This window comes from Meriones unguiculatus, chromosome 6 (assembly GCF_030254825.1).
Source record: "Meriones unguiculatus strain TT.TT164.6M chromosome 6, Bangor_MerUng_6.1, whole genome shotgun sequence".
NCBI classification, from domain to species: domain Eukaryota; kingdom Metazoa; phylum Chordata; class Mammalia; order Rodentia; family Muridae; genus Meriones; species Meriones unguiculatus.
The window spans coordinates 120690847-120762935 of NC_083354.1; the positions used below are offsets into that span (position 1 = coordinate 120690847).

The 72089-nt window shown below is 41.5% G+C and overlaps 1 protein-coding gene and 1 pseudogene across 1 annotated transcript; one reads left to right on the top strand and one right to left on the bottom strand.

Annotated features, from left to right (window-relative positions):
- The first annotated feature begins 5516 nt into the window (after positions 1 to 5516).
- Positions 5517 to 49770, top strand: Ubxn2b (UBX domain protein 2B). The gene is made up of 8 exons (XM_021664092.2): positions 5517 to 5623; positions 14321 to 14424; positions 18407 to 18557; positions 22195 to 22278; positions 22926 to 23035; positions 30821 to 30958; positions 31359 to 31520; positions 32635 to 49770. The coding sequence occupies exons 1-8, from the start codon at positions 5537 to 5539 to the stop codon at positions 32795 to 32797; spliced, it is 999 nt and encodes a 332-aa protein (XP_021519767.2). The 5' UTR covers positions 5517 to 5536; the 3' UTR covers positions 32798 to 49770.
- Positions 23700 to 25878, bottom strand: LOC110544748 (microtubule-associated protein RP/EB family member 1-like; annotated as a pseudogene).
- Positions 49771 to 72089: the final 22319 nt, after the last annotated feature.

Sequence of the window (72089 nt, forward strand, 5' to 3'; positions counted from 1 at the left end):
GCCCACCTAACAACTCCTCTCAGACTTGCACATGAGAAAGAGAGTGTGAGTAGGAAGCAATACTCTTTTTGGACCAAGAATTCAAATGTAGAGTCTGGAGCTGAAAGTGATTGGAACCTAAGAAAAATCCTAGTCAAAAGAAGAGGTTCCAAATCCTGTAGGAAAAAAAAAAATATTCCTCAAATCTCCAACTGTTCCCAAACATAAAAACAAAACAAAACAACAGACAGAAGCTGGGCGTAGTGGCTCACGCCTGTAATCCCAGCACTCAGGGAGGCAGAAGCAGGTGTGTCTCTGTGAGTTTGAGGCCAGCCTGGTCTACAAAGGGAGTCTGGGACAGCCAAGACTACACAGAGAAACCCTATCTCAAACAAAACAAAGCAAAACAACAACAAAACAAAAACAGACAGAAACAAACAAAAGGTAGAGTGATAGGCCAGAATCTTTTCCTTCTGAAGGCAGAGCTGGAATTCAAGCCATGAGAATGAGAGGTACTTAACTATCACTCACGATTTTCCATAGAAACCCTCAAAGAGCTATAGAAGCACATTTAAGATGTGCTTAAGGACGAGAAGAGAGGTTGTAGAACTAACTAAAAGAACAGGGTAAGAGTAGATGACAGAATTCAGAGAGTCTACAGTATCCATTTAAAATGTTCAATATACAGCACAGCTGCAAGAAAAAGTGATCCCAAAGCTTTAAAATTTCCACAGGAGCTACTATAAGTGACAGTGGTTTGACTCAGGCACTGAAGTCACCAGTCAAGAGTTGTAAGAGTAGAAGCCAGACATGGTGATGTGCACCTGTAACTCAATACTGGGACTAGCTTGGTTTACTCAGGTCCAGGATTTTAAGACCAAGCTGGGCAACTTAGTGAGACCCTGTCTCAAAGTTCCATGAGTCAGGATTAGGTAACACAGTAAGGTTTAATTGTTATAAAAACAAGGCATCAAAATATAAGATTTAAATAGTCACTGTGCCAAAGACACACAGTATCTTCACAAACAATATTTCAGGAATAAACCTGGCCCAACTGAGCTGAAGCCCTGAATCCATGTCTCACCTCCGGCCTACCACAGACTGATTTGGTTTATGGCCTCAATGCTTCCACCAGGAAGGTGACTCAAAATGCTCTGGCACTTCTCTGACTTCCAGTCTTGCCCTTGGCTGGTCTGGTCAATAAACCAAGTTTTATTGCTAAAATGCAGGGAGACTAACATTTCCCCTACCAAACGCTTTGATTTTTCTAAATATTTTTGTCTAATTAAGAACCAAACTCCTTGGCACTGCATTTATGGTCTTTCCTGGTCATTTTCAACCCATCTCTACACTCCTTGACTCTTCTATTCAAGTCACACCTCAGCCTTCTTCAATCACACCCATACATCTCTTCTTTGAAACCTTACCCTTCTGTCTGACAGCTGTCGGACTTTTCCATGCTGCCTAGCTACCTTGGGTGAAAAGCTGTCAATGATAAAGCATCTCCCCTGCCAATTCCACTGCTTAGAACACTTTGGGTGTCTGGAGCTACACTTCAGCTAGAAAAAACACAGAAATGTCTACTGTAATGTCTACTTCAAAAGCCCTTGTTCTAGTCATAACTTCTCCAGCCCATATCAGCACAGGAAATTTTTATTTTAGCCATGAAAAGCCTTAGTGATCTCCAGATGACTAATTTCCAATAAATGTTAGATGATGCTACAGTAAGAGACGTAATGAAAAAGCAGCAGTTTGGAGGAGAAAGGGGAGGGTTTAAAGCTGAAATGGCAGTGTTTTTGAGACATCCGAATAGACATATAATTTTAAAAAGCAATTAGGCATGTAGGTCTGGAGTAATGCAAAGAAGTGGGTGCTGGAAAAACAGACTGGGGAGTTCTAGCTACAGTCCATCCACATTGTAAAGCCATACATGAAAATTGCATGTACGTTGTTGCTTATTCCTAAACACAGATGTGCACAGGGAGGCAATCGCTGGAGCTGCTGGATGAGCTTTCTTCCAGAGGAGACCACGCAATGGCATTACGCCTTTTTCTGCTCTTCCACTGCAAGTAAGTACCTCTTTTGTTATCTACTTAAGGCCACACCCTGCATATTCCACGCCTCTCCTTTGGGATCTATTTAAAACTGCCCGCTACTGAAGTGCTCAAGTGCCGTCTGGTGTCCCCAGGGGCTGTGCCTTAAAGAGGGAACGTGTTAGGCAAACTTCTTTCAACAAGGGATCATAGTGCTGAGGCTATGAGTTCAATGTCAATGAAGCCGTAGTATATATTAAATAAGGTGTCTTTACACAAAAATAGACATAGAACGACACTATGCACCAAGCAGCTGGTAAATGCAAATGGAGGCTTCAAGGACATATCCTTGCCTCTCTCTCAACAGCAATAATTGGGTACTCACTAATTCAGTGTTCCTGGTCAGTTCCTGGAGCACAGCTGTGAATAATGAGACTCGGCTGTATACACACGGTAGGTATAAGCATGGATTATATTAAATACTAAAGTGTATACAGCAAGAGGATAAGAAGTGTCAAAGCAGAACACAAGGGAATATCATTGGTTAGGGCCTAGATGTTATTGAGGAATGGTGAAAAGAATGGTTAAAGAAAAAAGGTAGCAAGAGGTCCTTAGGCAGCAGAAAGGTGCAATATTGCCAGGAGCTACAAAACAGCTTCCAGGAAGGGGGAGGGGTGGTCAAGAAAAAAAGCATGTACTTTTGAGTATACTGCATCTGAATATAAATCTCAGCTTATTAACTGTGTGAAATAAGAAAATTCATCTTATTTCTCTGCCTCCTGCTTACTTCTATAACATGAAAACAATACTGTTGGGGTATTTTTTTTTCTATTTTTTGGGGTTTCTTATACCTCTACCTCCCTTCTCCACCCTATTCCCTTTTAACACCAGGTAAGAGAGAAAGGTTGGGGGGGGGGAGATGAGGCATAGTTCTCTTTAGCTATTCCCTGCAAGTTAGGATTATTGGGTTCCTTGGGACAAGTCCAATCTTCATTTCAGGGTATCTCCAGTTTCTTCTTATCAAACTTCAACAACAGCAACCTGGAGCAGTGGGGGTGGGGGGCACAGCAGCCTTTTCTTTAGAGCCTCCCATCTCTCCCTGGGCTATGGCTTCTAGTCCCTCTACAGAGTCCTCAGAATTAAACTATCTGCAGCTGTCAAAGATCACACCTTTCTCAGAGCCCAAGAAGCAAATAGCCTGCTGCTGTGAACGATCTAAGAAGCCTCATATCCCACACCTGGGATGAGAACGAAAACGTTTACATAAGACAACTGAGTTTTTAAAGAAACCAAAACTCCCACTATAGAATACCCAACACAGAAAGTTATTTTAGAGGGCATAAATGTTGTATGCAAGCCATGAAAATTACCAACTGTAAACATAGCAGATGTTTTAGAAACAAGATAAAAATCTTTCAACAGATGAAACAGTCATTTCTAAGCCCGAGCGCAGTGATGTTCATAGTAAAATTACACAGATATTAATTTCATTTAAGTTATGAAAATTGGAGTCACCCGTACCTGCATTTATTGACTTAGCAAGATTGGAAAACATGCTGCGAAGAGAAGCAAGTCTCAGTCCTGGATACGGATATCTGCTACTTCTAGTCATGGATTCCTGGATAAAACACATTCCCTTAGTGTAGGAAATCACGAAGCTGGCCTGGCCTGGCTGCCTTGAGGCATACATCATAGGAGTCTCAGGTTAGAGCCCGTGGCTCCCGGGGCACATCGCGCCTTCCAGGTGCTGACAGACTGATACACTCCCTCAGGCAGTGAGGCATTCAGGCTGCTTTGTGATTTTCTGACTGTTCCCTCAGACATCAAGGAAGCTTCACAGGACAACTGGTCTTAGACATTAATCTTGTGCACCCTGTACAGCTAGCAGACGTCATTGTATCCTGCCAGCTACAACTGTATTAATCCTGGCAACGGCCATCATGTTCTGTTTCTGATGACCTTATTGCTTATTGCTCTCAATAAAATTGCCACAGCCTAAGTAAAATCCCCAGCGGGCTGATTTTTCATTCCTAAAGGCCGTATCAGGTGACCTTGGCCCAGTAAGTAAACACAGAGGCTTACACTTTAGAATCTAACATCTCTAGTCGAGGTCTCTTCGTGACTACCTCAAAATCATGTTTTCCTATTTCTAAACAACCATGTACTATTTTGCTGACATGAGTAAGATATTTCCAATATCTGTCTTAGAACACACATTTTTGTGCGTTTTTACTTGTGGTCTTTCCTGGTCAAATGTCTGTGGGGAGTACTTCTCCTTCAGGGCCCAACATTAAAAGGTGTTGGCTCTCTAGGGTCATTTCTTGTCAAAGAGGTGATGGGAGCTTTTAAGGTGGAATGTGTATTAAGGATATCAGGACAGCAATGCAAGGTTTAGTAACCTGTCCTGCTAGTTTCTACAGGGTGAATTTAATTATCATTTGCCTTGATCAAGTATGTCTGTGCATACCCAGCAGCCCTGGAAAAGATTGTCTTCCTTTTCCCTCTGAGCTGGGCCTAAGAGTGAAACCAAACAGGAGAAAAGGGTACACATTTTATTGAAAAAAAAAATTTCATGTGATTAGTGTCTTCATGGGAACCCAAAGGCCTGTATGTGGCTGTATTTACATACCCCTGGCAATCAAGAAAAATAGCTAAGATGTGGGTTTAATTCTAAAAGTTCTGTTACAGAGCTCTCAGCTTCAACCGCTCCAGCTGGTAAAATGTGGTTTCTTTTTAAGTGTTTCGAACTCAAAACACGCCAAAAAAAAAAAAAAAAAAAAAAGTAGTACACAGGAGGCTGGCACTCAGCATGTTGCACACGGCCGTCACCAAGAGAGTATTCTCCATTCACACACAGGCCTCACATAATACTCTCTGCAAAGCTTATTTACAAACAGTACTGTTATCTGTTTCTTTCATTAGCTTTTAAGTTTCATAAAGGCCCAGACTTTTTTTTTCTACATCGGCAATTCTTGGGAGGACTAAGTGTCTGGTATAAGACAATAGTTAAATCAGTCTCAGAGTGGGGGGCGGGATGGTCTAGGAGTCTCTGTTCTCATTGCCAAAAGCTTTTACCGTTTCTCATCCTCAACACGGATCCACCCAGAGGGTAGTATCATCCAATCCTTGATCCCAGGGGAAAAAAAAGAGAGATTCTACCAAGACTTGAAAGGGTAAGTTGTAACATTCATCTGTTAAAATGTTGCACTGTTGAGTTAAATGGATTTGGAAGTCAACGCTGCGCTCTGGGGCAACCTGTAGTTCCTTCCAGCGAGTCGCAGGGTGACAGCAGACAGACAGACCCTCAAAATGCTGGAAGCTGGCGATTCCCAGGAGCCAGAACCCTACAGCGAGGGTGCCAGGGCTGGAAGGGGTTCCAGGGCGTGGACGAATCGGGCGACCGCCGCATGGCTCCGCCCCCTCCCGGAGGGCGGAGTCACGGAGTAGCTCCGCCCCGCGGGCGGTCTATAAATACGCAGCCCGGAAGTCGTGGCTCCAGGGAGGGAGCCGCGAGCGAGTGGAAGATGGCGGAGGCTCGTCGGGTGGATCCGCCGGAGGAGCGGGAGAGGGGCTCCACGGTGCCGCGGCCCCCGAGCGCGCGCGACTTGCAGGTGCGGACACGAAACGCGGCGGCGGCGGGAGGGAGGGCGTGGGCAGGCTGGGCGCCAGCCGGAGCCGCTTGGTACCTGGCGTGTGCAACAGTGTCGCAGAGGAGAGAGTGAGACTCTCCGGGAGGCGCTTTGTACGGGAGTGGGCGTGGGAGCGAGTGCACAGGCTCCTGCGCCTGGTTTCCCGTCACGCACGGTGCTCGGAGCCGCTGTTTGCACGGGGCCCTCTGGGTAGCTCCAGCTCGGTGCCTCCTGCCTGCTGGAGAGCCGCCGTGGCTAGTGGTAAATCGGCCACCACTTTAAAAAAGTAACTTTAAAATAAACGCCTGCTGGGGTGTTCTCTTGGATGCTCTTTCGGATTTGATGACTTATCAAAAAGCAGTTTCGTGCCCCCCCCCGCCCCACCTCCACCAAAAAGCTTACGTTTTTACCGGAGAGGTCTTAAACAGTTCAGTCTTTGGTCACAGCCCACTTGTAAGAGGTAATCCGCAAAACCTAACAGAAATAAAACTCGGCAAGGTTATGACGCTGACGTTAGTCAGCTGAACACTTGTCCACTGACTGCTGTTTTATCAGATGCTAACACTACTTAGTCATTTTAGGCATTTTTCTATCTCCTTATGAAATCATTAATGAAATCCAACAGTTAAATATATGTTAAGGGGTTATAGTTCTGAATAAATGAGCCTGGATTCACAAACCTTGACAGAGCGTTTTTAATAGCTTGTCTTCATTATTTAACCAGACATACTGCCAGCCTGCCGTTATAACTTTCTGAAGTTTATTGTTTGTTTTGTTTTGTTTTTTTTGGGGGGGGTCGTGAATTTGGAGAAATAGGAGACCAAATCCGTAAGTAGTTGTGGATACTGTTGTATGATATTAAATTTTGTGAGGGTTAAAGATTTGAAACAGGCTTGTGAAAACCTTTACAGACCAAACCAATGCAAAGTTATAATGGTATTAATTGAGCACAGGTTGCTTGCAGGTGAACCTGAGGCCACTTAGCTAGTTGTCTTAGCGTAACTATCCTGTGATGAAGCACCATGACCAAAGCAACTTGGAAAGACCTGTGTGTCCACATCACAGTTCCTCATCAAAGGAAGTCAGGGCAGGAACCTGGAGGCAGGAGCTGATGCAGAGGCCCGGGAGAGGTGCTCTGTACTGGCTTGCTCCCCACTGCTAGCTCAACCTGCTTTTTTCTTTTTTTTTTTTCTTTTAAAAATAAGCTGCTTTGATATTTTGGAAGATAGACATTTTTACTTTTCTCTAAGCATCCATGTACATATTCCTATTTTAACTATTAAAAAACGGCTTCCATTACTCAAAAGTGCCCTGAGGCTATTCCCACGTTGATGAACAGCAAAATTACCTCAGGCTACTTTATGGCTCTTTGGTGTCTCACTGTATTAATAACACATATTTCAAGAGATTTCTCTGCAGGAGGCATATAATTATTTCTTTGGACCAAACTTCTAGACACACAATAGTTTGTTAAAGGGCATGCACACTTTGGGAGTCCTTTTTTCTTAATAGAACCCAGGACTCACAGCCTAGGGACGGCACCACCCATAGTGGACTGTGCTCTTACCTTCCAGTCACTAATTAAAAAAATGGCCTACAGCCTTATGGAGGCTTTTTTTTCCCAATTGAGGACAGACCCCCCCACTCCCCACCCCGATGATGACACTAGGTTTGCCAAGTTGATGTGCACTATCCAACACACTAGTGAAGCTGTAGCCATCTGACTGGCCAAACTGTTGATAAGTAAACCATTTTCTGAGGTCTCATTGCTGGTTGGAGTTTTCCCAACCTGCTTTGAACCTGGGGCCTGCCCCATTCGGGAATTGTTTCGTTTTATAAGTAAAATGTACAAGGTTTAATTGGCCTAAAAGATCTCTGTTTTAACCACATGTTGCTTTTTGGAAGCACAGTTTAAGCTAAAATGCCATTAAAAAAAAGTTATGATTTTGGAGAATGGAGATATCAGCATCAGGTGGGAGATAAACTCACCTGATAGTCTATCACCAGCTGTGCAGAATACAGTCTTTCAGCTTCTGAATCATGAAGGAGTGTTTTAGGAACCACCAGAAGAGGCCTACATAGTTATCTCCCAAAGTGCCCCCCTAGCTTGTGACTATTCCGAGTATAGACTGTAAATCCCATTTGGACATCAAACCAGCAGTTAGACAATCTTGGCTCCCTTTATTTCCCCAAATTTGGCAGTGTTCAGTAGAAAAATTGGGGATAAGTTCATTAACAACTCTAAACCTCTGCGTTATTTTTGGATTATTTCTAAGACTGTTTAGTATCCTCCAAGCAATCCACGCACAGGGTTTGATGATGTTTAGGTATTATATGCTTCCCAATTTTTCTCCAGAATAATAGCAAAAGAAAAGGATTGCTGCTCTTAATTCTGTGCTTCCATCCAGGTTATCATTTGGGCTGTATAACAGTTGCTGGCCATTGTGCCTGGTCCCGTTGACTGTCATTCTCCTAGATCACTTGTTCACAGACACTTTGAAGTAGTGTCTGTCTGTGGGAAGGCTTGTTAAAGCAGACACTAGCCCTTACACCAGCTGCTAATCCACTAGGTTTAGAGTAGGGTTTGAGCACATGGTATTTCCTAAAGTTCCTAGGTATAGCTAGGCTATACAGTAAACTTTACTGGGCTTTCTAGAATATGTAGCACAAGAAGCTGAAAACTCCAGTTCTCTTTGCTGCCCCTCACAATGACTTAGATCCAGGTTTTCTTACATGTTCTTTGCATACCAAATGTTGGAAAGGGTCCAATTAAGACCCTTTCTTACTTGGGAAGGGTTGGTGCCAGAATATCTTTCTTAGGAAGGGTTGGGACCAGAAGTCTTTCAGTTTTGGAATTTTTTTTTCCCCTAACTTTGGAGTATTTGCAGAGATTACCAGTTGAGCAGCCTTGTTCTAAAAACCTGAAACTTAAAATATTCCAAACTCCAGAACTTTTTGAGAATCAGAATGATGAGTTTTCTCTCCATTTTTTTCTTTTCATATCCCTGTCACAGCCCCATCCCTCCTCTTTCCAGTCCCCAGCCTTCCATCCTCTTCCCCCATTTTCCCCTTCTCAGAGAAGGGAGCCCCCACCTCCACCCCCACCCCTGTGCCTTCCCATCCTGGCACTTCATGTTGCATCACTGCTAAGTGTATCCTCTTCCACTGAGTCCAGATAAGACTGCCCTGCTAGCAGAATGTGATCCAGCAGCAGGCAATAGAGTCCATGGCAGGAACAGCCCCACTGCAGTTGCTAAGGGACCCACATGAAGATTGTGCTGTGAGTGTAGGGGGCCAGGTCAAGTGCATGCATGCACACACTTAGGTTGGTGGTTCAGTCTCTGTGGGGCCTAGGTTAGTTGACTCTGTTGGTCCTCCTGTGGAGTTCTTATCCCCTTCTGGTCTCTCTATACTTGCCCCAACTCTTCCACAAGATTCCCAGATCTCTGTCTAATGTTTGGATGTAGGTCCCAGCATCTGTTTTGATCTGCTGCTGGTTGGAGCCTCTAAGTGGCCAGTTAGCTTGGCTCGTGTCTGCAAGCATAGCAGAGTATCATTAATAGTGACAGGGGTTGGCGCTGTCCCATGGGGTGAGTCTCGAGTTGTGCCAGTCATTGGTTGGCCATTTCTGCAAACTCTGCTCCATCTTTTTTATCCCTGCCTGTCATGTAGGGTCCAAGGCTTTGTGGGAGGGTTGTTGTCCCTCTCCCTCCATTGTAAGCCCTGCCTGGCTGTAGGGGTGACCACTTCAGTGTCCATAGTTCTTGCTGCTGGGAGTCTCGGCTAGAATCGCCCTGTATCCTTCTAGGAACGTACCTTGTTGCACGTCTCCAGTTTGTCCCAGAGATAGCCCACCACCACCACACACACACATCAGCTTCCCATCTCTCTCCCAGCCCTACTGCCTACCACCCTTGATTTTCAGTGCCTGGCTTACACCCTCATTCCCCTCCCCATTCCCTCTCCCACCCAATTCCCTCTCTTTATTACTTCCAAATGTCTATTTCCCTTTTTAACAGAATTCAAGCTTCGTCCTTGGGGCCCTCCTTGTTACTTAGCTTCTTTGGGTATGTGGATTGTGGTATGGTTATACTGTGCTATGTGGTTAATATCCGTTTATAAGCGAGTACATACCATATGTGTCTTTCTGGGTCTTTGTTACCTCGCTCAGAATGGTCTTTTCTGGATTCATTTGCCTTCATGATTTCCTTGCTTTTAATAGGTGGTTGGTATTCCATTATGTAAATGTACGTATTTTCTTTATCCATTCTATGGTTGAGGGACATGTAGCTTGTTTCCAGTTTCCGACTATTACAAATAAGGCTACTATGAACACAGTTGAGCAAATTTCCCAGGGGTATGATGGAGCGTCTTTTGCATATATACCCAGGAGAGGTATAGGTAGATCCTGAGGTAGAGCTATTACCAATTTTCCAGGAAGGGCAGATTGATTTCCAGTGGTTGTATAACTTTGAACTCCACCAGCAATGTAGGCTCCACATCCTCGCCAGCATGTGCTGTCACTGAAGTTTTTGATCTTGGCCATTCTGATGGGTTAGAGATGGAATCTCGGAGTTGTTTTGCTTTGCGTTTCTCTGAGGACTGAAGACATTGAACATTTTCTTTAAGTACTTTTCGTCCATTAGAAATCCCTCTGCTGAGAATTCTGTTTAGCTCGACTCCACATTTTTTAATTAGATTATTTGGTCTGTTGGTGTTTAATCTTTTGAGTTCTCTGTATGTTTTGGAATTAGTCCTCTGTCAGATGTGGTGTAGGTGAAGATCTCTTCCCAATCTGTAAGCTGCTGTTTTTCCTGTCGACAGTGTCCTTTGCCTTGTGCTAGAGACCAGCTCCAGCACCCAGGGTGAGCCAAGGCAGGTCACGGCGTCCTTGATGACCAGCTGGTACCTGTTTTTGTTTTTTGTTTTTTTTCTATACTTTAACGCTTAAAACTTTCAGGCTTCGTAGCCTTACAATTTGGGGCTCTCTATATACAGTTTAATATGTATAGTTTAACTCCCAGTGGCCTCTGGTCACGAGAGCCTCCAAAGAAAAAGAGAAGAAGCAGGGAAACCCTTTTTTTCAGTTTATTTACTTTACATCTCAGGGGTACCCCCTCCTCCCAGTCCCCAGTCTCCTCCTTTCTGTTCCCTTGCCCTATGCCCCTACCCACATATCAATCTTTTGCAGATGGGTGCTGAACTCTAGCAGCAGATGCTGGGACTTGTAGCCAAGCATGGGGTGGAGCTCCAGGGATCCTGTGGAAGTGTTGGGAAAGATGGAAGGACCTGGAGGGGACAGAAGACCAACAAGAGACAACTAACCCAGACCCATGGAGGCTTACAGAGATTGATACAGGGAATTGAATCCTGAACTTTCAGATTTGGGGGGGCTGAAGCTTTATCAATTGAGCTATCCAGGCCTCTGGTTTCTCTGCCACCAAAACGGCTCTGGCTAAAGACTTTTATTGTTTAACAGCAGAAAGTCTTAAATCAGTTAAGCCAGGTGGCTCCTCTAATTTGGGGTGTAAGCTACAGCAACACTGACAGTTTCTTCCCGTAAATACAAGGGGTTGTAAGAAGAAAAACCTAAAACCTTAGCTCCTTTTGACTTAATGGCTCAGCAGAACAGGGGCTTGTTGGAAGCTAGCGTCCTATTCTTAGGTCTGGTCTTTTCATAATATCCCAAATTTCCTGGATTTACAAATTAAGGAACTTTTTAGATTTAGCATTTTCTTTGATGTATCAATTTCTTTTCTACTCCTGAGATTCTCTTTTCCATCTCTCGTATTCTGTTGGTGATGCATGTGTCTGTAGTTGCTGTTCTCTTCCCTAGGTTCTCCATCTCCCAGATTGCCTCAGGTTGTGTTTTCCATGCTTCTATTTCAATTTTCAGGTCTTAAACCATTTTATTCAGTTCCTTCACCTCTTTGGTTGTATTTTTCTGTATTTCCTTTAAGGGAGTTATTTTTCTCTTTTAAGGCCTTTATCATTTTTGTAATAGATTTAAGACTGTTTTCCTGCTTTTCGGGTGTGATAGGATATTCAGGACTTACTGTAGTAGGATAGTTGGGGTCTGGTGGTGCCATATGGCGCTGGGTTTTCTTGCTTGTGTTCTCAATGCTAACCTCTAGTCATGTGGAGTCAGCAGGCCTGATGGTAGTAGTCCTCTGGGATTGCTGGTAGAGCCGGTGGTCCTGGATGGTAACAGTCTTCTGTTTTTTTCTTGGTGGAAGCAGGCTCTTGGGGATACAGGGAAGAAAAATGGTGGTAGTCCCTGATGGCTGCCAGTAGAGGTGGGTAGAGATGGGGCTCGGGAAGTGGAGCGTGCCTGGGAGATGGACCGTGAATCACATAGGGGAAGATGGAGAGCGTAGGGCTGACTGCACCACTGCCGGTAGGTTCTAGCAGGCCAGTCTCTCTGTATTATCTTAACTAAACTTTGTAATTAACCTGAGTTTTTGTCATACTTTTTATCTGGTACTTTAATTTTTATTTATTTAATTTAATATGATACAATGTTTGGAATGCTCAGTCTATGTCTAATATTCTGAATTTTAAAAATTTAATATTGGAGTGAGCATGTCATAACTTGTCACTTGGGGCCAACTTCTAAAAAATACGTGTTTATACCTCTAAGGATTATTAGTGTTCCCATTCCGCTTCCCATACAGTCAAATGTGCTTTATTTTACAGAAGAAAAATGTTTGATTGTCAACGATCAAATAAGTTGCTAAGAAAAAGAACCTGGTGGGATAGTCGTGATAGATTTCATGAGGGCAGAGGCATATGGCTGGGCTCCTCCTTTCTTTGTGGATCAGGAAAGCAGAGTGGGGAAAGCTGAAACGTGGCTGTTTTGCCTTTTTATTCAGCTCAAGACCCTAGCCCATAATGCTCAGGGTAGGACTTCTCTCCTTAGAAATAATGCCTAAGACACACCAAGAAGTAGATTTCATAAGGGCAGAGGCATATGGCTGGTGTATCTCCTAGGGGGTTCCTAATCCACTTAGCGCTGAAGATTACCCATCACAGTTGGCACCTAATGTAAATGTCATTAGGAAGATAGCATATGATATGTGGGTTTAGAGAAAGAAACGAAGTTTAGTTTAAGAAACTAAGCCATTTTCCATAGGTAGCCTGAAATGGGTGTTTAGCATACAGATAACAGTGTGTTCTCATACAATGGAATAGATGCGCGTTGTGTTCTACACTGATACTTAGGTACATACTGATCATCAGAAAAATTTTGATAAGCATTTAAAGAAGTTACTAAGCTCAAGGATGTTCAGTAATCTACCAAATGTTACACAGTGTGTAAGTCAAGATTTGGATCCAGTTGAGAGAGAACAAGGGGGTTGGGGTATAAACATGGGAGGGACTGGAAGGAGAAAAAGGAAGGGGGAAATTTCAAAAAACTTATAATCTATGTGAATTTTTTAGTTCAATTCTTAAGAGGTGTGAGCCGTTGATTTGCATTTCTAGGGAAATTGCTGCTTTAGAAATTCACAAGTTGATGCATCTGTGAGAGCTAGGAAGGAAAAGGAATAAAAACCGTTAGGGAAGGAAACCATCTTCTAGATGTCTTGAGGGTGTACTGCAAATGTGTTTGAAGGCCTGTGGGATCTTCAGAGGCTGGGAGACCTAACTAGTGTTAGAGTGCTTGTCTAACATGCATGAGGTTCTGCCTGGGTTCAATTCCTAACCTTGGAAAAAGACAGTCTGACTGACTTTGCCTCAGTTATTGTTCTTTTTCTTCTGAGGAAAGAATATTCAAAGATAATTTCAGGGGTGGGAGGTCTTGTTTATTTGTAAAGTGAGTGGGAGCCCAAAGACTACAATCGTACCAATTGAATAGCCACTAGGAGTGTTAAGGAAATTTATTTTGCTTTTTAAGTCAGAGTCCCTATACAGTTCTAACTGTCCTGGAACTTATGTAGACCAGGCTGGCCTCAAACTCACAGATCTTCCTGCTTCTTATGCCTCCTAAGCACTGGAATTGAAGGCATGCACCACTATGCCAGGCTGAAATTTTTTAAATTATTGCCCAAAATAGCAAAAGTAGATGGAAAAAAACTAATAATTTACTATTTTAAATTCTATTTTAAGGACAAATATTTTTATTTTATTTAGAAGGTATCCAGCTATATATCTGCAATACATAATTTTGCAGTATTACTTTTATAAATGGTTAAATATTTAATTAATTGCCATATTATTTTTAGAAGCTCTTTTCCCTAAACTTGATGAAATTTGTGTCTGATAGACTTTTAAGTAATACTTTTGAACTTGTTTTATGTACTTAGGTTTTGAAAATAACTAAGTGAAATTATGAGATTAAATTAGAAAAATTGGCAATAGCTTGAACTATCTACAAAAATTATTTAAAACCTTGAGTAAGGTTACACAGATCCATAGAGAAAACAATATAATTTAAGCTCAGTTTCTGAAACTGATGCATAGTTATTTAAAAACATTATAACAAATTTTCTCTTGCATATGGCAATTTGATTGAATACTATGAGACCTTTGTTTTGGAAAGACAGTCTTGTGAGGCAACAACCTTCCGTTTTCTTAGGAAATCATGATTGCTCAATTTCAAGCCACTGTCTGTTCCTCAGATACATGTCTAGAAGTCTGTTTCCAGTGTCAGCTGCATAATAAGCCTGTTGTTATGTGTAGTTGGCCTTGGCAGAATTATATGAAGACGAGGTGAAATGCAAGTCTTCCAAGCCCGACAGGCCTACAACGACAGCCTTTCAGAGCCCACAGACTCCGCCGCGTCGGTGAGTGCTGCCTCCAAATCCTCACCCTGTTCAGCTCACCAGGCCCAAATGGTTTTACGTGACCTGGGGACTTTCTAAAGGTTTTTAAAATGGATATGGAGGTATATTCCGAAATTCTTTATAGTCGGTGAGAAAAGCTTCTGAAGAATTACATTAGTATCTGATATTTTCATAAGCACCATATGAAATTATATCTTGAATCCTGCTTTCTCATGCATGGTGGTCTTTAATATTTTTGTCATAGGGCTCACTGAGTACTGATGAATGCTCAGGCCTTCTCCTTCCCGAGGAGCATTCATATGCAGTTCTGTCAGTTGAGGGCCAGCAGGGTTCTCACCATTTCCATGGGGCCACAGTGAATCTTTGGTCTACTATTGAAGAATCTGAAAATGTGAAGTTTCTGTGTGTGTGCTTCTATTGTGTGCTGCTTACGTTTGCTGATAATTTCCTGGGATGTATATGTCTCTTGAACTATAAAAAGAACACACTAGGGATTTAGAAGATGAGTCGCATATATTGTATCATAAATATTTTTATTGATTTTTCTAGTGTTAGAGAACAAGCTTGAGTTTTCTGATTATCTCTCTTTCTCAAAATATTATATTATCAGAAGTAGAAAAATTCATTGGGCATTAGGTTTTTGTAACGTCACATTCTTTTTTTGTATAGGAGACAAAAATGATACATATTTTTCTGCACCTGAATAAAAAGAAAAATTCTCATAACTTCTCCCTTAATTTTATTTTACAAATTTTAAAGCCCATAGAAAATTTAAAGGTTAGTAAAATAAACACTAACTCTTTCACTTCTTTTCACTAGTTGTTAAAGTGTCTTCTAGCATTGCTTGCACTCACCCGTGCTCTTAATTTCTGTTACTCGACTATCTGAAAGCAAATTGTAGCCACCATGACACTTACTTCTAGATATTTTATCGTGCATTCCCTAAGAATAACTTATATAACCTATATATGATAAAAGTATAGCCTAAAAATTAACAGGTGTCATGATGTCATTTAGCAGAAAGCCTGTAGTCAGCCTTTTTTTTTTTTTTTTTTTTTTTTTTTTTTCAGCCACTTTTGGGAGTTTGGGGACTCAGCTAGAGACTAGTCATTCCATTTGATTATCTTGTGTTGAGTTTTAATGCAGGGTGTCCTCTCTTTATTGTCTGTCTTTTTTTATTTTATTTTTTATTTTTAGCTTGCCTACATAACCTAAAATTTATTATATTCACTTTTCTTAAAAGTCTACACTAGATATCTCAAAATGCCCCACATTCTAGGTCACTGTTTTCCTCATAATTAGATTCTTGTTAAACATTTTTGTCAAGAGTACTAGATAAGTGATACTGTCTGCTTTTTATTATATCACATCAGGAGCCATATAATTTCAAGTTTTTCCACTATTGGTGATATGCTCACTTGATTAAGGTGCTGACCACCACATCACTGCATTGTCAGGTACAGTTTGTCTTTGTAATCAGCAGGTTGGTATCTCAGCATGGTTTGAATATACTATCCTTTGCTTTAATTTTTTATTTGTTAGATAATGAGTATAAATAGATACGTATAATATTTTAGTTGCCTCCATAATATATATTTTTCTCCAATTTTTAAAAGTATTTAATGTGCTACTGTACCCAAGGTTTACTCATTTGGTATTGCAGTGTTTAGCTGTTGTCTCCCTAGTTTGAACACGCGCAGAATGACTTAATATTGCTTAGTGCAGTAAATCTAATATTTGAATTCATACAAGACTGACATTTAAATATTTTCCTTGTTCTTCATGTATTAATTCTGTGATCAGGTCAGGGTTGTCCTAGGCTACTAAGCAAGTTCAGCCATTTTGAGCTGCCTCAAAACCCATGGTCTGTGGATGTGACTTAGTAGCGGAGTTCTAACTTGCATATGCAAGGCCCTGCATTCAATTCCTAGAACCATTTCTTCAGTGGATGAATCTCCTTAAGCAATCTGAAAATTTTTTTTGTTTATAGTTGTAATTTGATAATGCTCTTTGGTTTTTGTTTGGGGTGTGATGGATTAAACTTAGTATCCCACACGTATTAGCCATAAACTTGTACTGCTAAGCTGCACTTCTCCACCAGTGATGCAGTTATTAAAGACCTTTGCCTCAAGTTGGACCTCTAGAATTATTTATTGCACTAACGATCAGTTTCTTTAAATGATGCTGGGACTGTTTAATCACTTAAGGTACAGTGTATAAAAAGATCATTGGCAGTCTTTTTCTCTAAGCATGATACTGTTTGAGCACTCAGTACAGGTCATACCTCCTTTACATTCATAAGAACATTTGCCCTGTTTTTGATGTGTTTCCATTTTTACTTTGTACATGCACCTGCAAATTCTCATGTCCTCCTAGGGCCGAGTTAGAAATCAAAACAATTATATGTTGCTTGTCATTTTGCTCTTGTGGTTTTCAGGGTATTATTATGTAGCCCAGGCAGGCCTGGAACTCATTGTCATTCAGGCCATCCTCAAAGAGTCAGTCCTCATGCCTCAGCCTCCCGAGTGTTGAGCTTTCCAGAGTCTGCCAGCAGCACCACACCTGACACGCTGACTTTAAGCCAACTGCTTTGGTTATTTTTTTGTCATCTTGACACAAGCTAGAGCCTCCTGGGAAGAGAGCTCTCGATTGAGAGATTGCTTCCATATGACTGGCCTATGGGCATGTCTCTGGGGCATTTTCTTAATCAATGAATTATGTTGGGTGCTCTAGCCCACAGTGGGAAGTTCCATCCCTGGGCAGCTGGCCCTCTTGTGTATAAGAAAGCATGTTGAGCAAACCATAGAGGGCAACCCAGGAAGCAGCATTTCTCTGCTTCACTTCCCACCCTCAGGTTCCTGGCTTTACTCCCTCAGTAATAGGTAACCTTTAGAATGTAATAAACCTTTTTTCTCCCCCAGTTTGCTTTTGGCCAGTGTTTTAGTAGCAGCAGAGAAGCTAAATAAAACACCATTTTCATTATCTAAAATATTTGATGTAATGTGGTCTATATGTTTAGCTTACAAGAAAAGGTGTGTGATCTATAGAAAAACTTTCAGGACAGTCACCTTCTTTGACAAGTTCACTCATGAGGGCTTGTAGACCACATTCAAAACACAGGCCCTATTTTCTACAGATCATTTTTACATAGCATCGTTTTGAGAATTAAATTAGACCGACTGTGTAATGTGCCTAGCAGGGACCTTAAACCACTACTAAAATCTTAAGCGAGCACCAAAAGTCAGGGACAGAGAGTCATAGAAGACAATGTGAAAGGATAGAGTACAGAAAGAGAAGCTGCAGAACATTATAATTTAGAGGCGGATAAGAAAGGCAGTGAAGTGGAGGTGCAGCCAGGTTGAGCCTCGTGGATCTGTCACTTGTGCTGTCACACAAGTCTCTACACTTATGAGGGCCTGTGTTGGCCCTAATGCCCGACTCCTCAGTGGATTTTGGGTGAGGGTGTTTACACGTTCATTTTGCAGCCGACCCCCATTATTATGTCACATTCATTTAGAAGTCGGGTCAGACTTTAGCTACCACATAGAATAATAGGAAACTATTTGCACTGGGAATTGCAGTGTAGTAGGTCATTTTTAATTCAAGAGTCTCCCAAGAATAAACCTTTGCTGTGTAGCTGTATGGGGTGGGTGAATAGCCTCCGGCAGTTGGCAGAGCTTACCCACAACAGGAGAACCTTGATCTGTGAAAACAGTTCTGTAAGCCGCCACCCAGCGTTGAGGGAGGAAGCAAGGACCCAGTTACCATGTTGGTTGCTGAAATTGTCAAAATCTCCACAAACTCAGAAGGGTACAAACTGTCCCATTTGATCTTTGCCTGAGTTCAATTTTAGGGTTGCATTTCTGAAGAATGCAGAAGTACTTCTTTATGAATAAGTTATCTCATAAGACTATGTAGCTTCTTATTTTAGAGTAATTTATGTCTATTCTGAGTTTTTATTTATGATTTGTGATGTTTAAAGGATTTATTCAGGTGAGCAGGAATATGGTGGATTACATATAGTTCAGCCTCCAACTGGGAAAATCGTGAACGAACTTTTCAAAGAGGCGAGGGAACATGGGGCTGTCCCTCTAAATGAAGCCACGAGATCCTCGAGTGATGACAAACCTAAGGTCAGTGCTGTCTTAAAATTGTGCTGTTTCTGGGAAGTTAAGAGGTACCTGGACATGTGTCTGGGTAGCCTTTCTGATCCTTTTGGCACCCACTGTTGAGATTGACTATCCTTCATGAAACTTTGAGTTTTAGTCTTTATTTGGTAGCAGCTGGAAAACTTCCTTCCTTCAAGCCTTGAGGCCATTTAACATTTCTAAGTTCTCCAATTCTGTTAAAAAAAAAAAAAAAAGTATGGAATTGATTTGGCATGTGGAACAAAGCAAGGTTGTAATTAAAAGTGCATTTGTGATGCAAATGGTAATTAAAAGAATAGCCATTTCTTACATGATCGTACCTGATGATCATGTATTCAGTATAGCAAGATCAAAAAAGATTGTAAGAGCCAGAATACCAGGAAGTCTGCTGTCTCTTCCTAAAAGTGGCTGCATGAACAAAACTGAGACATTAACATGGAAGAGGGAACATTTCATGGGGCCACACCCCTAAGAACTATAGGCACTAAGACTGCTAGAAGAACTAACCCCTCCCAGGGATGAACCTTTTATTGGTTGTCTAATACAGAGTAATCAGCCTTGAAACCATATACATACCACCAACAGAAACATTCAGTAGGAGACATACTGTCTCAGCCCCAGGTGAGGGAAGGGCTTGAAGGAGGGTGAATGCAAGAGTGACGAGGGAAGGAAAGATTAGACCATTTAGTGTTTCATAAGAGATGGGACAGATAGGAAGCCTGTGTCAGTATGGCTTGACTTGCTCTAACAACTTGTGTCTCTTGCAAGCTTTATTTATACACAAAATCATTTCCTCAGAAACTTCCTCAACAAGTCTTCCTTGCTTGCATAAGTTGAAACAAAGCAAGCAAATAGCAAATTTCATAATAAAATTGAATATGATAAAATCAGTTTTCTTCCTTAAGCTTGGGATCCTGAAGCCTTGAGGTTACAAAAATGCTAAACAGGAATGTAGCCACTCCTGATGAGACCCTGATAGACTAGGATCAGAAGGAAGGGGAGGAGGACCTCCCCTATCAGTGGACTTGGGGAGGGGTATGGGTGGAGAAGGGGGGAGAGTGGGATTGGGTGGAGAAGGAGGGAGAGAGCTACAGGGGGGATAAAAACTGAATAAATTGTAATTAATAAAAAAAAATACCAAAAAAATGCTAGACAGGATGACTCTTTGAGTTTTATTCTGTTTCAAGTTGGCATAGAATTAATAGATTAAATTTCATAAAAATATTATTTCATTCCACTTATCTTTTCTTCAGAAGTTCAATCTTTCTGACCCTTTTGATCCTTCCTTTCCCTGTTTTTCTTTTATATTTAAAATAAAACCATCATCCTTTTCTTGGATTCCTAAAATGCTACAATGCTACAATATTAGAAAACATCTTTATCTGACAAGTCTGCTCAAAAGGCAAAAAGTTCACTGAGCCAAAATGCTTTTCTCCGTGCCTTTGTCATGAACCCTTGTTTCAATACGATGTCCATCTTTATTACCATCCTGTAACGGATAGAAGAACATCACAGTTCCTAAAGCTGTTTACTTTGCCTTCAGGAAGGTACCAAGATCTGTCAATAACAGCCTGATCAAAATTTTTCCCTGTCCATGCTAGTTTATTTTTGAAGCTGAGCATTGAAAGCTTAGTGATTCAGTTACAGCTTGTCAGCTTCCAAATTTTCCCTAAGTTTTTCTTAACAATTTTACTCAGATCCTCTATTTCATGCTTACTAATATCATTTAATAATCTAACAGTAAGGCTCAATTTTCTATGAAGACTCAATTTTCTATGAAGACTCAATTTTCTGCATTGCTGTTTTTCCCAGGGAACCACCATTAATTTTATTATATTTTATTAACACTAACTTTTCTATTATTCCAACTCTAGCCTTTGGAGAGAAGCCTTTTTTTTTTTAAACTAAATTTTTATTTTTTTATATTAATCGCAGTTTATTCACTTTGCATCCCAGCTATAGCCCTCTCCCTCATTCCCTTTCCAATCCCACACTCTGACTTCTCCCATGCCCCTCTCCAAGTCCCCTGATAGAGGAGGTCCTCCTCCCCTCTGTTTGACCCTAGCTTATCAGATCTCATCAGGACTGGCTACATTGTCCTCCTCTGTGACTTGGCAAGGCTACCCCCCCCCCCAGGGGGAACTCCACTACTTAGTTCATGTCAGAGACAGTTCCTGTTCCCCTTACTAGGGTACCCACTTGGATACTGAGCTGCCATGGGCTACATCTGAGCAGGGATTCTAGGTTATATCCATGAATGGTCCTTGGTTAGAGTATCGGTCTCAGAAAAGACCCATGGGCCCAGATATTTTGGTTCTGTTGCTGTCCTTGTGGAGCTCCTGTCCTCTCCAGGTCTTACTACTCCCCTTTCTTTCCTAAGATTCCCTGCACTCTGCTCAAAGTTTGGTTATGAGTCTCAGCATCCGCTTTGATACACTGCTGGGTAGAGTCTTTCAGAGGCCCTCTGGTAGGCTCCTGTCCTGTTTCCTGTTTTCTCCTTCTTTTAATGTCCATCCCATTTGTCTTAGTGAGTGAGGATTGATCATCTTACCCAGAGTCGTCCTCCTTGATTAGCTTCTTTAGGTGTACAGATTTTAGTATGTTTATCCTATATTATATGACTAATATCCACTTATAAGTGAGTATATACCATGTGTCTTTCTGTTTCTGGAATACCTCACTTAGGATGATCTTTTTCTAGATCCACCATTTGCCTGCAAATTTCATGATTTCCTTATTTTTAATTTCTGAGTAGTAATCTATTGTGTAAATGTACCACAGTTTCTGTATCCATTCCTCCACTGAGGGATACCTGGGTTGTTTCCAGCTTCTGGCTGTTACAAATGAAGCTGCTACGAACATGACTGAGCACATGTCCTTGTTGTGTACTTGAGCATCTTTTGGATATATGCCTAGGAGTGGTATAGCTGCATCTTGAGGAAGTGTTATTCCTAATTGAGAAAGCACCAGATTGATTTCCAAAGTGGTTGTACCAGTTTACATTCCCACCAGCAATGGAGGAGGGTTCCCCTTTCTACACATCTGGAGAGAGGCCTTTAATAGTAAGAAATAGGCAATAAAGGATCAAACCAAGGCATCCAGGCACTGGAACTTTGTCAAGCAGCGCCGCCAGGATGCTTGGCCTTGCCATTTGCTTGTACATGTATACATATGTGTAACAGTAATAAAAATAGAGGTTCTCAACTTGATAGTGGGAATTTGGGAGGGGCTAGAGAGGGAAAGTGATGCGATTTCTATTTTAATTAAAAACTTAAAAGCCTATCAAATACATATAGAATTGCTTGTTCTAACATTTATGTGTGTGCACATACCTACAACCTGCATGCAGCAGACTGAGGACAACTTGCCAGACTGGGTTCTCTCCACCATGTGGCTTCTGGGGATCAAATGACGTTGTTTCATATTTTCAGTTACTAATGTTTTTATGAAAAGACATTTAACTTCTCACATACACTTCTTTATAACTTAAGGGCTTCATTCCAGTATAGTTTCCTAGTCTATATGAATCTGGCCAATTACTAGTCTTTAATTTTGAAATACATCAAGTATAAGAATAACATTTTGACTATAAATCTTAATGAACTCAACCCATTTATTTCAGTCATTTACAGGTGGAGGATACAGATTGGGCAACTCCTTCTGTAAGCGTTCAGAGTATGTCTATGAAGAAAATCAGCTGCAAGATGTAGGTACAGTCATCAAAATGGTTAAGCATTTGTTTGTAGTTGCTACTATGGTTTTTCCCCTTTCTGAATTAATAGTTGACAGTATAAGTACAGTCACTCATGAGTTTTTGAAGCATGGGTTAATTTTGCTTCCAGCTACAATATTTCTAACTGTCATGCCTTATATTTAGAGATGGATAATTATTTGTGGAAGAAATATATAATTCTTGCAATTTTTTTTCTTAAAAATTATATACTTTCCTAATACAAAATAAATTAAATTTTAAAAACAAATGAAATAGTTATTTCTGTTGACTTTGGAATATTAAAATTATAAACTTTTTAGAGCTTTTTTGAACATCTGCCTTGCCCCTTGGCCTGAATGTTTAAGCTGTGGACTAAAGAGTTTGGATATGAGTGAAGGGTATGAGTCACAGGTTCCAAGCAGTGTTTGTTACTTTTCTCTGGTTGTTTCCTCAGTTAACAGGCTCGGCTCCACCCTTGGGACTTTGATATTTGCAGCTATTAATCAGTGTTTTAAGCTAAAAATAAAGCTAAGTAAACACGTGAACACAAATGCTTAGCTTTGAGCAAAACAAATATATTTTAAGATAAATTAGATAATTTGAAACTTTAAATTTGAAGATGAATTTTTTTTTCCTCAAAGGTTCAGATCTTACTGAAGTTGTGGAGCAATGGTTTCAGTTTAGATGATGGTGAATTGAGACCTTACAACGACCCAACAAATGCTCAGTTTTTGGAATCTGTCAAGAGAGGGTAAGATGAATTATTCTGTTATGTCGGAGGGAACTATTTGGAGTATGTGCATCCGCGTTCCTATGACTGCATATGTACAAGGGCATGTGGAAATCATAGCTCAGCCTCAGGGATTTTCTCACTTGTGTAGAATTCGCCAAATAGGCTCGGCTGGTTGGTCACCGAGCCCCAGGGTCTGTGACCCTAGTGCTGGGGTATAAACATATACCACCTCCTCCAGCCTCTTAATAGGCTCTAAAGAGTGAGCTCAGGGTGTCCTGCTTGTGTGGCAACTGTGTGACCAAGTAGCTTGTCTCCCCGCGCCCTATTTCTTTTTAAAACGGCTCAATAAACACGATTAGCTTTCAAGAATTAGTTACTGAAACATATTACATAATATATAAGTGACTTGGGGGAGGTGAGATGGATCTTTTTGTGGAGTAAGGACACTGGATGAGTTACCTTTTTTTTTTTCTCCTTGAAATACAGAATTGTATTTAAAACTGTTTAAAGTAGAAAAAAAAAACAAAAAAACCTGTCAAAAAACAGGTAGAAAAATAAAATGGAATTTGGGGGCAACAGAGGTCTAAAAGGCCACAAAGGAGAAATATCACCACTGTCCTTGAACAACGGCTAGTTACTTCCTTTTTTTTTGGTATTGTTAGTCACTGAATCTGGATTTGCTCTAAATTCCACAGAGCATGCGCTACATGACAATGTGTCATCAAATACCTGTTTTCTACACACAGCATAAGACAAGCTAGCACCAGAAACAAATCAATACAAACACATCAGGGGCTAAATAATCTCAGTAGTGGGTAACATACATCTTGTAGAATTCTGCCAAATAAAGGAACTGAATAGACTATGGGCAAAGCAAAATGAGGGAGAATTAAGGAATGAAGTATTTAATTATTAATATTTCAGCCACGGTACTATATATTCTGAAATTAAAAAAAATCATTTTAACATTTAGTGACATAGAGAATTTTATCTCCAAAGAGATTAGTGCACTGGCAAAGTATCCGGGTGACAATGGAGAGCTATGAACAGCAGGCACCAAGCACCCTAGCCTCAGAGAGCCCAAGGCGGCGCTGGCCTTGGGCTCCTTTGCCGGAGGTCCAGCATGAACTTGCAGCATGATCACCTGCCTCCTGTATTTACAACGCTCAGCAGCAAGCTTAAGGAGCCAGAGGAGTTCCCAGAGGTCAAGGGGAGCAGAAAGCGTGTTAAATGTAAACAAACTTAAAAGACAGCAGAACAGGGCTCAACGAGCCCACTCAAATCCCAGAGATGTGGGCAGGTCCCAGAAACACAATACGTAGGAACCAGGTTGCTTGTTTTTATAGCTGGGATGTAACTAGTCAGTGACACCAAACAGCTTTACAGAACTTTTCAAACTTCCCTTCTGAGCCAAAGACTACATCTGTGAGAGTCAAGTAGCCTTGAAAGGCCTGTGACCACAGGTTCCAAAGAGTCTAAAGTCTGGCCCTTCTTTCCCAGACACAACGTCGGACACATACAGTCTCCTGTCATGTTATATTTTATATTGTGAAATATGGAAGCATTTTAAATACTCCTTAGGCATTTACTTATTAATTCGTTCTCTGCCAAAATTTCACATTCGCTTAAAATTCAGTTCAGTCTTTACATTTCTGAGGTTTATCGCCTCATGCATTATAAAACCCCCTTCATCAGTCAGTGTGACCACATCCACATAAAGAGCCCCATGTTGGCCTTTCTGTTCCTCTGGTGAACCAACTAGATGTTAATACTGCTCTGCTACAAGGCAACAGCTCCTAACTCAAACTCCTCTGAAAAGGTGAGACTTCTGCCAAGTGCACTTTGAAGAAGGGGTACTTGTTGCGTATGAAAAGAAGCCAGTGAATTCTCTAAGAATAATAAAAGGAGTGTTTAACAGTTAAGCACGATTTAGAGGGAAGACTTGAGATGTTGCTCTGCTGGTCCAGGCTGCTTAACACTCTTCGTGTCCCTCCTGTGGGCCCCTTTCACCGGGTATCAAAAAGCCGCCTTCTGTAGCGCAAAGAATATCTACAGTTCTCTGCAGTCCAGGGTCATTTCCCCCTCGTTCTCCTGGCAAATCAGTTCAACATTCCTCAGCTCTCCTTCTCCAAGTCTTCAACAGTGAGCTTCAACTCTTTGACCTGCTGCATCAGGTCAGCTGCTTCATCGCCCCCATTGCCCACACCACGATTCTTTGGCACCATCCCCGGGCCAGCCTTAGGAGCTGCAGTAGTTCTCTGTGTTGCAATGGGTCTCTGCGGAGCCGAGAGGTTTCTTCGGTTTACTCAGAGCTGGAATGACAAGAGAAGGAGCCACTGCAGTTTCTTGACCTTGTCTGGCAGCTACAGGGTCATACTCTTTTCCATCCTAATTTGCATCCTAATTTGAACCGTTGAACAAATTCAATTGTCCTGAAATTTTCCTTTTACTAATTCATCCATAGGAATTACTTTGTCAACACTCATCCTCCTGAAACCTGCTTGCAGTATTTCGAAGTTCTGAATATATTCACGTTCTGCTTAGCTTGAAATTTCACTTTCTTCAAGGCAATGGAGCCAGGGAAGAGCATGTCCATAAACTGACGGTATGCAGCCCCTGAACACAACTGTTCTGTCAGAGGCAGCTGCAGAGATTCATTGATCCGAGCCAGCATGTCATGTCGGCTCAGGTTGTCACTGGTGACTGAGGTCTAGTACGCATTCACTGCCGTCTTTGGCTCCCAAGGGACCCACATCCACTGTCCGTGCCCAGCTCTGGTTCCGTCTTGGTCTAGTTCAAACAGTCTGACCCCACCCACACACAATCAATGATTTACCTCTTTTAAGTATGATGACAGTATGGGCTTTGCTCCAAAAAATATATTAATGTAATGAGTCAGTCATTGAATAGCTACTTATCCATAAGCCTCTGTCCTTCCTGTTGACAAAACACCATAACCAAGGCAGTTCATAAAAGAAAGCGTTTAATGGGGGCATACAGTTTCGGAGGTTGAGGCAGCGATTATGACTGAGAGCATGGCTGTGCGCGGGCAAGCATAGCACTCAAGCAGTAGCTGAGAGCCTACCTGTGAGCCACAGGCGTAAGGCAGAGGGGGAGAGTCACCAGGAGTAGTCTGGGCTTTAAAACCTCAAAACCTACCCACAGTGACACACCTCCTCCAAAGCAAGACATTCTAATGCTTCCCAAGCAGTTCCACCAACTGGGGACAGTGACCAAGTATTCAAATGAATCAGTGGATGCGTTCTCAAACACCACATACTACTCCCGGCTCCCATAGGCTTAGCCATATCGTAATGCAAAATGCATTTGATCCACCTAAATGTCTTCAGTCTTTTGTAATCTCAGCACTGTTTTAGTCTACATCTCTTCTGAGACTCAAGGAAATCTTTTAACTGTAGCTGTAAAATCAAAAACAAATCATATAATTCCAACCTACAGTGGCACAGGATATATACATGTTTATTTCAAAAGGGAGGAATCAGAACATAGGAAATACTGAACCAAAACGACCAAACCCCAGCAGGGCTAATTCCAAACCCTGTACTTGTATGTGTGACATCAAATGGCTTAGATGGCTTTTTAGAGATCCAGCTCCTTCCAGCTTTGTTGACTCTTAACACTTCTATCTCTTATGCTAGTCCCTTTCTCTGTGTATATAATGCTCTTTGGCAGATCCCCCATGCTTCTGGCATCTTCAACATCTTGGGGTCTCCAAAATAATCCAAGGTTCATTTTTATAGCCTTACACAGTGGCCTCCAGGTTTCTGTACAGGGAATCTCCTGCCACATACCTGTCCTTAGCAGTTTTCCTTAACCCTTTCTTTACTCCTGCTTTCTTTGTAACTGTAAAGCCAGAGCAATATGGCCAAAGCCTTCAAGTTCTGCCTGCTTGGGATGGAACTAGGGTCCCTTCTTTTCTTAATTTATTATAATTCATTCACTTTTTATCCTGGCTGTAGCCCTCCCCCCCCTTTCTCTCCGCCCAATCTCACCTTCCCTCCCTCTTCTCCCATGCCCCTCCCTAAGTCCACTGAGAGGGAAGGTTGTCCTCCCCTTCTTTCTGATGCTAGCCTTTCAGGTCTCATCAGGACTGGCTGCATTGTCTTCCTCTGTAGCCTGGCAAGGCTGTACCCCCAGGGGGAGGTGATCAGAGAGGCTGACACTGCTCCCCTTACTACGGAACTCACTTGGAGACTGATTCTGTGGCCTGAATCCTCTGAGCCAGGGTTTTCGGTCCTTTCCATGCTTGTTCCTTGGTTGAGGTATCAGTCTCTACAGAGCCCCCGGAACCCAGTTTTTGTCTTGTTTGTTTTTGACTGTTGGTCTCCTTTTGGGATTCCTGTCCCCTCCAGGTCTTTCTGTCTCCTCCTTTCATAAGATTCCCGGCACTCTGCCCAAAGTTTGGCTATGAGTCTCAGCCTCTGCTTTGATATCTTGATCAGTAGAGTCTTTCAGAGGTCCTCTGTTAGTAGGCTCCTGTCCTGTTCCCAGGGTCCCTTCTTGAATTACATTTACATAAGCTTTGATTGGCTGCTGTTCCTTAGGCCTTTTTTCTTTTCTTTTTTCTTTTTGGATTCTTCCCTTCCTGCCTTTTTTCTTTCCTTCCTTACAAAAACTTGCTGGATTAGCTGGGTGGGGCCTTCCTAAGGGCACTATTCCCCTTATTTTTTTCTCCTTATCCCTTTCAGCACAAACTGACTCCAACATTAAACATCCTTTGCCAAAATATCACAAGGTTCTAGCCCAGTTACCAATATCGTTCCCCTTAGAAATCTCTTGAGCTGGGAGTAGATAGTCCCCATTCCTCTCAGCATTATTGTCAACTAAGCTCCTACTGGCATGACCCACTATGTTCTACTTAACAGCGATCAACCACTTTCCTAGTCCAAGCCCCACAGTCTTCATGTTCCTCAAAAAAACAAAAAGCTCTGGATGTCCAGGCCTGTCACAGCAGTACCCCACTCTGCTGTGGAATAAAGGCATAAGGGTGTGATGATTGGGAGATTAAATAGCAGGAGGAGTTCATAAAGAAATTGAAAGTGGAGCCTTTTTAATGCATCATGCCCAAGGAGAGCGGCTAAAGTGAGCTGGGGATAAAACTGCAACAACAAAGGCACTCTGAAGGAAAGATACTGTAGAAATTGAGTTATTTGGTGTGTGTTTTTAATTTAAATTTTGCATAGATATTAAAAGATTACCAAACAAAGGCAAGAAATGCTTATCGGAGAGCTGAGATCATTAGTGGCAAGTACTTGTATATAACAGCTAGGACAGTGTTATGCAGTTGAAAACTAAGCAACTAGGTGGAACTATAAAGGTAATATATGAAAACCAACATTGCTGTTCAACTTTATACTCTTACTTCGAGGTGATTGAAGAAAATGTTAATTATTTGCTAATTTGCTAAATCTTCAGACATGTAAGGACATTCAGTGGGCTTATACAATATCAAGTACAAATAGTGAGCAAAGTCTTTTTCTAGAAGAATATTAGTTTCAGGTTCTCAACTAGCTTCGATCTGGTCACTCTATCTTAAAATATTTGGTATTACCGTCTTTTTACTGTCTTATAAGAGCAATTGTTAGGTAGTATAATTCGCTTATACACATTACTTCCTGCCATAATGATACAGTCTACCATATATATTAAATGTAGAAAAGTAATTTTTTATAAATCAAAAATACCTATCAATTATATTTATATTACTACTTTAATATAAATGTATATTTCAATTTATACATGCCTACTTCATCAGTCTAGAATCTCTTTGTAAATGTAACAAACAAGAAATTACCATAATGAAGTGTGAGGAGTTGTCAGCTTAATTACAGTAAGTGCCATTCATTCAAGGACTTGGTAGAGTTCCAGAGTATTTTAAATGTAAGTATATCCCTGGAAATTGCCAAGTATGTTAAATACAAAATAAAAAACCTCCAAAAGTGCTTTATGTTTTTTTTTTAATAGAACAGAAGTAGACTTAGGTTCAGACATTATAAAGAGGCAAGTTGTTACCCATGTGAGTCTCTGATGTGTACTGATCCTATGTAACTGATACTATCCTCAGTATATAAGACCAGTCTTCCATAGCTGTGCATTCCTGAGCCTCTGCCCTTGGCACTGAAGTGTGGTGTTCACCAGTGACTTGAGAATCCAAAACACCTTTATCAATTTCTATCTTCTTCCAGGATGGAGTTAAAAATAAATATTTGCAGTCAGGTATGATGATTTTGTGTCCTCACAAGTCTTTGTAGAAGACACAATCTCTCTGTAGTGCAGAACCTTTTAATTTTATGCAGTGAAAAGCTGTGAAGAATGAAGGACGCTTACTGTTGGTGGGAGTATAAACCTATGCAGTCACCAAGGAAATCTATATAGAGATTTCTCCAGACTGAAAATAGGACTGCCTACCATGTGACACATACGATCCCTGAATATTTACCTAAAGAACTCTTAAGGCAGTATATCTTGTAATAATTGAAATACTTGTAAATCTGTGTACACTGTTCACAGTAGTCCAGAGATGGGACCAGCCTAGATGTTCATCAACAGATGGATGGATTAAGAATGTGGTAAACAAATATAGAAAATGTAATTCTATGAACTGTTAGTATCAGCCAGACCCAAATACCATGTGTTTCTCTTATATGCATCATCTATGGGTGGATTGTAAATGTTTGTGTTTATAGGAGTATACAGATCATGAAGCTAGAAAGCGGATCGTGAGAAGGGAAGAAGAGATTAATCACTACACAAGAAATGAAAGTAGAGGGAGGTTGTAGTGAAGAAGGGCGTGGAGGAGCACAGCGGGTGAGAAATATACAGTGACCTGTGTGTGCAGATGCCATAATGAAGTCTATTACTTCATATACTAAACTGAAGCAAATCTTAAATTTAAAACAGGAAAAAAAGGCATCTATTATGGCCATCTCTCACAGCCCCTGTCCCTCGCGCTGAGACATGGCAGTGCTCACCAGTCCCCTGACACCCAGAAAACCCACACATCAGTGTGCATAGCTTCCCCCAGGAGCGTTAGAAATAAATATTGGCAGACCCCAACTCCTCAGAGTCGACGGGATTGCTGTGAGTTTACAGCTAGCCTTATCTAGTGAATTCGAGCCTAGCCTAAGCCACAGTACAAGAGCTGGTTGTTGTGTCTTTCGAGACAGGGTTTCTCTGTAGTCTAGGCTGTCCTGGCCTCACTTTGTAGACCAGGCTAGCCTCAAACTCATAGTGGTCTGCCTGCCTCTGCCTTCCAGAGTGCTGGGATTAAATACATGCATCTCTGTGCCAGGCATAAGACCCTGTTTCAAAGGAAAAAAAAAAAAAAATACTTCTAAACTTAGGAATTTTTGTGCTAATTTAAAGATCAGTTGTCTTATAATTTGACTTTCTAAAATATACCGTCAGGTCCTTGTGACAAGCAAAACATTGTTTTAAAAGTCACTAAGGAACAGTAATGAGCTAGGAGAGATGGCTCAATACTGGCTGCTTTTCCAGGAGACCAGAGTTTCCTTCCCAGCATTCAAATGGCATTGTACAACCATCCGTAACTCCAGTCCCAGGAACTTCATCCTCCAGTAGCACCATGTATGTACGGGCTACCTAGGCATACATAGGAAACACTTCTGCAAAGAAATCTGAAAGTAAAAGTGTGAGGTAATCTCATGAGACCTATAATTACCCTAGAAATTTTTAGTTGGCATATAGATCACGATTTAATTGTTATCTCAGTGGAGTGGTGTGATTCTTAACCTTCACTAAAACCCTCCCTCTCCTTTTAAGAGAGATCCCCCTGGAGCTTCAGCGACTGGTCCATGGCAGCCAAGTGAACCTGGATATGGAGGATCATCAAGATCAAGAGTACATAAAACCCAGATTGCGGTTCAAGGCGTTTAGTGGAGAAGGGCAAAAGCTTGGAAGGTAAAATTCCTCTAGTGATGTTCTTTCTCAAATATATCTAGTTATGATTGGGATTTGAAATGTTTTCTTGATACTCTTGGGCATTCTGACATTAACTCTGGTTTCTGATTTCTCTCTGAACTGTATGGCAAGTAGTGTGAGGAAGACTCAGGTATGAAGTTAGAAGAAATGCAGCTAGGTTTCTGAGAGATCTGGGATCAATAAGTAGGAAGCATAGACTCTATACTAATTTTAATATCCTTAAGGAGGCCACGTGAAGTAGAGAAAGCTGGAAGGAACTGAGTTTGGAAGTCCTCTGCAGGATCATGGCACATTTGACTAGAGAACTTAGCTACCTTCACTGTGTCCTCTGTTCTACATACTCAGTTTGTGTTCTTATTCTTAAACTCATCTTTCTTAGCCTTACACCTGAAATAGTCAGTACTCCTTCCTCCCCAGAAGAAGAGGATAAATCAATACTTAATGCAGCTGTTCTTATTGATGATTCAGTGCCCACCACAAAAATCCAGATCCGTTTAGCAGATGGAAGTCGCCTGATACAGAGGTTCAACAGCACACACCGGTAAGCTGCCCACCAGTAGGGGGCCCCGGGTTCTATACTCTTCCTTCACAGAAATCTGTACAAAGCATATGAATAGATGAAGTTGTTGACATTTTTAAAGGAAGCTTTTGACAGAAGAATATCTAAAAGGATAGTAACTACCTACAATAAATAGGTGTTAATATTTGTGAAGTATACAGTTAGTTCAAGTTCAGACAACTCAAAGATAAGAGTTTTGTAGTCTTGTGACCAAAACTACATCTAGTGGACTGAGCTTTAAGATGGTAAAATTCCACTGGGATTTTAAAATATTGATAATTCTAAGCTAGGCATGATTGTACTCACCTGCCATCCTATCATTTGGAAGCTCAAAGCAAGAGGATTACAAGCTTGAACTAAGTCTAATCTACATGACAAGACATTGTCTCAAACAAAAAGTTTATGAAATTTTAATCAGAACTTTCTATATAGCAACTTCATAATGTAAATGCATGGCATAAGTAGTTTGTGTTCTAGTACACTATCTCTAATAGACTGCTTCATTGTCTCTTTAATATTCAATATATTTCCCTGCACATAAGATTATAATGTGCATTTATAGTCTTAGTTATGTTACTGGGTATATGTGAGAATGATTTTTAAAATTTTTTGTTACTGTTTCTAATGATAGGATCTCACCATGTGACTGTATAGCCTAGGCTAGCCTCAAACTCAGTGATCTGGACTTAGCCTTCCACGAGGTGAAATTACAAATGTTTAACACCATACTTGGCTCTTAATATGTATTAAGATTCACGTGCGTGTGTGCATAAATTCCTTTTCATAGTGCTGGAGACACTTAGGCTTTTAACAGTTTTTTTTTCTCTGAAAACAGTAAGACTTGTACTTTTAACAGTATTGTTAATACTTTATACATATTTTGCTTTAAGATTGTTTTTGTTATTACAGATGTATATACCAAAGTTATTTCTCTATCAAAATCTGATGAACTTTCAAAATAATGTATACTGAAGAAAGTTATAGCACCTTTAAACAAAAGTTGGGTTTATATGTCTGCTGTAAAGATGATTGCCATTAAAAGCTTGCATGGAGTTATGCCTTTTCTACAATAAACCATTTCTACTTACTCCTTCAGGGTTCTGGATGTACGAGACTTTATAGTACAGTCACGTCCTGAATTTGCAACTACTGACTTTATTCTTGTGACTTCGTTTCCAAGTAAGGAGCTAACGGATGAAAGCCTGACACTACAAGAAGCGGATATTCTTAACACTGTGATACTCCAGCAGATAAAATAGTATCGCTCCAGTCTGTGTAGGAGCATGTAGGAACAGGTAATGTCATGCAGATTAGTAAAATACTTCCAGCATAAAACGGCCAAATTATTTTTATGATTCAGATAAATTCTGGTTTTGCTGCCGTTCTATCTTCCAGTCTTTGTCAAGATAAAGTTAGACTAAAGATAGAGCTTAATATTTGAATTTTTAACTGTAGGGCTGGCTTATATTGATAGCTTCTAAACGTCTAGCTCAATCAACTTACTACTAGCTCAGTGTTAATTTAATGACATTTTTAGATGAACAGAATCCCTTTTTGGCAAATGTATTTGGTAAAATTTGCACTCAAGTTTCTTAATTCAGCAATGACCAGTAGCCAGTAAGGATCCTTTTTCTGTAATATTTGCCAGAGTATCTGCTGTGAGTTTGAAATTGTTTGATCATACAATAATGAAGGTTTTGCATATTCTTTTTACATATTGTTTGAACTATGTTTTAGTAACACAGAATGTATTTTGGCCTTGTATTTTATAGAATTACAGCTGCCATAAACTAAATTTTAATACATGTGAGAGTCATCAGCTCTTGAAGACATGATAAACAGCACTTTAAAATCAAGAAATTATAGTCCCTTCCAGAGCCTGCCTTGATCACTTTCATTCACTCATTCAACATTTTTATAGGGAATATATTACACAAATGTGTAATATGCAACACAGAATATATTCTTCAGTGTATGAAGTATGAACTCAGTCTGAGAGACTGGAGTAAAAATTACCAGCAAGACTTGTGTTTTTCCTGTGTTAGGCATTGCTTGAATGGCCTGCTCAGTGTGAGGAGTAACAGAAAGATTGTTTTCCTCCAGGCACCATTCTGTCCTTAGTCACCATTTCTGTGTAGTTTTCTGTTGTTGACATAAGAAAATGCAGAATTTATGACTGAAATTGCACAGATTTACTATCTTAAAGGTGTGTGTAGGTTCGAGCTTCTCTGAGCTAGCATCAAGGTGTTGGCAGGACTGCATGGAGGCTCTGAGACTCATTCCCTGGCTGCTGAGCTCCAGAGGCCCCTGTGTTCTTGCCCATCTGACATGGTGCTCTCCTCCATCTACAGCCAGTGCTTGGATCTTTCTCACCCTTCTGTAATTCATGTTCTTGACAATGTTCTCTGCTTTTGAGGATGTATAAGAGGAGATGTGATGCTCAGGGGAATCCATGATCATTGTCAAAGTTAACTTTTATAGTAACTAAAAATTATTCAGACTTGCTCTTTTATATTTCCGTTACATCTTCATGGAGTTGGGGGAATTGATAAGGTTTTTTTTTTGCCACCTACCAAACCAACTTACCCCTTCCAGAGGTGCTCAGATATTCCAACCTAACACATTGTGTCTGAGTCCAAAACCTTAGCTGGATTTCATTGATTGAAAGTCCCAGATCTCATTAAGATTATCTAAATTAAGTAGAGATTTCCTCTCTACCTATGACACTAAAAGTGAGTTATCTTCTTGTAGGTAAATGTCAGGACAACTATAAAATAAACATTGGCGTGTAAAAAGTCAGGAAACAGTGAAAAGTGGAGCCTCCAGTACCAAGGAGCATACAAATTCAGCCAGACATTCCATTCACCTTCTAAGGCCGAAGGTTAATGTGTGACTTTGAGAACTTAAAATTTTAACTTTTGACTGTCTTGGTCATCCTCCTTTCACAGAAGCCACACAGCTTCTTTCTTCTTTTCCATATTATGTTACTATGTACCTTTCGTTTTAAAATAGCAAAGGGCTGTCAAGAAACTTAAGGGTCTCTTGTCTGTCATGAAGATCAGCTCTATTAAACAGAAAGCTCTTCCAAGCATCTTTATCCATAACAGAAATAATCCCATCTCTAATTCTTTTTCAGAGAAAACAGAATGGTGTCATATATCCATAATCTCCTCAGAGAGCCTTTTGTATGAGCATGCAAACTTTTTTGTTAGATATGCCTGTGCCTGTGTGTGTTTGGGAGATGCCTGAAGTTGATGTTGGAAATCCTAAGTCTCTCTCCACCTTATTCAGACAGGGTATCCCAGTTAAACCCAGAGCTCACTACTGCAGCTAGTCTGGGTAGCCTGCCCTGTGGGAATTCATTATCTCCATCTTTTGAATGCTGGAATTTCAGGCACCCATCCTACTCAACCATCATGGTGAACTCTTTGGCTACTGAGCCATTTTCCCAGTTCTTCAGACTTTTATTCTCTCTCTCTCATATTCTCTAAAAGTTATACAGCCACACCTTCTGTTTCTTTCTATAACTCAGGTTTTCCTGACAAGTGTTAACATTTTTTAAAATAGCTATTTTAAGTGTTAGTTGTCATTTAGGTAGAGTAAGTATTTCACTAAGCCCTAGTTTCTTTTTATATTTTTATGTATCCCTTCTTCAGTGTTTCTATCTTACTATCAAATTCTACTATAACCAGCAAGAAAAAAAAAAAACCAGGTTAAAGTTTACTTAAATTTCAGCGTAGTGTTAAGCTCATCATATACAAATTCTGCTTTGCACATTGCATACCTTCAGTTTTCCAGTAGTGGATTCCTCATTTCTGAGGCCTCAGCAGCAGTGTCTTTAATGTCATCACTTTTTTTTTCCAGTGGCAAAAACTTTTCCTTATGTAAGTAGCATTAAAATTGAAAAAAATATATAAATTTGAACTAAATATTATGTTTAATATTCAAGCATAAATACATAATATCAAATAGTTCTACATTGAAAGCAGAGCATAATAAATTTTAATATTATTTTAAAATACATTTTCTATTACCATTATACAGTTGTATAAGTTGAACATTTCTTACTTGAAATCAACAATCTAAAATGTTCCAGTATCCAAAACCAGTGTAAGCATGTTGCTTCAACAAAAAATGCATACCGTGACAGTCGTTTTCCCAGGGGGTTTCATCACCGCAGCAGAACAAAACGAAGGACATAGGTCGTAGAAGTATTTCATTGTTTCAGTTTCTTGGGATTTTCTACGCAAATCATGTCTTTCCTTCAAAACTAGTGAAGATTGCTCCATATTGAAGTGGTGAATTATTTGCCTAATCCCCTGAGGCCCCTTTCCCCTGTACTTAGGGGTCCCTGTTCAGTAACAGTTTTCCTAGACAGCTAACTTTGTTTATTGAGGAAAAAGCGACTGAGCTAGAGTTGTATCTTTTTAAGTTCACTGGAGGAAGATTTTCTTCATTTTAATTGTCATCCTCATATTTTTTCTCATCATCTTGGGGTTCGTGAACAGCCACACAAACTACTCAGATACTGGTCTCAGTAACATATGTATGTTTTGTTGAATGCACACCCCAAGACTGATCAATCAAGGATGCAGCTGGACTCAAGAGTCAAGACTGCCACCCTGGGCAGTTCTTTGGAACCAACCATAAACAGGTACATTTACAGCATTTGGCTATCCACACAAAGCAGTGCTCTCTGACCTTTAATTGGCTAGGTCTAACATCATAGTTGTCTAGGGAGTTTCCAAGACCTGAGGGCCTTATGATGGGGAGCTTCCAAACTAAAGAAATTGTTTTGATTAGGGCAAGGAACATTAGGTCAAATTAAGGTTATGACCTAACATGGTGGAACTCCTGTCATGCTTAAGCCTAACATTTCCCCTTGAATTGTGTAGGGAGACAAATCATTGACTCCAGACTGTCCTCTGCAAGCCAGGGCTCATACTGGTCTTAAGGACCATATGTTAAACAGATACCCTTTTCTTTATAAAGGAGACCAAGGCATTAATTACACAAGACCCAAGGGTCAACAATAGGAGTGAGCATGGGGGACCTACCAGAGCTATGATAAGCGAAGGTTAACCAGGAGATGTATTGAAAAACAGTTTCATACCACCTTGTTGATTGCTTTCTCTGCTGTTCCTTATCAGGAGGGTGGGTGGTGGTGGTGTTCTTGTTTGTTTTTTGTTTTTTGTTTTTTTTTTTTACTTCAGCAATGGGGTTTCTGATCAGAGTGATTAGCATAGAGCATTGTTCTCAAAGGACCATATACTCTTCCTTCAAGAACAGATCTAGGGCCCTTTCATTCTATAGACCTACTAAGGAATCTACTTGATTTTTCTAGGAAGGAAGTGGTTGAGTGAAGCTGGCTAAATCTTTTTTTTTTTGTAATTTATTATTATTACTATTTTTATTTACTTTACATCCAGATTGCAGCCCTCTTCCTCTCCTAGACCTATCTTCCCTTCCTATTCCCCCTATCCTCTCCTACTCTGAGAAAAGGGAATCCCCCCCCAACAACCCACACCCAGCATATGAAGTTGCATCAGGACTGAGCACAGCCTCTTCCTCTGTGTCCTAGCAAGGCAGCCCAGCCAGGGTAAAGTGATTGAAAAGCAGGCCGTAGAATCCATGTCAGAGACAGCCCTTACTTCCTCGTATTAGGGGACCCACATGAAGACCAAGCTGCCCTTTGGCTTTATCTGTATAGGGGGTCTAGGTCCAGTCCATATATGGTCCTTAGTTGATTTGTTGCCACAAGCCTCTCTGGGCTCGGGGTAGTTGGTTCTGTTGGTCTTCTTATGACGTTCCTGTCCCGTCTGGGTCCTCATATCCTTCCCCTCACTCTTCAAGATGCCTACACACTGCCCAATGTTTAGCTGTGAGCCTTAACTGTTTTCCTCTGCTGCTGAGAAGAGCCTCTCAGAGAACATCTGAAAGCATAGCAGAGTATCATTAATAGTGTCAGAGCTTAGCTGTGTACCATGGGTGGGTCTCAGATTGGGCTAGGCATTAATTGGCTATTCCCTCAATTTCTGCTTTATTTTTATGTCTGCACATGTTGTAGGCAGGGAAATTTTGGTTCAAAGGATGTTGTTCCTCTCCCTCCACTAGGAGTCTGTATTTAGAGGGTGCCCTCTTAAGTCTCCATGACCCCTGCTACTGGTAGTCTCGGCTAGAGTCACCTCCATATCCTCCTCGGAGCCTACCCTGTCGTAGGTCTCCAGCTTCTTACAGAGATGCCCCCACTAATGGTGTCTCTTCTCTCTGCAAGCTCTTTGTGCTACTCTCTGCTCTCCCCATGTCTGTTCTCTACCGTCGTTTCTCTCCAAGTTCCTTCTCTTACCCTGTTCCCTCTCTTCAGCCACTTCCACTATCTTGCATTTTCTCTTTTGAGTGGGTTTTAAGCATCTTCCCTTAGGTCTTCCTCATTATTCTTCATCTTTGGGTCTATGAGTTGTTGTATGGGTTATCCTGTACTAGATGTCTAAAGTCCACTTAGAAGTGAGTATATACCATTTGTGTCTTTCTGGGTCTGGGTTACCTCAGTCAGGATGATATTCTCTAGTTCCATCTATTTGCCTGCAAATTTCATGATTTCCTTTTTTTTATGAGCTGAATCGTATTCCATTGTATAAATATATGGCAAGTTTCTTTATTCATTCTTGGTTGAGGGACATCTGGGTTGTTTCCAACTTCTGGCTATTACAAGTAAAGCTGCTAAGAACATAGTTGACCAGATGACCTTGTTGTGTGGTGGAGTATCATTTGGGTATATGCCCAAGAGTGGTATAGCTTGGTCTTGAGGTAATGCTATTCCCAGTTTTCTGAGAAATTTGATTTCCAGAGTGGCTGTACAAGTTCACACTCCCAAGAGCAAAGGAGGAGGGTTTTCATTGCTCCACATCCTCTCCACCATGTGCTGTCACTTGAGTTTTTGATCTTAGCCGTTCTGATAGGTGTAAGATGGAATCTCATTTGCATTTACCTGATGACTAAGGTCATTGAGCATTTCTTTTAAGTACTTCTTGCCATTCAGTATTCCTCTTTTGAGAATTCTGTTTAGCTCTGCACCCCATGTTTAACTGGATTATTTTGTTTGTTCGTGTTTAACTTCTTAAGTTTTTTATATATTTTGCATAATAGCCCTTTGTCGGGATGTAGGGTTGATGAAGATCTTTTCCCCACCTCTAGGTTGTCGTTTTGTTCTATTGACAGTGTCTTTTGTCTTGCAGAAGCTTTTTAGTTTCATGTGGTTCCATTTATTAATTGTTGAATTGAGAGCCTGTGCTGTTGGTGTTCTGATCAGGAAGTTGTTTCATGTGCCAGTGAGTTTCAGGGTTTTCCTTTCTCTAATTGAGTGTTTCTGGTTTTATGTTGAAGTCTCTGATCTACTTGGACTTGAATTTTGTTCAGGGTGATAAATATGGATCTATTTGTATTTTTTTACAGCCAATTAGACCACCACCATTTTTTGAAGATGCTTTATTTTTTCCATTGTATGGTCTTGTCTCCTTTGTCAAGTGTCCTTAGGTGTGTGGATTTATTTCTGGGTTGTCTGTTCGATTCCATTGATCTACCAATCTGTTTCTGTGGCTGGGCTAAATCTATCAACCTGTTCACTGAGGAATTTACATTGCTCATACTCTGTAATTAGGGATGCTGTGCCAAGTACAGCAGAGCCAGCTACCCTTAATCCTACTAGAATGGGTTTCAGAATAGGGGCTGCAGTTTTTGTTTAAGATCCATGTCGATGCATTTCACTCTGCTTTTATAATAGGAAACCTGAGTTAGGACATGTACTAATATGCTTAATTCAGCTTCTTGCTCAATAAAATGGCTGACAGACAAAGAGTAAGCCCTGAGGTATAGGCAAGCCAAAACACTCTGGTTGCAGCCAGGAGGTTTTCTTTTAGTCCAATGGCTTGTATTAAATGTACACCAGGATTATGACACATTTGAGAGTAAGTTGATGTGCTTAGGGGGGATACTCATGACCTAAAACAAGTTCCATTTCCCCATATGTCCCCTAAATCAAGGGGAATGTCCCATGGGTAAAAGGTAGTATCGTAGGGGAGAACCAAATTAAGGTTTTGAAAAGGTTTGGAAACTGTCACGGCTATACCTATAGAGTAGTGAGGTTTGGACCTTAAACAGACGCAGCAGTCTCTGTCATGCAGGGGTGGGTATTTAGAAACTTAAAAGCAGCTATAACAGCTTCGATCAAGGGGGACCCATGAAATGGATGGGGGATAGTGGAGTCCCGAAAAGGGGGCTATGGAGGGCAAGTTTGGAGGTGTGGTCTCCAGCCCAGAGGGGTCAGTAGGGACCTGGTTGGGGAGGAACCTCATGGACTCCTGCTAGAGGTTCAATGGGCCTAAATGGTATAGCTTAGCTCACCTTTTAATAGTGAACATGATTCCTGGGTCCCAGCCCATACAGTATGCTCTGAGTCCCCATGTCCTCCCAGTGTCCCTAGTCAGTATAGGAGGAAGCAGTTCTCATCTCTCAAAGGTGATGACCATTTTACAAATGCAGGGCACCTTACAGCTAAGGTTTTGTTCAGTTTTATTTCTAAGTATTCATCAGGTTTCCAGCCCTTTGCCCAAGTAACACAAGGCCTATAGAGGCAATAAAACTCTTCATCCTGGCAGTAGACCATCTCAGCTCCTTCAGCTGGGCAAGCATAATATTGGTATCTTCCTATGAGCTTTTCCTCCTCAGTGTGTTTGGGCTGGCACCTTCCCAAGACTTGGCCATAAATGGCAGAGATCTACCTTGAACTGGGGAGGCTCAGCAACAATTCTACCCATCCAAGTATCTGATAGTTTCCATAACCATGTCCTTGGCCTATAGTTTGCTGGTTTCCTGAGTCCTATGCTTTGGCAAGGTACCAGATTTAGTAGGTAAGAAGTATCAGAGGGAGCCTTCGGCCACCAGTCGTACCTTTAGTGGATCTTCCAGGTGCTGTCTGTCGGTACATTGTCAGTCTGGGTCCTGACTGGGAATGACTGACTGGGTCAGTCTGGGAAGCAGACTTCAAATGGGAATGGTAGATCCAAGCTCAGATTCTTTCAACTTTTACAGCCATAGGTGTGGTCAGGATCATGGTGTAAGGTCCCTTCTTTCCAGTGAGAGGCTAAAGATTCTCTGTTGTCTCTTGATCCGGACCAGGTTACCAGGCTGTAATCTGTGGGAGTGGACCAGTGGCAGTTCATACAAATGTCAAACATAGGTTCATACAAATGTCAAACTCCACTCTGGACCCTCTGGAGTGTCTGGATTGACTTAAGAATAGCATGATTAGAATTGTCTGCTCTAGTATTTGGGAAGATTGGGGGAGGTCTCCCAAGTGTTATCTCACAAGGGATCGTTCTCTCAATTTAGGGAGTTTTTCTACCCCCCAGTGTATAAGGATAAAGGGAGGGACACCTTCCTTCATTGCCAGTTTCCAGGGTTAATTTGGTAAGGTCTCCTTTAGGCCCAATTCATCCTTTGTGCCTGTCCTGAGCTTTGAGGATGGTATGCACACTGTAACTTCCAATTATCCCCAACATTCACACTAAGGCCTGACTAACCTGGAAGACAAAGGCTGGACTATTGTCCAATCCCAGAGCTGTTGGCTGTCTCTCTCTAGGTAGGGAAAGCCTCGGTCCATCCTGAAAAGGTGTCAACAAACACTAAAGAGTTATCTATAGCCAAATTTTCCTGGTTTTACCTCTGTAAAGTATGTCTCCCAGAAGATGCTGCAAAATTCATGCAGTTCCTCCCTCTCTTGGCTGCCATCAAGGGACAAAACTGGTCTTTTGGCAAGAGTGACACCCAGTGGTGACATTTTGCAGATTTTTAGGCAAGTCTAGAACATAGAACTTAGGGGTAATCAATTCTTTCATCTTTCTCACCCCGAAGTGGGTTCTCTCATGAAGTTGTTTGATCATTACTCTTAGTGGAGCCCTCGGCAGGATTTTTATCTCTTCTACCACTCTTCTTTGTTGCGGCCTGCGCAATCGTCTCGCCAGCAAGAACTTACTTGGACAACAGGATCCTTCTGCAGCAAGCTTTATTGCAGTCAAGCGATGAAAGGAGGAAGACCCCGAGCCCTGAAGTGGCGCTGTTTATATAAGCCCTGCTCGCACCAGAGTGGTGTGAGATGACGTATCATTCCCTGATTGGCTGCTCACCCATCACCCCATATGATGCCCCGGGCTGGGCTCGTGACTTGGCACGCTATTGCCAAACGGTCATGCGCTCTAGGACTTGTTTACCAGTTTTGAGGGCGGAAGCCAGCGCCATGGCGACCAAACCCCGGCTCTCCACACTTCTTTAAGATAATCTTTGCGTAGAAGTCGGTAGGCCTCTTCATCTTCCTAAAAGTAAGTTGGAGCTTCAGGCAAGACTGAGTCAGGCAAAGATATCGATGGAAGCATGGGTAGTTGCTTCATTTTTCCCTAGCTGCTGTATCTGCCCTACAATCCCCTGAGGCCGCTGGTGACTATCCTTTTTGGTGGCTGATACTCTGTATCCCAACTCTTGTAAAGTTTCTAGGAGGGCCTCAAGTTGCTGCCATGTCTTTGGTGGCTAAGAGGTAGATCATGTAGTACTGAATAGTATATAATAGACAGGTTTTTTAGGCAGCCATGTGCTGTTAAGAGGTCTAGGATCTCCTGTTTATTTTTTAAGTCTTTCTTTCTGCTTTTCCTTCTAGTCACATCTCACTGTATATTACCCCATGCAGTGGCAAATGCCTATCAGCCAACAGTGTAAATATTAACCACCTTGTCCTTGTCTAGACTGAGAGCTTATGTGAGCTATCGGCTCTGCATTCTGGCCCAATATCCTGCTTGGGAGGGGAGATGCCCACAATGTTTGATTCAGTTCTGCCACTGCTGCCCCTGCATACCTTGTCCTGTCTTTCATAAAGCTGCTTCCATCGGTGTACATGCTAAGGTCTGCACTGGGCCATGGACTGGCAGTCGGTCCTGCCAGGTTTTATGTACAAGCAGTCATGGGTTGGTGGGTTGTCCAAATCTAGGTTGGGTAGCAGGGTGACAAGATGAGCTAGGGGCAAAGGACACTCAGGGATGGTTCAATAATTGGGGCTGATAGTGCATGAGCTGAGCGTTTGAGATCCACTATTCCATAGGCTCTTGCGAACGCTTTCTACAGCATGGGCCATTGTGATGGTCAGGAGTTGTCCCAAAGTCAGTTTGTCAGCATCCTTGACCATCACGGCAGTGGCCACTATGATTCTCAGATAATTCGGCCAACCTGCTGCCACAATGTTTTAGATGACTAGGCCACTGAACTTTGCCAGGGTCCCAAATTTTGTGTCATCCCCCCCTTTGGCAATGCCTTGGCTCTTGTCCACAAACAAATGGGAAGGCTTAGTCACATCAGGCAAAGCCTGATGGGCTGGTGTAGACAGCAATGCCAATTTTAAGTCATTAAAGACTTCCTTAGTCTCCTTGTTCCATTTAAAAGTCTCCTCCTGTCCTCTAATGGCCTCATAAAGTAGCAAAACTGGGAATACAAAGTCCCTAAAAGCCTGCCCATCCCTAAAAACTCATATACTTGCTGTCATTTCTTCTGGATGCCCAGGATGGTATTTTGTTGTTGTTTTTGTTTTGGAGACAGGGTTTCTCTCTGTAGCCTTGCTGTCCTGGACTCGCTTTGTAGACAGGCTGGCCTCAAACTCACAAAGATCCACCTGCCTTTGCAAGCTAGGGATAGACTTCTGTGACCCCAAGTTTGAAGCCCAAATAAGTGACTTCAGTCACTCAGGCTTGTGCTTCTTTGGCTGATACTCTCTACCCCAACTCTTGTAAAGTTTCTAGGAGTGCCTCAAGTTGCTGCCATGTCTTTGGTGGCTAAGAGGTAGAGCATCTAGTATTGAAGCAAAGTGAGTGACATTTGGTGTGTTTCCACTGTACACACTTAGGTCTTGGTGGAGGGCCTCACTAAAGATAGTGGGTGAATTTTTAAATCCTTGTGGCAGCCTCCTCCAGGTCAGTTGTCCATTGAATACATTCTCCAAATCATTCCATTCAAATGCAAATATCAGTTGTCTCTTGTCTAAAGGAATGCTGAAGAAAGCATATTTGGATCTAATACAATATAGAGTTCTCTATCAGGAGGCAAGAAACTCAGAAGTGTATATGGGTTTGGAAGAGTCAAGTGTGTTATGTTCCAGCCTTTTGTTTACCTCCCTCAGGTCCTGCACCTGCCTATAGACTTTGCCCCAGGTTTCTTGACTGGCAACAGTGATGTGTTCTGTAGGAAACAGCATGGTCCCAGAGCTGTTTGGTGTGCTGCCTGATGCCCTGGAGGGCTTCTTTTTTTTTTTTTTTTTTTTTTTTTTTTTTTTTTCCTGGAGGGCTTCTGATGATAGAAAGTATTGCCTTATGGAGTGGCCATAGCCTTCAGAGTCACTACCACAGGAGGTAGGCCAGGCCAGGGAGGTTTTTTCCTGCCCATCCTCATGTTACATCTGCCATGTACCACGAGGATAGATGCGGCACTATTCCTTGTTTGCCCATATTCAGGCAGTATTCCTCTTACAAAAAGGATGAACGCCAGAATGGGGTCTGATCGGACTATCATCAACTTTATTGTCTTCATCATATTCATCTTCAATTTCTGGAGTTGCTTCTTGTTCCTCTTCATAAGGTACAGTATGGCGCCTCCAAACTTTGCCAGCTGTTCTGCACCTATGTCTTTTTCAGCTGGAGTTGCTTCCTGCTCCTCTTCAGGCTTAGTGTGGCCATTGGCTAATTTGCTCTTGCATCTTTTATTGGCTGGGGCTGCTTCCTGTTCCTCTTCAGAAGGTGCAGTGTGGCCATTCTGACATTTGTGTACTGTGATTAAATTTTGAGTTGGTTTTTTTTTTTTCAGCTGGGCCTGCTTCCTATTCTCTTAAGAAGGTACACTGTGCTATTCTGACATTTGTATGTTATGAGTTACTCCTGAGCCTTTTCTCAGGTGGAGCTGCTTCCTGTTCCTCTTCAGAAGGTACAGTGTAGCCATTCTGACATTTGTGAGATGATTTGCTCCATAGTCTTTGTAATGCTCATTTTTAAACTCTTACTTTATTTGGGGTGTTTACACCTCTACCTCCTTTCCAGCAGCACCCCCCCAACCCTAGGTAGCAGAGAGGTTGGTTGGGAGAGAGGGCACAGACCCATTTACTTCCCCTGGCTGTTTAGAGTCATTGAGTCTTTGGGGGATATACTTATCTGTCAACAGCAATTGCAGCCTTCTCCAAGCTGCTGTGCCCAACTCATTTCTCTCCATCTATCTGCTCCAGACCAACATACTGTCAGTTTTTCTGGTCTCTCCAAATGCTACATGCCACATGCCACATGCCAACACTGCACACCACACCGTCTCTTTCTGGGCTCTCATTTATAGCCTTAGAGCCCTAGACCAGGCCCCTCTTGGTGCAACATGTGGCAGGCCATTACCAGCTGGCAAAAGCCATGCCCCACATGAGACAATTAACAGCTATGGATAAACTAAAGCTTAACCTAAAATCTCACACTTGGGATTAAAACATATTTATATAACATAACTGAGTTTACAAAGAAACCAAAATTTCCATTGCAATCTTTTCTCAGCTGGACCTGCTTCCTGTTCCTCTTCAGAAGTATGCATGTGGCCATTGTGACATTTATGTGCTGTGATTGCATCCTCTTTTCTCAGATGGGGCTCCTTCCTGTTTAGAGGGTGTAGTGTGGCCTTCCTGAGCTTTGTGTACTATTCTGTGCCTGCATCATTTCTCAGCTGGAGATTCTTCATTTTCCAGAGTTTTTCTTCCTTATTTCCAAGGTCTAGTCATAGCTCTGCTCTTTAGCATCTTTTCAGCAGTTGTCAATTCTCCTCTGTGATTATCCTGCTTTAGGAATTGAAACACAGCCTTGCCCTCAATGGCACAATCCACACAGGCCTTCAGTCTGCTGGAGAATCACATTCAAAGGTCCTAGGCCGAAGTAGTCAGAAAGGTGCTAACTTTCTGTGGATCCAGGTAGGGGCCACAATCTCAATGTTTCTTTCTTTATACAGAGACTTCATTCGCTTTTGTCCAATGGCATCCTCTTCTGCTTTCCCTCTCCCCACCAAGGGCCACATCCGTCTCTTCGTTTCTCCTGGTGAAATGCATAAGTAAAAATGGGTGTTTATAACTGCCTTATTTACTTTGGGCTGGGCAGATAATCCACCTACACTGTTTCAACAACCTCACCATCCATCTTCCAGCCCCCATCCGATTTACTTCCCCTGGCTGTTTAGAGTCATTGAGTCTTTACCATCCACCTTAACCATCCTTATCTAGGCTATCTTCCATCCATTATCTTATGAATACTTGCATATGTTTGGTGGTTTTTTCCACGCCATCCTTGGAGTGTTTCCTCCTGACCCACGTGGTTTCTTCTCCATGCTAACCCATTGTGTTCTCCTCCCTTCTCTCTTCCCCATCTGTTTCCCATGATTCTCTTGAACCCAAAGCCCGGGAACCTTAGCCATGCCTACCCCATTCTGTCCTGCCCAGATTTTAGGCCTTTAATCAATCAGGTGAAATGTCTTAGGCAGGTTTATACAACAAGGATAGGTTTATCCAAGCAGTAACCAGATCTTGAGGGCAAGTAATTGGTTGGCATCAAAATACAAGAAAGTAACAGACCAACCCCCAACACATGGCCTCACTTTCTAAAGACTATTCATGACCAGTTAGATATTATTTGATACAGGTTTTCTCCAGGTCTGAACTCCTTCCAAACCCTTTCCAGCACTAATCTGATCCTTAAGGGTCTGAGTACGGCAGGCTAGGCTCTTCCGGCCAATGCCAACAAAGCTGCCTTGGTCGCCTCCACACTGAGGCTACAGAGAATCTGAGGCCACACCTACCTTTTGCAGTTGTCTCATCAGCAGACCCCTCTCCTTCCTGGTTGGCTGGAATGTGCTGTAGGGGACGTAGCAGTCTGTTATTGCATAGAAGTGAGCTAGGATTTTTGTTTTGTTGCCCTTCTTGAAACGGGGTCTTGTTGTATAGTCCCTGGCTGGTCTGGGACTCATTACGTAGCCCATGGTGGTCTCAAACTGGCAGAGATCTGCCTACCTCTACCTCTTGAGTGCTGGGATTAAAGGCCAGTGTCACCATAGAACTAAAGTTCTAAAGAGTGGGACTCCAACTACAAGGTCTCTGTAAAGAATTTTTTTATCATTAAAAAAAAAACCTCTTTTTCCCAGGCCCTGTCCTGCTCCTTTTCCTTTGTTAAATACAATGTGGTTAACAGATATAGTTTAAAATATTACCAAAGCCAGCTATGGGCACACATGCCTGATCCTACCACTTCAGACTTAAGGGAAGATCACTGACCTGGGCATCAGCCTGAGCTACAGTGTGAAACTGCCTTAAAAAAATACTACCTTAAAAAAAAGCTACCTTTCAGATAGAGCAAACTTAGAGCCAGAGGGATGAAGTCAGTAGATATAGCAGGGGTAAGGACCAGAGATCACATGCCCATGTGATCATTTATCTGATCCGTGTAAGTCCTACCAGGCATGGTAGCCACCTACAGTCTTGGCCTGGAGCAGGTAGAGGAGGTTATATCTGTAACTAGGTCCCTACCTAGACTAGCAAAATTGAATCATTCCAGGCCCAGCAAGAGGCCCTTCTTTGATAAAGAACAATCAGGAGAATGTGGTCAGCCTCAGGCCTCTAGGCACATCATGAGCATATGTGTATTCCTGTGTTTGCCTCCCCTATTGTAAGTAGTGATTAATATTTACTATTGATGTATCGTCTAGTAATCCTGCTGTTAGTCTTAAACAGCTGTATAACCAAATCACCACACAGAGACTAGGTTTATTTAGTTAACCTAGAACACAATGCTGGGCAATAGTTACTCCCTCCTAAACCTCCAAGCCCTCATAGTTTTCTAACATTTAGATTTCCCACATTATACTTGCTTTTAGTGATACATTAAGTCCAGTCCATCTCCACATAGTTCTAAGATCTCTCCTCCAGCTCTGCTCCTAGCTCTTCTCTCACCCTTTCTCCTCCCACTCATTTCCTGCCCTCTAGCTCCTCCCCTTTCCTGTCCTCTGGCTCCTCCCAGCTCAACATTGTATCTAGATGCTTTATTTGGAAGTTTACACCAAGTTGAGGCAGGATGCTTAGAATAAGTATCACAATGCAATGTCCGGACTGAAACCAGAGAGTGGGGGGGGGGTAGGGAGCCCAGAAATCAGCATTTGAATGAACAAGGGTAAGGTGTATACATTTCAAAAGAACATACCAACACTCCCCCAAAACGCACGCAAAAAATGAAGAAATAATACCTTAACCATTGTAAACAAAAAGGTACTACCTGTTTTAGAAATGGGAAAAAATATCCAGACCTTGTAAAATAATTTGAAATTTTCTTGTAGCTTTTTCATCAGTTATATGGAGTACCTATAGATGCAAATGCAAAAAGCATGACTGCATTTTTCTGTGTAATAGTCTTCCAAAAGACAGACGTATGCATTAGGACAGGATTAAATACCCATGTGGATGACCAGTACTTTCATAGGTATTATAGTCTAGGCTTTGAGAATACATTTACATGGTAACTTAAAATGTATGATCATCATGAAACAAGGTGGCCACTTGAGCAGTTAGACAAGACTCTAAGGACAGTTGTTTTAAATGATTATGTGTTCGCAGTATCTGCTTACAAATATTTTCACAGAAACTCATGTTCTTCAAATTATCCTTGATATGTAGTTTGACTTAAATGGTTGACAATCTGTAAAATATTTAGTGTCCTCTAATTTCAGTTAAAGAGTTTGTAAAAGTCCTCATGTGCATGTGTGTGTTTCTATAGCCCAAAACAATGAAGTCTGTGGCTTACAGCTGATACCTAGCTAATACCATCTAGCATAACAGTTTTGCCTGTTAAACCTGTTGCCACTATCTGGGAGCAGTGGAGAGTGCTCCTTAGACAGTTTGAACTTAATGGATGACCTTTTTTGCTTCAGATAAATGTTTAGGAAGCAGAATGACTCAGTAACTTTAATCTGCAGCTACCTTAAGAATTCCCTTGAATGCTGCAGTTGATTTCAGAGGAAACTCCTGAAAGGAAGGACATCAAGAAAGGAAGCTAGTGGGTCACTACTGATTGTAATCCTAACACTCTCTTTTGTTGCAAGAACAAGTAAATAACTAGTTTAATTCAGTGGCAGGGACTAAAGAACTTGCACAAAATTAGCAACGCCATCCTTTTTTGTTGGAAAATTAGTGTATACTAATCTACAACACAAAAAGATTAACATGAGATTAAAGGTGAGTGGTACCTGCCCCTTATGTTAGTCTTTGCCCTCCTACCTTTCCCCTCTACGGTTTCGCATTAGCCTGGTAGTTTGGGTACTGGAACATTTAAAAAGACTAGTAAACACCCTTTTTATTTTGTACCTCTGACTTTGGTTTGTGCTTTTCTTCTCTACATAGTGTGCATTTGAGTGTATCTTTCAAAACACAATTATAAAACACTCTGTGCTATGGTTTTCATATTTAACATCTCCCATATTTTATTTTGATTTTTTACCTCTATGACAAAGGCTAATTCCCTTGCTAACTTTTTTTATTTTAGAGTCAAGAAAGAGAACTCATTTTCAGTGTTATGTGACAATCTGTTTTAATTAAAACGTGGCAAATATAAATAGTACATATTTTTCAGATAATGGCAGACTTGAACACTGTATTGTGAGCATAGTTGCAAGCAAATGGACAAACCTGCTTTCAGTAACCTGGAGTTTGTATTGAAGTTGAAAGTTGTAAGAGAAGTAATGTCTTAAAGAAATGTGTATGTTTTCTATGTTAAGTTCAACATTCCAGAGCATGAGATACTTACTTTTATTCATGTAATAAAGTTGTATGCAAATACAGTTTATGTGTTTATAAAATGCGTTATAATAATGAGTCTAGGAATGCCCTCTTCAAAACAAATATTTATAATGGTAGTGTTTGAAATATTGTGCACATAGGTACTTTATAGCAACTCAAACAAATCTGACTTTGTATTTTTTAACATTAAGCATGTGTGTTATTCATTTTTGATAAGGAGTACATATCTTAGAGATGTGTGGGTTTATCACTTACTGAGAGTTTGCTGAGCTCGGCATTCTCTACAGGCATGTTACAAGTAATGTTGTATGACTTGTTTTGACCTCACAGTAATAAATCGTTCCTTCAGAAGTCTCCTTTCTTTCTTCAGTCTGACAGTCCTGTCTCCATAGTCCTGCCCCCTTCCTGAGTGCCGCTCCTGAGAGTAATTTAACTTCTTGTCTGCTAGCACTGCTCATTCCACAGCCTCTCAAAGTGCAGGGCTTTGGCCCACTATATCCCTAGATCCTGTGACAGCATCTTACCTGAGGGTGGTTCTGAATGGCTGAGTGGTGAGTCTCTGGACACTGGAAAATGTGTGCATTTGTTTCTCAACAGTTTCACAACAATACCAAAAACTGATACTATATATGATACTATAAGTGATTTCCATAACTATGAAAGATGAGTTAAGATTTAACCATGGTAAATTGTGCATGCATTAAACTATATTTAATACTATCTTAAACTAAAATGGCAAAAAAATTATGTTAGTAGAGACTTAATCACGTGCCACTCAGACATCTTACATAATCTGGCTGGAGGAGCTATTGACTTTGGCTACACTCAGTTGGCACCCATAAAGAAACTTCTCACTGTATATATTGTGCTTGTTCTCCGAGTTAACTCCATTGTGCAATCTCCCAAGCAAGCAGTTGGCAGAAATGACCTACAGTTACAGATTTCCAGATAACCTTTATTAGCAGATAAGGAAGTTTGCAAACATGCATGTGTTTCAGTGTTCTTGGAATTATTTTAAGAAAGATGATGTGAAAGTCTGTGTTTTGATATCTGTGTTTTGTGTGTGTGGGTGTGTGTGTGTCTAAGTGTGTGTGTAAGCCCAACTAATTCCTTTCTACTTATAGACATGTATTTTAAGTATATTTTTACAAAAACTATCAAAGCTGCCAATTGCAAAAAGTATTCTCTGTACAGTACTTGAAATAAGTCCCTTTTAACAGCTATACCCACAGGCATCTGGGTTCTGTCTTTGTGCTTGTTTTGGTGTAATAAAAACGACAGCATGCCGATGCATTTCCAGGTTGTGCCCATCCTCAGTGTTTGCTCTGAGATAGTTTGACTTGCACTCAATTGCAAAAGAACAGCCCGACAAGTCACAAATTATTTTTTGCTTCTCCTAAATTACTTTTTGAATTAAAAGAACCCATCTTAATCTCTTCATGAAAAAAATGAGATGTTTACATTCCTAGACGTTTATTAGTCTGTTCATTTTTATTTCAAATGTGCAAATGAGTCTCAATTTTGCTTTTATGAATGATTATCCAAAGCTAAGATACTTAATATCATTTAAATATGTGAAAAAGCATGTTTATTCATTATACTAGAAATAATAGTTGATGCCTGTCTTTACTCTGTACACACCCAAACACCCAACCCCCACTGCTGTGGAAGCTAAATTCAGTCTGACAGTCCTGTCTCTATGCACTAAATCTCCAACCTAGAAACGTTCTCTATCTGTTTAAAGCATTTGGGATGCCCTGTTTTCAGAACTGGGAAGTAAGCCCTGGCCTGGTGTGTGCTGAGTATGTGCTCTGTCACTGCGCTGTACCACAAGCTCTCCGTATACTTCTAAATATGGCTTCCCTAGGCTTTAGATTTCGGGGGTCTTTGCTTGAACTAGTTCACCATCCTAAAATGTGTAGAGAGAGGAGCCAGGTGTGGTCAGAGCTGTGCCAACAACTGGGGCAGGGCAGAACATAGTTGTTTGTGATAAGCTCTCGCTGAGGGTGTGTTTACGGACATGCCCTCCGTCAACACTTTCACATACAAAATTATAGACACATTGGAGCCAGTTCACCTGCTCCAACTGGATGAATCTCTAGAGACTATCACTATTTCCTGAACGGATCAATTTTGCAAATCAGTTTATACTAAAAGCACAGAGGACATCTAATCTTTAATGGAGATGTCTCTACAGATAATAGTAACTTAGAATTTTTTCTTTACACATTAACCTTTATGAGAACAGTGAAAGTGAGAGGAATAATATCCCTAAGATTTTCATGGAAAAAATGCTAAATGACTTCCAAAAACACTAAGTGGGAAAGTCGGCAGTCTCTCCATCATGGATGTGGTCTGTCTGCCATTGCTCTACAATTTAGGGTAATTGGAGATAAAAGATGAGTTATCGCCAACACAAGGCTCTCAGATGACTGCAAAGCAAAACTGAACACATGTTCATGCATGCTTACTGGGAGTTTTAGATGACAGGTGCCTGTAAATACAAAGACCCCAGCCCTTCCCCCATGGAAAGCTTTATGCTTAGGTTCCTTTTGGAATAGACAGCTGTAGTCATGGGATTGGACAAATTGTCATAACAGAAGCAGGAGGTCCAGCGAGGCCTGAGGGCTCTCCCTGCATAATGCAGGAGCCTGAAATGAGAGCTGGAAGGAGAAAGAGACTCTGCTTGCTGCTTCACTCTGGAGAAGATTCAAGTTGGTCACTTGTTTTGAGGAAGAGGAGTTTCCGTTTTAATGAGTCACATGTGGAGGACAGGTGGGTCAGGATCCAGGAGTTTAGCGATGCTTCTTGAACCTCCAGTTTCCTCTGAGGTTCTTTACCAAAGTGCCATGGTTTGTGTTCATAGCCCCCTGTCGTGTGTGTGTGTCAATGTTGCCCTGTCCAGTCTGGCGCTCACTGTGTGGCTGAAGCTGCCAAACTTTCATTTTCTGGGTTATATTCTATTTGAGCAACTGCTAGAGTCACTGTAATTTGGTTCTATTAATTCATGTGTACTATTTATTCTAGTCATTTCTAAGTTTCGTTGTTTTTCCTCAATGTTTACTGATTTTGTTTTTCCAACTTAGCAACTTTATAGCGCAAAAAAAAAAATGTGGCTGAGTGGTTGAAAATAAAATTCAGGTGTTAAAGATAGGTCAGTTGATAAAGTGCTTGCCACATACCTGAGGACCTGAGTTCAAATCTCCAAAACCCACCTGGACAAGATGTCTTGTGTCTAATCTTGCAACTTCTCTGGCTAAGATTGGAACCCAAGATGGAGAATTCTTGAAGCTCATTGGACAGCTAGCCTGGACTACATAGCCATGAACAACATAGAGACCCTTTCTCAAACAAGGGAGGAAATAGTGAAGCAATGATCATGGTTTTCAGCATCATCTGGAAATGAATCCTTAAGGCCAAAAGTGCTGGTATTCTCAGCCCTTGTTCAGTTACTGCTAAGAAGCATTGTGGGTATGTAGTTACTGATTTTCTCCACCAGGTGGTGTATAGATACTAGGAAAGAATTTCACCAGTTAGCTGCTATACTATATGGATGGGATCAAAAGTACTTAAGGAAATCATGAAATTTTCAGGCAAATGGATGGAACTAGAAAAGATGATCCTGAGTGAGGTAACCAAGACCCAGAAAGACACACATGGTATGTACTCATAAGTGGATATTAGCCATATAGTACAGGATAAACATACTACAATCCATATACCCAAAGATGGGGGGGTTGAGAGGGAGAGAGTAGGGAGACAAGTGGGGGGTGCATATTCGGGACAAGGTTAAGCTTTGGGAAGCTATGCGGGTGACCCCTAGCTGAGACTCCTAGCAGAAGGGGAGGGGGAGATTGAAGTGGCCATCCTCCAAAATCAAGGCAGGACTTTTAGTGGAGGGAGCAGGACACCAACCCATCCACAAAACCTTCAACCCAAAACTTACTCTGCCTACAAGGTGTACAGAGATAAAGATGGAGCAGAAATTGAAGGAATGGCAACCAGTGAGTGGCCCAACTTGAGACCCACCCCATAGGAAAGAGCCAACCCCTGACACAATGATACTCTGCTATGCTTGCCGAGAGGAGCCCAGCATGGTTGTCCTCACAAAGACTGAGTCACCAGCCAGAGAGCCTGCGCTGACTGGACCAAGGTCCTCTACACATATGTAGCTGACGGGCAGCTTGGTCTTTATGAGGGTCGCCTAGCAAGTAGAATGGGGGCTGTCTCTGCATGGCCTTTGTTGCTTGCTTTTGCATCACTTTCCTCCAGCTGGGCCATCTTGTCAGACCTCAGGGGAAGAGGATGCACTCAGTCCTGATGTGCTGAGGTAGGTTGGTGGTCAGACTCCTTTTCTGAGAAGAAAGGAAGGGGGAAGGAGGGGAGGTGGGTGGGACTGGGAGGAGACAAGGGCTTTGATAAGGGTGTAAAGTAAATATTTTTTTTAAAGTACTCGTTAGTACTAGGATTAACCTAGTCACAAATAATCATTTAGGGATGCTGTTTGTGACCTGCATTGTCTCTGTTCTCCCTACTCATGTCATAGCCAAATGTGATTAACATTTCAGTAATGTAATAATAGTTTATAAAAATATTAGTGCTATCACTGCCGTCGGCCCTGGGTTCTTTTCAGTGTGAACATCATTTGAGTGAATTGCTGACAAATCTTTCTCCCTGTACAAATCATGTAACTTGCCTCACTGTGTTTCATTTCCTTGGTACATTAACCATTTAAATGTACTAGCGCAAAATTTAATATTTTATTTTTTTATTCACATTATATTCCTGTTTGTTTGCTTGTATTGTTTCTTGGATTTCAGTTCTTGATTCTCCTACACTTTTGCAGTCATCAATTCTCACCATAGACAAATACTTTGATCTTAATCTCTCAAAACTAATCACCAAGTCCAGTAACAGAGACTTGAGTGGCAGAATTGTGAAATGAAGGGAGATTTACATAGAGATTTAGGAGTTGAACATCCTAATTTCCTCATACCACTAATGTATTAGGGTCCTTCAGAGAAACAGGATTCACTGGAAATACACATATGTGCACATACACATTTAGGTTTATTAAATTGACTTATAAAATCAAACTAGATAACTACTGCACCTTTTTATTTATTTAATTTTTCTTTTTAGTTACATTTTGTTAACTCTGTGTCCCAGCTGTATCCCACTCCCTCATTCCCTCATTCCCTCTCCAACCCCACACTCCCTCCTTGGTCTCCTCCCTGCCCCTTTCCAAGTCCACTGATACGGGAGGACCTCCTCCCCTTTCATTTGACCCTGTTTTATCAGGTATCTTCAGGGCTGGCTGCAAAGTCCTCCTCTGTGGCCTAACAGGACTGCTCCTCCCCTGGAGGGGTGGGGAGGTCAAAGAGCCAGTCATTGAGTTCCTGTTAGAAATAGTCCTTGTTCCCCTCACTTTGGAAAACTACTTGGTTACTAGGCTACCACGGGCCACATCCGAGCAGAAGTTCTAGGTTATATCCGTACATGGTCCTTGGTTGAGTGTCAGTCTCAGAAAAGACCCTGTGCCCAGATATATTTGGTACTTGTAGAGCTCCTATCCTTTCCATATCATACTAACTCCCCTTCTTTCCTATGATTCCCTGCACTCTGCTGAGGGTTTGGTTATGAGTCTTAGTGTCTGCTTTGAAACACTGCTAGGTAGAGTCTTTCAGATGCCTTTTGCCGTAGACTCCTGTCATACGTTCAATGCATATCCCATTTGTCTTTCTAAATGAGGATTGATCATCTTCACCCATGTGTCCACTTTCTTGATTATCTTATTTAGGTGTATAGATTTCATTATGTTTATCATATCTTATAGGTCTATATAAGTGAGTATATACCAAGTTTGTCTTTCTCCTTCTGGGATACTTCATTCAGAATGATCTTTTCTAGATCCCACCATTTGCCTGCAAATTTCATGATTTCCTCCTTTTTGATTGCTGAGTAGTATTCCATTGTGTAAAAATACCACAATTTCTGTATCCATTCCTCTGTTGATGGACATCTGGGCTGTTTCCAGCTTCTGGCTATTACAAATAAAGCTGCTACAAACATGCTTGAACAAATGTCCTTGTTGTGTACTTGAGCAAATTTTGTGTATATACCTAGAAGTGGTATAGCTGGTTCTTGAGGTAGCACTACTAATTGTCTGAGAAAGCGCCAGATTGACTTCCAAAGTGGTTGTACCAGTTTACATTCCCACCAGCAATGGAGGAGGGTTTCCCTTTCACCACAACCTCTCCAGCATATGTTGTCACTTGAGTTTTTCATTCTGTAGCCAAGAAAACTGGTGACCATAGTAACTGCTCACTCACAAAAGCAGGAATTCTCAGAACAAGGGAAACCAGTGATGCAGCCATAATCCAGTGCTGAAAGTCTGGAAGCCTTGGTACAGGGCTAGAGAGAATTCTCAACAGAGGAATAGCGAATGGCTGAGAAGCACTTAAGGAAATGCTCAGCAGCATCCCTAGTTATCAGGGAAATGTAAATCAAAATGACTCTTGAGATTTCATCTTATGCCCATCAGAATGGCTAAGATCAAAAGTGATAGCACATGCTGGCAAGGTTGTGGAGAAAAAGGAACACTCCTTCATTGCTGGTGGGAGTGCAAACTTGTACAGCCATTTTGGAAACCAATCTGGCAGTTTCTCTGAGACCTAACTATAACATTCCTGGCATATACCCAAAAGATGTTCCACCATACCACAAGGACACTTGCTCAACTATGTTCATAGCAGCTTTATTTGTAATAGCCAGAAACTGAAAACAGAGATGTCCCTCAACCAAACAATGGATAAAGAAACTGATACATCTACACAATAGAATACTATTCACCTGTTGAAAACAAGGAAATCATGAAATTTGCAGGCAAATGAATGGATCTGGAAAAGCTTACCCAGACCCATAAAGAGATACATGGTATACATTCACTTATAAGCAGATATTAGCTATACAATGCAGGATAACCATACTATAATGCATCAAGAAGGACCCTAGGGAGGATGCTTAATTCTCGTTCAGAAGAGCAAATGGAATAGACACTGGAAGCAGTTGAAGAGAGGGTACAGGACAGGAGCCTTCCATAGATGTCCTTTGGAAGACCACCCAGCAGGGGATGGAAGCAGATGCTGGGACTCAGCCAAACTTTGGGCAGAGTGCAGGGAGTCTTACGGAAAAGTGAGGGGCTAGAAGGACCCAGAGGAAACAGGAGCACCACAAGAAGACCAACAGAACCAACAAATCTGGGCACAGGGACCCACAGAGACTGATGCATCAACCAAGAACCATGCATGGAGAGGACCTAGACCCCTGCTCAGATGTAGCCCATAGGCAGCTCAGCTTCCATGTGTATCACCTAGTAAGGGCACTAAGGATGTCTCTAACATGAACTCTGTTGCCTGCTCCTCAATCACTTCCCCTTGTAGGCCACAGAGGAAGAGAATCCCGAAGAGACTTGATAGTCTGGGATCAGTAAAGGAAGAGGGCTTCCCCTTTCTGAGGACTAGGTGAGAGGGACATAGGGGTAGAAGGAGGGAAGGTGGGACTGGGAGAAGACGAGATAGGGAGCTATGATTGGAATGTAAAGTGAATAAATTAATTTTTAAAAATAAAATATAAAAAAGCAAAAAAGAATTACTCTGGACTCTGGTGTTTGTGAGCAATGACAGTAAAAAAAAAAAAAAAAAAAAAAGACATTCCCATTTAGGAAGTAGTAGACTACTTTTTATTCCATCCAGTCTTCTAGGAGCTTATTGGATGCTGCCTCGTCCTTAGTACGGGTCACTTCATGGATCCACATGCTAGTTGTTTCTGCAAATTCCTGCACAGACATACTCAGAGATATGCTTTACCAGTTTTCTGGACATCGCATACTTGGTGAAGGTAATACCCAAGATGAATCATCCCCATCCACGTTTAAGCTCCAATTTTCTCATCTGCAGAATGCAGCAATGAGAAGACTGTTGCTTACTACAGTGGTTCCTCGGCTACTATGTCTCAGTGTATAGCCAAAGGAAGTAGAGTCACTACCTTGAAGTATATTCACTCCTATGCTTAATGCAGCATGCTTACAACAGCCAAGATACAGTATCAACCTCTATCGAGGACAACCTAATCCCTCACCCTTCAAGAGATTAACAGATAAACAGATATGTGTGTATGGCAGACTATATTAACCTTTCAAAAGAAGGAACTCCTGCCATTTGTGATAACATGGTCAAGACTGGGATTCACTGTTGCTAAGGGAAATAGGCCTAAGGCCAAAGGCAAATGCTATATGATGTTGTATGTGTGGAAATGAAAAACATGAGCTCAGACTCCACGGCCACTGGCCTCCTTGCATTCAGGTGACCGTTGCGGAGATGCTTTAGCCATGGTGAAGGAGTAATGAATGAGTAGGGACAATAACAAGCCTTGAGTGTCCCAGTGCATGACCTGCTGGAACAAATTCCACAGTAACTGCTGAGATGACTCTGGTAGTATTTCCCTATAAGCACGCAGGGTCCAAGGAGATTTGGTAACTTCTGTGTCGTCTAGCAGTCTTCAGTCTATGCTGCTTATCACAAAGTTGTACTTTGTGGACTGAGGCTTGTTGATAACTGGAATGGAGATGAATCATTACTAAAACTATATTTTTAGTAGGTGTACAAAATAGAGTTTATGGTGAAATGTTATAAGTATATATGTATATACTTGTGTAATCTACTCATCTTCATCCCTATATCTGATACACATATGCTTATTCCACAGATGAGAAAGAATATAAGATCTTCTCTTTCTTTTCCCCATTACCCACTCTTGTTCCATGCATCCCTCTCCCTTTGACCACTTTTTCCTCACACATAGTCTTTCTTTCTTCCAGTTACATGTCCTATATGTACCTATTTTTACAATTTACATTCTGCATGTAAGAGAACATGTGACATTTGTTTTCCTGAGCATGCTTAATGTTGTATAACATGCTATCTACCGGTTCCATTATTTTCTTGCAGATGATGTAATTTTATTCCTTCTTATGGCTGGAAATTTACAGTGAAGGCTTGCTGGATTTTAAATTGAACTCTAGAGTAGCAAGATGAGTTTGATATAGAGACACACAGCTGCAATCCCAGGGCTACACAGCAAGACTTTGCCCAAAGCTAGCAAGCAAACAAGCAAAGAAATAGGTGATATATACACACTACAAGCTGTTCAGTGAAGAAGTAGGTGGGTAATGATATCTGGTCATCACACCATTACATTGGTCACTGAATAATCACAATAACAACAATCATGACTTTATTTCCCACTAAGCTCACATACTCCAAAGCTCCTATAAAAGCCATCCCCTCCTCCAGCCAGCTCTCTGCTGTCTTTCTTTCTACTCAGAGGCAGCACCACCCTGTTCTCCTCAGTAAACCTCTTGTATGAGATTTGTTACATGGTGTGACTTTGTGGAATTCCTTGGCTCTCAACTGCCAGGATGCCCTTTTGCCAGAGAAGGCTTTTAAAAGTGTCTTTTAATTTTAATTTTTACTTTTTGTACTCTAGGATATTTTCATTGTACATAATGAGATGTATATAAATACTTGAAAACAAAATTTACTTATTTTCCTCATATGCATTACATATGTACACTGTTTAAAAAAAAGTTTTCTGGGGAAACACAACTCATATCTACACCCCAGATAAGAACCCCATGACACACCAAAGTATGGATATCATTAAAGTTCAACTTGGTGAACTAATGAGTTTTATTGGGGTTGCTTACAGGAAAAGATATGACTCAAAAACAGCTACATCACCAAAGCCCACCCCATCATGAGTGGTAGCTCAGAAACACTGGAAACCTAAAGCACATTCCACAGCCTATAGGCATATCAACAGGCTGGAGAGTGTCCTTCCCAGGTACCTCAATTGTTCTAAACCTTCCACAGAGCTCATTTGGTTTCTGCTTCTTCCAGGCAGCTGGTCTGCTCTCAGAATCCTCGTTGCATCTTAACTTGTCTTAGAGTAACTCTTGGCAGCCTTTACTGTTTCCTTTTGGGAGGAAGGAGCCTAGTGAATCTGGTCAGTTTCAGGGATTTCCTGAAATGATTTTGAGTTGTTTACCTTCTGGCTTAACCTTTTCTGCAATTTGTATATGGACAAGGTATGTTGAAAATCACAAATAATTTTATAAAGTGACATTTTGGCTGCAAAAGTTTTAAAAGATATCTTTTAAGTTTTGTGCATGTGTGCAGTGCCCACAGGGGCCAAAGAAGTGTGATGGATCCCCTGGGGCTGGGGTGACAGGCAGTTCTGAACCATTTTCTGTGGATGCTGGAATGAAACGCAAGTGCTGGGAACTGCTGACACATCTGTCCAGCATCCGACGATCTGCTTCCTTTAACTGTACCCTAGGAAGTTCAGACTAGAGGGATGGGTAAAATCTCCTTCCACCAACCCTGACCAGCTGAGTGTGGTCTCTGGGACACACGTGGTGGAAGGCAAGAAGTGACACAAGTTGTCCTCTGACTGCCACATGCAAATCACACTCCATCTCAACATTCACAAATACCTACCTACATACATACATACATAAATGTAACTAGAAATTAAAGGAAAATGCTCTTTTATATGCTGTTTCCAGGCAGTGGTGGCACACACCTGTATTCCCAACACTGGAGAGGCAAAAGCAGGCGAACCTGTGAGTTCAAGGCTAACCTGGTCTAGAGACTGAATTCCAGGACAGCCAGGGCTACACAGAAAAACCCTGCCTCAAAAAAAAAAAAGTTAACTGTTATTAACACAAAAATGATGAGAGTAGATTGTAGATTTTGGATGCAGGCATGGACTTGACAACCTGAGTTTGTTTACCAGCAGGTGACTTTCTGTCAGGACATGTAAGCACGCTGTTACCTCATCTCAGTGACCTGCCTTGCAGAAAGTTGGGGCTTCTACGAAATACAGATTGTTTTAACAACTGCTGGCCTTGCCCTCTACCCCCTGCCCATTAACCGTCTACTCTCTCCTTTCTTATTTATTCTAATTTGTTCCTTGATATTTTTAACTTTTGCTTGATTTCATTTTTATTTCCACTTTTGATTCTTGTGTTCTTTCGCTCTCTCCCTCTCTGTAAAAAATTATCATTTTTTATCTGCTTGTGGTTAAATACTACTATTACATAATTCCTATTATATAATTATCTATTTCTTAAGGGGATTTAAGAAATTCAATGATCTCTAATACTTTCTCACTGTGTAACTCTTATAGAGAGTATATTTTTTTTCCTACTGATTCTTCATAATCCCCTAGCTTTTGACTTCTTAAAACTAAAGATATAAGGGTAAAATATGTCCTTGCATGCTCCTACATTTCTGATGTCTTCACATTTCCTTTTCTTTTTTTTCTTCCAGGTAGCTTCTGAGCCCAAATTTCCCCTGAAAGTATTTTGTATAAACACTTGAATTGCCACTGCTATCCATCCAGTGAAACCACTTGGCTTCTACTCTCTGTCACCATCAATTGTCATAAACAACCGTAGTAACATCTTTAAAAAATATGTATCATAACTAAATCTGAAATTATTATAATCTTTAATCTTCAAATATTTCAGTAATTATGGGTAGTTAAGATCTGACCTTCTCACCTTCCTGCCATGACAGACTCAAAAGTCTCATTGTCTTTACTGACATGGAGTTGGCTTTGTTTTCAAATAATTAAAGCTCTGAAACTTGCGTAGTCCTCATTCTCTCTGTCTCACCCATCATTGTTAATAATGCATATTTCTCCACAGGTCCATTACAATTCATTTCAGATTCCTCCCAATTCTGTTGAAAAATACAAAATCGTTCTGTTTTGTTTAACAAATTTATGGTTGAAATAAGTGTTTCTTATAGGCTCATGTATTTGAGTGTTTGGTCCCTCGGTGGCACTGTTTGGGGAGATTATAGAACCTTTAGGGGGTGTAGCCTTGTTGGAGGAAATGTCACTACTGGGATGGGGTTTAAGGGTTTATAGCTGTACCCCACATCTAGCTCTCACTTTGCTTCCTCGTTGTGGTTGAGATGTGACCTCTCAATCTCCTGCTCCAACCATCTGCTCTCATCCCTTCCTTGCCATCATGAACTCTCCCTCTGCAACTGTAATGCAAATATTTTTTTTCTTATGCAAGTTGCCTTTGGTCATGATATTTTAACACAGCAATAGAAAATAATATCCAAATTCATGCAAGAAAATTAATTCTGATAAACCAGTTTTAAAGCCAGGAATCATGGCACACACCTTTAAAAAATGTTTATTCACTTTACATCCTGATTGCAGTGCCCCCTGCTCTCCTGCAAGTTTCCCCACTCACACACACACACACACACACACACACACACACACACACACACACATTCTCCCCTCTCCTCCTCCTCAGAAAAGGCAGATGTCTTCTATGGGTACCAAGCTGCCCTGGCACATTAAGTCACTGCAGGACTGAAGGCATCCTCTCCCACGGAGGCCAGACAAAGAAGCCTAGTTCAGAGAAGTGGATCCAAAGGGGAGGCATCAGAGACAGAGAGGACCACCGCTTCAGTTGATGGGGGAGGCCAACCTGCGCATCTACTAATATGTTCAGGGGACCAGTCCATGCAAGTTCTCTGGTTGGTGCTTCATTCTCTATGAGCCCCCATGGGCCCAGGTTAGTTGACTCTGCAAGTCTTCTTTGGAGTCCTTGACAACTCTGGCTTCCTCAATCGTTTCCCCAAGTCTTCCATAGGACTTCCTGAGCTCTAATGTTCAGCTGTGGATCTTTGCATCTGTTTCATCAACTGTTAGGTGAAGCCTCTCAGAGGAGTTATGCTAGGCTCCTGTCTACAGGCACAGCAGAGTAATACTGATAGTGTCAAGAATTGGTTCTCTCCTAGGGAATGGGTTTCCAGTAGGACCAGTCTTTGGTTGGACATTCCTTCAATCTTGGTTCCATCTTTGTCCCCTAACATCTTGTAGGTAGGACAGATTTTGGGTCGAAGGTTTTGTGGGTAGGTTGTTATTCTTATTTCTCCACTGGAAGTCCAACCTGGCTATAGGATGTGGCTGTTGCTAGAAGTCTCAACTAGAGTAACCCCCATAGAATTCCTGGGGCCTCCCCTGTCCCGGATCTCTGGCAAGTCCCAGAGACGAACCCCCCACCTCCTATTTTTCTTCTCTCACCTGTCCTCCTCCCCACTTCTCTCACTAGTCCTGACTCCCACCCTTGCTCTCATCCCCATCCCCATCCCCTACCCTACCCAATTCCATCCCTCCATCCATTTCCAATGCCATTTTATTTCCCCTCTGAGTGAGATTCAAGCATCTCCCTTGGACCCTTGTAACTTAGCTTCTTTTGGTCTGTGGATCGTAGTGTGGTTACCCTGTGCTTTTAGGCTAATATCCACTTAGAAGTGAGTACATACAATGCATATCTTTTGGGTTTAGATTATGTTGCTAAGGATGATTTTTTTTCTAGTTCCATCCATTTCCTGATGTTCTTGTTTTTAATAGCTGAGTAGTATTTCATTGTATAAATGTACCACATATTTTTATTCATTCTTTGGTTGAGGGCCATCTAGGTTGTTTCTAGTTTCTGGCAATTATGAATAAAGCTGCTGTGAACATAGTTGAGCAAGTGTCTTTGTGGTATCATGGAAAATCTTTTGGGTATATGCCCAGTAATATTATAGCTAGGTCTTGAAGTAGAACTATTCCCAACTTTCTGAGAAACTGCCAGACTGGTTTCCTAAGTGCTTGTACAAGTTTGCACTCCCACCAGTAATGAAGGAGTGTTCCTTTTTCCCCACATCCTTGTCAGCAAGTGCTGTCATTTCAGTTTTTTATCATAGCCATCCTAATGGGTCAGAGTCATTTTGATTTGCATTTCCCTGATGACTTAGGGATGTTAAGCATTTCTTTAAGTGCTTCTCAGCCATTCAATATTCCTCTGTTGAGAATCTCTGTTTGGCTCTGTATCCCATTTTTTAATTGGGTTATTTTGACAGAGACACACACCTTTAATCCTGGTACTTGAGAGACAGAGGCAGGCAGATCTCTGTGAATTTGAGGCCAGCCTGGTCCACAAAGAGTATACCAGCACAGCTAGGGCTATTGCACAGGGAAACCCTGTCTCTATCTCAATCAAAAAGAAAGAAAGAAAGAAAGAAAGAAAGAAAGAAAGAAAGAAAGAACCATTTTTAAGAGAACATACAATAATAGAGCAAAAGTAATACCTACTTATTTCTTTAGAGATCTGAAGAGATCGATATTTAGAGTCACTAATATATGTATAACAGCATTTTAGATGATAAGTAACCAGGAGTCCCACCCTCACTCCTAGTGCAAATTACCCAGACTAAAGATTACCCAGACTGAGAAAAACCTATAATTCTTATTTCTGCTACTTATTCTTGTATGCCTCTGAAAAAGTGACCCAGAACTCTGTCTTCACTTGCAAGATAAAGAACAGCTAATAGTATATTCCAAACGCCAGGCAATAGTAAGTGATACATAGATAGTTGTATATTTGATCACCACACCCAGCTCCCAGGATACAGTGTTAGCAGGGCAATAGGAAAGGAGGAGGAGGAAAGAGAGAAAAGGCAGGCAGATGTGGCTCCAGTTCCCTTCTGAGTTCTGTGTGTGAGAGACCTAATTTCCATTCCATGTCATGGCGAAGCCCCGAGCCTTTCCCAGCGTACTCTAACATTGCCAGCTGACTTCATTTTCACGAGCAGCCTTGGCCAATTTTTATTTATGTACCAGCCTCTTGCTGACCATTATACATGGTTCATACTCATACTACAATAACACAAACATTGAACTTGGAAATTTCTGTGGTTTTCACATATCCTCTATCTCTGAAAAGACAAAGCCTTGGAAAAGAACTGTGTGTGCCTTCTTTTCCTTGACGCATACCTTTATTAAAGGGAAGGAGAAACACTGCAATAGTATGCTCAGCATGTCTATTTCCAAAGCCCTAGGGATGGCCCTTTGTCTACCTAACTCCACGCCATACTTCCAGACCTCTGCCATCATGTCTGACTACAATGATCCCTGTTTGAAGGTTGCACGCTTCTTAGAACTCCAAAATCAATATTAGGTAAATTTTCTGTCCCTGCTAATAAGATGACCAAACCAATTGACGTCTCCAGCAAAAAATGTTGGCACAGGAGCAATTCTGTAGAGAGCAATTAGCCTTTTTTTAGAAGTTGTAGTAAATAGCATTTGCTCATCAGTTCATAATGGGTTTGGTTTATTATTTTTAAGATATATTTATAGCATTACTGGGTTGTTTAGTTTGATTTGGCATTTTATCTGACTACAGCTCATAAGCCTACAAATACAAAATCAACTTAATAAAAACGTAAGTGCCCAAAAGATCAAAGCTACATGTACGTTTAGTCTGGTGCCAATACCCTCCCCCTCCACACACACACACACTAAAGACCTTGTTAAGCTCAGTTCAAGGTCTACTCTTGTCAGTAAACAACCTTGATCTTGGATCTGGGTCTGTATGTAATACAAGGCCATGTTGACTTTGGAAACCACACAGCTAGCTCTTTAGTTACCAAATTCTTGGTATATCTAAACTATCTAGCACACATATGCACACCTTCTTTTATTTCTTTGTTCTAATGCATATGAATTGTGAATTTACCTTTTTGTTATTATATATTTTTAAACTTTTATTTATTACAATTTATTCAATTTGTATCCTGGTTGTAGCCCCCTCCCTCGTCTCTTCCCAATTCCACCCTCCCTCCCACTTCCCCCCCCCCCTTCCCTGTATGCCTCTTCACTAGTCTAGTCTACTGATAGGGAAGGTCCTCCTCCCCTTCTATTTGGCCCTAGCCTCACCAGGACTGGCTGCATTGTCTTCCCCTTTGACCTGGCAAAGCTGCACCCCCCAGGGGGAGGTGATCAGAGAGCCTGCCACTGAGTTCATGTCAGAGACAGCCCCTGCTCCCCTTACTAGGGAACCCACTTGGAGACTGAGTCTACAGGCTACATCTGAGCAGGGGTTTTAGGTCCTCTCCATGAATGGTTCTTGGTTGGGGTATCAGTCTCTTCAAGGACCCCAGGGCCCATTTTGTTTGGTTTGTTTTTGGCTCTGTTGGTCTTCTTTTGAAGCTCCTTTCCCTTCCAGGTTTTTCTATCTCCCCTTCTTTCATAAAATGGTGGGAACTTGAAAAGATCATCATGAGTTAATCCAGAAGCAGAAAGACACACTTGGAATTTACTCACACCTAAGTGGTTATTAGACATATAATATAGGATAAACATGCTAAAATCTATAGCCCTAAAGAAGCTAGAGAATAAGGAGGATCCTAGGGAAGATACTCAGTTCTCATTCAGAAGAGCAAATGCGATAGGCATCGGAAGCAGGAAAAGACAGGGAACAAGATAGGAGCCTGCCACAAAGGACCTCTGAAAGACTCTACTGATCGAGGTATCAAAGCAGAAACCGAGAATCATAGCCAAACTTTGAGAGAATGCGTGGAATTTTATGAAAGAAGGGGGCGATAGAGGTTTCTTTCATAACCTAGAATTTCATAAAGCTGCCTCAGTTCTGTTCAAGTGAGTAATAGCCAATCTCATGCAAGAGGAGAGAAGAAATTGAACTACTCTGCTCTGTAAAATATCACTTTTAGTCTGGCACAACTTTGTTTCCTAGAAGAATCACTTTTTAAAAAATATATTCACTTTACATCCCTATTGCAGCCTCCTCCCTCCACAACTTCCAGCCCTACCCTCGAACCCTCTTCTCCTTTTTCCCCTTCTCTGTTCCCCCACCCCCAACCAATCCACCTGGCATATCAAGTTACATCAAAACTAAGCACATCCTCTTCCACTGAGATCTGACAAGACAATCCAGCTGGGGTAAAATGATCCAAAAGCAGGCAACAGAGTCCATGTCAGAGACAGACCCTGCTCTAATTGCTAGAGGTCCCACATGAAGTCCAAGCTGCCCATCAACCACATATGTGTAGGGAGCCTATGTCCAGTCCATGCATGCTCTTTGGTTGGTGGTTCAGTCTCTTTGAGTCCCTATGATCCTCAGTTGACTCTGTTAGTCTTCTTGTGGAGTTCTTCTCCCTTCCGCGTCCCTCTATCCTTCCCCCAACTCTTCCCACGAGAGTTCCCAAGCTCCATCTAATGTCTGGCTGTGGTTCTTTGCATCATTTTTGATCCACTGCTGGGTGGAGCCTTTCAGAGGACAGTAACGCTAGTCTCCTATCTGTAAGCATAACAGAGTGTCATTAATGGTGTTGGGTTGGCTCTCTCCAATGGGGTGGGTCTCAAGTTGGGCCAGTCATTGTTTTTTCCTTCCCTCAATCTCTGCTCCATCTTTAACCTTGCACACCTCGTAGGCAGGGTAAATTTGGGGTTGAAGGTTTTGCGGATGGGTTGGTGTCCCTCTCCCTGTACTGGGAGTCCTGCCTGGCTGTAGGAGGTGGCCACTTCAGTCTCCATATTTCTTGCTGCTCGGAGTCTCAGCTAGAGTCACCCCTATATCCTAAGCTGCCACAGTCTCCAGCTTGACCCAGAGAGAAGCATCACTCTCTTAAACATTTAGACCTCAATGAACATTTCTGAATACTAACATGCATTCTGAGAGTAGCTTACAATGAACGCTGGATCTAAGGAACAGACATTGTACCAAGCACAGCAGGAAATTGTTCCTTTTTTATTTTAGAATGAAGTATGCCCAAATATCAGCACAAGGTTATTTAGGTTTGTTGTGGATCCATTCCCCTTATTATGTGCCTTTAAAAACAAGACAACAGCTTGAGGCTGAGGAGGTGACTTGGTATGCATTGTCTGTATGCATTAGGACTGGAGTTCGGATTCCCAGAATCTGCATAAAAGCTGTGTGGGCAGAACCACCTGACTAATCCCAGCACTCAGGAGTTAAAAACAGACGGCAGAGCATGCAGCCTAGCTAGGCAAACTTCTCCAGGTTTTCATGAGCTTTTTTTTTATGGCAAATTGTGGGTATTTGAATGAGGAGAAAAAATTAGCTCTGAAAAAAATTAATATTTACATGTGTATCCAAGATAAATATTAATGCTAAAAATCTCTTGGCAGTCGTGCTTTATCTACTTTAACGTACAGCTAATATTTACTCTCATTTTCTGTCAGTTAATATGAGGACCAGTGACTGGCAGTTGATCAGTTGATTTTAGGTTGACATTTGCTTGTGATATTCAAAGTTTTGTAGATAATAACGGCAGCCTCCAAAATAACAATATGAGCAGACTTGTTGGTCTCCTAGGTAGAGCTACAGCAAATACATACTCACTTTGTGAGCATAGGAATCAAGCCATGGATTGGGGTAACTTCAGTATGAGGTGAGCAGACCCTGTGGGTGGGAGCTGCTGGAGTTTGTGCCCAGAATAGGTGACTACAGGTCAGACAGAGTCAGCAGTTGGCAAGCAGGTTGGTACTAGAGTAGCTTGGACCCCAGTCAAGGACTAGCCTACAGTGAGCTCATGCAGTGTTAACCTTTCTATTCTTGGTTTAGTCAACTAAGCATAAAGTCCTTTTTTTTTTTTTTTTTTTAAGTCTTCCATTGCACATCTGCCACACTGCCTTTGCCTATTCATGTGTTTATGGGCATTTATGTTATCTCTGTGTCGTTGATACTGTGAACATTGATAAAATGAATCTAGCAGTGCAGCTCTCTTTGACATGCTGATCTTGTTTCCTATGGATCTATACCAAGAAGGGGTAGTGCTGGGCCATAGAATTGTCCTAATTTGTCAGCACCCTCTCTACTGTCTTCTGTGACAGCTTTATTTGTTTACCTTATCTTCTCAACAATAGACAGCAGTCCCTTTTCTCAACATACTCACCAAAATTATCATTCTCTCTTTGCGAAGGCCGTTCGTACAGGCCTGAGATAATAACTCCTTAGAGTTCAGTGATGTTTTCTTTTGGTGTTTTTTTCAAGACAGGGTTTCTCTGCGTATCTGCCCCAGCTGTGCTGGACGCACAGAGATTTGTGATGTTTTCTTAATGAAAGTTCCTACTGAGCACTTTTCTGTATAGTTGGACTTTTGTAGGTCTTCTCTTAAAAAATGTTTATTTCAGGAACATTGATCGTTTTCTACATGGGTTCCTTGTTAGATTTGTTTGTTTGCTTGGACAGAACCTCATTATGTAGCTCATGCTGCCTGTTCTATGCCTCCTGAGCACTAGGATCAGAGCATGTTCTACCATGTCCAGCAATACCCCCCACCCAGGCTTGTTTGTATTCCTGAGATAGTAATTCCTTTTTCAAAAGTATGGTTTCCGAATATTTCCCATTCTTTAGATTGTCTCTTCATTCAGTTTTCTTTGCTGTGCAGAAGCTTTTTAATTCAGTGCAGTCACTATCACTCCAGACTTGATTACCCAAGTTATTGTCAACAAGCTTTTTCTCTGTTCCTCTAGCAGTTTTTCAGTTTTAGGCCTTGACTAAGCCTTTAGTCCATTTGAGTTGACTTTTTTAATGTGTGAGGTCAGATTAGCATCCAGTTTCATTCTTTTGCATGTGGATCTCCAGGAGACTGTCCTTTCTTGATTGCATACTGGGCACTCTTGCTGAAGGTCGAGTTACTGTGGAGGGGTCAGTGTGTTTCTGGGCTGCCTCTCCTGTTCTACTGCTTTACACAGTATTTCTGTTCCAGTGCTCTGCTGTTGTGGTTTGCAGTTTTGTTGGAGCCTTGCAAAAAGGATGTCTCCAAATAGGACGTTCTTGTTATTTGAGATTGCTTTGTCTATTTAGGGTGTTTAGTGAATCCATACAAATTTTAGGACTCTTTTCCTATTATTGTGAAAGGTGTTAGAGTTTCTATGGAATTATTTAATCCCCAAGCCAGTTTGGGCAATACTGTTAGTTGAAAGAAGCTCTTCTGGCCTCACCAATTCTCAGCAGGCAGAACCACCCCAGGACCTCATCACAGTCCAGTCTCCAAAGCTCTACCCCATCTCTGCTCAAGGAAGACTCAGGACAAACAGCAAAGCACCACTCTCCCTTCCTGTAACCTTTGTGTGTCAAGTGTTCCACAAACTGTCCTTTAGATCAGGTATCTGCAGTGTCTTCACCATGAATACTGGCTGAAAGCCTAGATGGAGCTTCTGGTTTCCCAGTGTGTTAGTATTGGTCATTGGTAATTGGACCCTACCAAGATTCCAGACAATCAGAAGTAAACACTACATTCTCAAGAAAGATACACTGTCTCTAGGAGGGCCCTGGACCCCAAATCTGTGATTCACTATCTTCTGCCTTTCCCCCCTTGTCTATGAGACTGTACCCTGGGATATACTAGGAAAGCGGAAGACATAGGGCAATGATAGTTTACTCATGGGGTATTCTCTCCTCAACTCTGGGCCCAGGGGGGGCCTGCAGAGACTGATGCTCCAACCAAGGATCATGCATGGAGAGGAACTAGACCTCCTGCTCAGATGTAGCCCATAGACAGCTCAGTCTTCATGTGTTCCCTAGTAAGTTCCCTAGTAAGGGGAGGAGGGGCTGTCTCTGAAATGGACTCAGTGGCCTGCTCTTTGATCACCTTCCCCTGGCAAGGTGGCCTTAGTAGGCCACAGAGAAAGACGCTCCAAACAGTTCTGATAAGACATGATAGGCTAGGGTCAGATAGTAGGGGAAGAGGTCCTCCCCTATCAGAGAACTAGGGGAGAGGCAAAGGGGGGAAAAAGGTGGGAGGGTGGAACTGGGAGAAGATGAGGGAGGGGGCTATAGCAGGGATACAAAGTGAATAAATTGTAATAAATAATAATGATAAAAAAATACAGGCAAGAATTTGGAAAGAAATGTCATGTGCATGCATGTGCAATCACTGATAACTTGAGAACTCTGTTCTCTTCTTAGCTATTACAATTGTTGGAAAGACCATGAGATATGAAGTCAGACTGCCCGGGTCAGAGCATTAGTTGGTCATATTATGTGGCTTTAGACTGTAGTCTCCTTGTCTGTAACATTACATAATCTAAAGGGTACAAAGATTATGTAATGTGGGCATCATGAAAGTCCTGGGTGGAGTGACTATCATATAATTATCTGGAGGGTACTCTTTCCTGAGTCATGAGTTTTCTTTACAGGCAGTTGCATGGGCTTTTGTCCCTAGGAGGGAGCAGAGCTGTTCCCTAAAATCAATAATGACTTGAGGTGGCATGTTTACTTTGACTTTAGTCCTATTGGAATTCTGTGACCTTGGACTAAAATGGGCCGTTCTCAAATATAGTCTTTCTAAAGGGCAAAGTTAAGAGGCTCCCCTTACCTTATTCCACAGGACTAAGGCAGAGACCTGAAAAGTAGAACAAGTCTACTGTTCTAAGGCTGTATATCTCACGGTGGCTCACCCGATCCTTCATCCCCTTTCTACTGAGGCCTGTACTGTGAGGGGACCAGCTCCATCCTGCCCAGACAGATGTTTACGATTGTATCATTACTGATATTGAACCATTCACTTCTTCCTTTGCTGCCACCTCATACAGGTGTTTAACATGAATCTCCCAGGACATGTGCTAGCATGAGAGTCCCCATGGCATCTCCACCACACTCAGAAATGTGCTGCATCAGACAAACGCCTTCAATGGTACTCTAACTCTCTGGGGCTTACCTAGTCACTCTGCAGGGTTTCAAGCTCCTCTTTCTCTCTCAGTGGTCTATTTCTTCCTTAAGATGAGGCAACAGACACAGTGAGATGGAAATCATAAGGCTAGAAAGTAGAGGAACAGAAAAATGAATGCTGCCTTTCTATTCTATAACCCAGCCCACAGTCCTTGGGTGGGACAGCCTCCAAGATGGTTCTGTGGGTCCTTCCCAGAAAAAGGCTAACCGTTATGACTTCATTCTGTTGTTGCTATTTTGTTTTTGATACAGGGTTTCATACTATAGCCCAGGGTAGCCTGAAACAGATAGTGTAGCCCAGGATGGCCTTATACTCACAGCAATGTTCCTGCTTTAGCCTCTCAAGTGCTAGGACTACAGGCTTGAGCCCCCATGCCTGACTTCTAAAGGACAGAATACAACAGAAGTAATAGCTGTTCCTCTGAGACTAGGCTCTCACCAACTTGTGGATTACATTTATAGCATGTTCTCTCATACCCCGATGGCTCATCACAGGGGAAGCCAAGTGCTACAGACCCCAGGAAGAAGACCTGGGAGTGAAACCCAGCACATGTTTATAAGGCCAGCCAAGACCCCTCCAAGTGAATCTGGACAAGATTCCTCAGCCCCAGTTCGATCTTCTGATGACTCCAGCCTCAGGAGAGGCCCTGAGCACAGGCATCCAGCGAAGTAGTTCTTCATTCCTGAAAACCAGGAGTTAATGTTAGTTTGGGAAAATGTGTTATGTATAGCAGTAATGCGGCCACCAGGACATAGCAATAAGTTTTTATTAGTTGTAAAACAGCATATCACAAATAGACAACTTCTATATGAAGCCTATAGTTAGCAGGGACACTATCAGCACTGTTTCTCTCAGCTTCCTAATAATTTTCATAACTTTTGAGAACTTTTTGAACATTAAAATTTATTTACTACTAAATTTTATTTACTTTATTTACTATTAAGAAGAAGCCATTTTTAAGGCATTAGAATAATCAGTTTATTTTTAAAAATTTTTTCTTTATTAATATTTTTATTAAAATTTATTCACTTTGTA

Excerpts from the sequence above, each read along its gene's own strand:
- Ubxn2b (XM_021664092.2), top strand. The coding sequence starts at position 5,537 with ATGGCGGAGGCTCGTCGGGTGGATCCGCCGGAGGAGCGGGAGAGGGGC. Across the intron at positions 23,036-30,820 it reads TTGGAATCTGTCAAGAGAGG|AGAGATCCCCCTGGAGCTTC; the intron begins GTAAGATGAATT and ends TCTCCTTTTAAG. Across the intron at positions 30,959-31,358 it reads GAAGGGCAAAAGCTTGGAAG|CCTTACACCTGAAATAGTCA; the intron begins GTAAAATTCCTC and ends CATCTTTCTTAG.